The 61,240-nt window shown below is 44.6% G+C and overlaps 3 protein-coding genes and 3 non-coding genes across 19 annotated transcripts in view; 1 reads left to right on the top strand and 5 right to left on the bottom strand.

Annotated features, from left to right (window-relative positions):
• Nucleotides 1-1,285: 1,285 nt before the first annotated feature.
• On the bottom strand, nt 1,286-30,380 carry mctp2b (multiple C2 domains, transmembrane 2b). 6 transcript variants are annotated; one of them, XM_058088788.1, is made up of 23 exons: nt 30,230-30,380; nt 29,971-30,151; nt 25,417-25,932; nt 22,122-22,233; nt 17,893-18,035; nt 17,716-17,792; nt 17,456-17,570; nt 16,873-16,905; nt 15,266-15,436; nt 15,062-15,192; nt 14,809-14,995; nt 13,660-13,753; nt 13,470-13,572; nt 12,743-12,845; nt 12,517-12,618; nt 12,367-12,441; nt 10,881-11,000; nt 7,682-7,795; nt 7,375-7,416; nt 5,603-5,712; nt 5,416-5,525; nt 5,072-5,169; nt 1,309-3,620 (listed from the first exon to the last, which is right to left on the bottom strand). In XM_058088788.1, the coding sequence occupies exons 3-23, from the start codon at nt 25,894-25,896 to the stop codon at nt 3,573-3,575; spliced, it is 2,568 nt and encodes an 855-aa protein (XP_057944771.1). In that variant the 5' UTR covers nt 25,897-25,932; nt 29,971-30,151; nt 30,230-30,380; the 3' UTR covers nt 1,309-3,572. The 6 variants fall into 6 exon arrangements, with proteins under 6 accessions (XP_057944773.1, XP_057944772.1, XP_057944774.1 ...); XM_058088790.1 differs by lacking the exon at nt 30,230-30,380 and having other exon boundaries at nt 1,286-3,620; nt 15,266-15,418; nt 29,971-30,126; XM_058088789.1 differs by lacking the exons at nt 29,971-30,151; nt 30,230-30,380 and adding an exon at nt 27,321-27,470 and having other exon boundaries at nt 1,286-3,620.
• trnar-ccu (transfer RNA arginine (anticodon CCU)) lies at nt 22,027-22,099 on the bottom strand. Its single transcript has one exon. It is a non-coding gene; the product is annotated as a tRNA-Arg (tRNA).
• Nucleotides 26,527-26,599, bottom strand: trnar-ccu (transfer RNA arginine (anticodon CCU)). The gene has a single exon. It is a non-coding gene; the product is annotated as a tRNA-Arg (tRNA).
• A 218-nt stretch (nt 30,381-30,598) lies between the features above and the next one.
• LOC131139310 (myocyte-specific enhancer factor 2A-like) lies at nt 30,599-49,480 on the bottom strand. 6 transcript variants are annotated; one of them, XM_058088794.1, is made up of 10 exons: nt 49,325-49,480; nt 41,723-41,897; nt 39,361-39,564; nt 37,945-38,079; nt 36,449-36,632; nt 36,327-36,380; nt 35,740-35,876; nt 35,063-35,162; nt 34,190-34,295; nt 30,599-31,610 (listed from the first exon to the last, which is right to left on the bottom strand). In XM_058088794.1, exons 2-10 carry the CDS (start codon nt 41,774-41,776, stop codon nt 31,352-31,354), a joined length of 1,233 nt encoding a protein of 410 aa, XP_057944777.1. In that variant the 5' UTR covers nt 41,777-41,897; nt 49,325-49,480; the 3' UTR covers nt 30,599-31,351. The 6 variants fall into 6 exon arrangements, with proteins under 6 accessions (XP_057944777.1, XP_057944778.1, XP_057944779.1 ...); XM_058088795.1 differs by having other exon boundaries at nt 49,275-49,411; XM_058088796.1 differs by lacking the exon at nt 49,325-49,480 and adding an exon at nt 44,735-49,225.
• On the top strand, nt 32,499-32,642 carry LOC131139891 (small nucleolar RNA SNORA16B/SNORA16A family). The gene has a single exon (XR_009132318.1). It is a non-coding gene; the product is annotated as a small nucleolar RNA SNORA16B/SNORA16A family (small nucleolar RNA).
• Nucleotides 49,481-50,827: 1,347 nt separating the features above from the next.
• abcc12 (ATP-binding cassette, sub-family C (CFTR/MRP), member 12) overlaps nt 50,828-61,240 on the bottom strand; it is a 17,158-nt gene continuing 6,745 nt past the window's right edge. For 3 of the 4 annotated variants that reach the window (XM_058088804.1, XM_058088803.1, XM_058088802.1), the window contains exons 7-31: nt 61,011-61,184; nt 60,794-60,941; nt 59,954-60,102; nt 59,629-59,736; nt 58,837-59,088; nt 58,701-58,772; nt 58,178-58,302; nt 57,774-57,846; nt 57,473-57,676; nt 57,074-57,208; nt 56,812-56,911; nt 56,671-56,721; nt 56,498-56,593; nt 56,327-56,430; nt 55,617-55,799; nt 55,326-55,552; nt 55,115-55,252; nt 54,435-54,624; nt 54,277-54,366; nt 54,012-54,201; nt 53,771-53,930; nt 53,627-53,705; nt 53,068-53,181; nt 52,806-52,970; nt 50,833-52,729 (exon numbers count right to left, since the gene is read on the bottom strand). In XM_058088804.1, coding sequence (XP_057944787.1) covers nt 52,625-52,729; nt 52,806-52,970; nt 53,068-53,181; nt 53,627-53,705; nt 53,771-53,930; nt 54,012-54,201; nt 54,277-54,366; nt 54,435-54,624; nt 55,115-55,252; nt 55,326-55,552; nt 55,617-55,799; nt 56,327-56,430; nt 56,498-56,593; nt 56,671-56,721; nt 56,812-56,911; nt 57,074-57,208; nt 57,473-57,676; nt 57,774-57,846; nt 58,178-58,302; nt 58,701-58,772; nt 58,837-59,088; nt 59,629-59,736; nt 59,954-60,102; nt 60,794-60,941; nt 61,011-61,184 — 3,432 coding nt within the window. In that variant the 3' untranslated portion in view covers nt 50,833-52,624. Of the gene's footprint in view, nt 52,730-52,805; nt 52,971-53,067; nt 53,182-53,626; nt 53,706-53,770; nt 53,931-54,011; nt 54,202-54,276; nt 54,367-54,434; nt 54,625-55,114; nt 55,253-55,325; nt 55,553-55,616; nt 55,800-56,326; nt 56,431-56,497; nt 56,594-56,670; nt 56,722-56,811; nt 56,912-57,073; nt 57,209-57,472; nt 57,677-57,773; nt 57,847-58,177; nt 58,303-58,700; nt 58,773-58,836; nt 59,089-59,628; nt 59,737-59,953; nt 60,103-60,793; nt 60,942-61,010; nt 61,185-61,240 lie in introns of those variants that run through there. The other variant, XM_058088805.1, reaches the window with a different exon arrangement.

The raw sequence follows: 61,240 nt of genomic DNA, 5'->3' as shown, positions 1-61,240 counted from the left end.
AGCATCGATCAGAACTTTCATTCATTCATTCATTCATTTTCTACCGCTTTTTCCTCACGAGGGTCGCGGGAGTGCTGGAGCCTATCCCAGCTGTCTTTGGGTGAGAGGCGGGGTACACCCTGGACTGGTGGCCAGCCAATCACAGGGCACATATAGACAAACAACCATTCACACTCACATTCATACCTATGGACAATTTGGAGTCGTCAATTAGCCGAGCATGTTTTTGGAATGTGGGAGGAAACCGGAGTACCCGGAGAAAACCCACGCATGCACGGGGAGAACATGCAAACTCCACACAGAGATGGCCGAGGGTGGGCTTGAACCCTGGTCTCCTAGTTGTGAGACAGATCAGAACTTTTCCCTCACAATTTGACCTTCAAATTCAGCCTTTATTCTTAGAAAATAAACCATTTTATAAACCATTTTATTCACATCTTGGAACAAATTATGTATGTTTTTCATTTTTATATTTACATTTCTAATTCATCCTTACATGATTTGGACTTTCTTCTGGATTGTTTTGTAATTCTTAGTAAAATCTCACATTTTTTGTTAGATGGGTTTATTTTTGTAAAATGACAACTTTGCTGCATAATTATGATTTTAAAATAACTTCATTTTCAGCATGTTATTCCTATGATTATTCTGATTTTATTCTTGTCAAGTTACTACTTATTCCACTATAAACATGACTTTTCTAGTAAAATAAGAGCTCTGCTATTTAATACATTATTCTGGTAAAATGATTTTATTTCATGTAAAATTGTAAACATTTGTATCAGATTATTCTGATTTCTTCCTTGTAAAATTACAACTTCATTTCCAGAAAATGACAAGATTATGCTCATAAAACTATGATCATGACTGAGGAAATAACAGCTTCAGTGTCATTAATCGTAAAATGACAACTTTAATAATTCTGATTTTATTATTTTACAATAGCACATTTTTTCTGATTTTATTCTTGTAAAATTCCGACTTTATTCTCATACAATTCCTACTTTATTCCCATAAAATCCTGGCAAATATCATCCTTATTCTTAACTACAGTACTTTGCTGGAGAGCTAATGCGGAAAGAAAGTGACGTGTCAAACACGCACACACACACCTCAGAGACACAAAGCATAGACAAAAGGTCACCTGGAGGTCAGGGTGTCTGTCAATCAAAGCCGTCGTGTGACGTTCGCCTCCGGCTCTTCTGGATTACAAAGCTTTGATGTCATCGCCATCAACAACATCGCCGTCATGGCCGCCTTCGGGCAGCGCGCTGACGTAGCTGCAATCAGACCCCCCCCCCCGAAGGGAAGCCAGGACCCCAAGTCCAAGTCTCGTTCATTAGTGCCAGTAGTAGAAGTAGAAGTTCTGCACGTACAAGTACTTTGGTAACATCAGAATTATACTTAGTGGAAGTACGCCCAAATATTGTACCTCAAAATCTCGTTCTTTTGATTATGACAAGCATTTCCTTTTCAGGCTCGGACTTTCCTCCTCGTGGAATTTCACTTTGAATCATGAAAATCTTACATTCCTTCACTCTTTCTGGGAAAAAGACGACTTTATTCACGCATCGAAAAAAATGTTGTGACAATGTTACAACGTTGAATAAATAATCATTAATATGACCACTTTATGATTCATGTTAAACATTATTATGACATTGTTCTCTTCAGATGTTGACTTTTCTGTATTATTACCAACGTTGGCAAAATAAAAATGTCAAATCGGATTTTTCATTGTCATGGGATAGGCTCCAGCATGCAGCATCGAAAATGGATGCATGCTACAACTTCCTCTTAATATGATGAATTTATCGATCATGAACAGTAAAATAATGCCGCTTTATTCCTGTAAAATTGCATCACGTCTACTCTCTTAAAATGCTAACTTTGACTGCAGTATTTAGGGGTAGTATTACTGCAGTTTTATGCATTCATTCATTTTCTACCGCTTTTTCCTCACGAGGGTCGCGGGGGGGGGCTGGAGCTTATCCCAGCTGTCTTCGGGCGAGAGGCGGGTACACCCTGGACTGGTCGCCAGCCAATCACAAGGCACATATAGACAAACAACCATTCACACTCACATTCATACCTATGGACAATTTGGAGTCGCTAATTAACCTAGCATGTTTTTTGGAATGTGGGGGGGAAACCGGAGTACCCGGAGAGCACGGGGAGAACATACAAACTCCACACAGAGATGGCCGAGGGTGGAATCGAACCCTGGTCCTGCTAGCTGTGAGGTTTAACCACTCGACCGCCGTGCCGCCCCAGTTTTATTCATGTTTTGTACAATGAAAGCGTCATCCGAGTGAAATCTGATTTTCTTGTAAAATGACATTTATTTCTTGTCATATCATCATTGCTGTTTGTCTTTTCTGTGTCATTTCCGCACCTTTGGCCTCTAAGCTTCAGTTTGTGAATTCTGAGGACAAATAAAGTGAAGATCCTGTCTTTTTAAAGGACAATTGAAAGTCATTGGGCATCCGGTCATCTTCATTCCTCCTCCATCTAGTCCACATATTAATGAGTTCATTGATACTACTAATATCAAAGTCCTAATAAATATATTGAAAAGTAGCAGCAGCACTCAAGAGGAGTTCTAACAAGTCCTCTGAGACCACGGCGGCCATGTTTGCGGCGTGCGAGCTTGTCATCTGACTTGCTAATTGGCAGCCTATACATATTCATGCCGGGCCTATACGTGTCAGATTGAGACGTCCTTGGCGTGCCCTTGACGACGGCCCATTAATATTGAACACCTGAGTCGACGAGCTAACGAGACGCGGAGGCGCACGGGTCGCCGCCTGCCGCCGCCATCTCCGTGACGACACCACGACTTTGTGAAAGGTGAGCGACGGCGAGGAGGAAGCGGCGTGCACGCAGCCATGAACGTGGCGTAAAAGACGGCCCAAACACTCGGGACTTGGTACAAGCAGGACGTATGTGAAATGAGGGCGGGGCAGGTGTACCTAATGTTGTGTCTGTGGGGGCTGCAGGCGCCAGAGCAGCTGTGAGGAGGTTGCTGGGGTCCCGTTGCTAATGGCGACGCCCAAGGGCCAAGGACGTGGGGGGGGGGAGGGCCAGAGCATGAAAGCCTAATGAGGCGGGGGCGGGGGGGGGGGACCCACTCGACACCCAGCATGCTAACAATTCACTTAGACATGAAAATATTTGTGTGCATTGTATGAATTTATTGCTGTTAGGATGCCAGGCAATAATAAATAATATGTACATGTACAGCATACATACTCTATATACATATCTATGTATATATAGTATATTGTATGTACTGTATATACATATCTATATATATATCTGTATGTACTGTATATATGGCCACTCAGCATACATGGTGTATATGCATAACTATGTATATAGAGTATACTGTATATGTACTATGTATACTGTATATATGGCCACTGAGTAAAAGATAAAGCCAAGTAGTCAAGTCAGTACCATGAGTCCTCATTAGAATACCTAAAAAGAAGTTCCGAAGTCACCTGGAATTCAGAGGTAAAAAAGTGGGCGGGGCCTCAGTCTTAGGTTGAAACAGCGAGCGTCTTTGTTGTCTACGTCGTCCTCTTCCTCCTGACGCCTCTCGTCTCGCCGTACTGAACCTACACAAAAACAACAGCATCGTCGTCTGGTCAAACGAGGACTGAAACTTCTAAACCCTGTCCGTGTTCCGAGGGATCACCACGGAATTTTGGTACAGACGAGCACACACGGGTCTAATTTAAGCAAGGTTGGTTGACAGTCATCAAGTCATTGCTCATTCGTCCAGTGACAATAAAACTTTCAGGATGTCCTCAATGCTTACACAGTATACTGACCCCAACCCATAGGGGCCGCCACAAATGTCATTTACAGTCAGGTGAAAAAAAGAGGGCGGGTTCTGGGAAGGCCAAAATATGTACATTATCAGCACAACATTTTGTTGAGTTTTCCTGTATGTTAACAGCTGAGCGGTAGCTGAATGGTAATTCAGCTGTCGCCACAATAATAATACTAATAATAATTGGGGCTCTCAAAAGATTACTAATTTTAATCCGATGAATCGCGGTTTTAAATCAATTAATCACGATTGGACTTGGCTTTGTTCTAAAATGCCAACGCTTATGAAATTATTATTAATTATTACTATCGACACTTCAACTTCTTGTTGTTTTTAAACACGCTGCAGGCCAATAACTAAAAACTATGTGCTGCAAATGGCCGCTGGGCCACACTTTGAACACCCGTGACGTGAAGTGACGTGTAGCTGAGCTCCACGGCGGCGATGGGGTCTCATGCTGGGAAAGGTTCCCACGTAAAGCCTCCATCGCCAACACGAATGAAGCCACCGATGGAGAGGTGTGTGGCTAATGCAGGGGTGGGCAAACTTTTTGACTCGCGGGCCGCATTGATATGACAAAATTTACCGGGGGGGGGGGGGGGGGGGGGGGGGGCAGACTATATATTTTACACGTAACAGTCCACCTGGTATTATTGTATCTGTAAAATTGTCACGCAATCTGCTATTATTATTTATTATTTTATATTTATATTTAAATATTTTAAAAATAATAAAATATTATAATAGTTACAATAAAATTAAAATAATAATTATTATATTATTATTATGTAAAATATGCAAATATAACAATAATATTATATATAATTAATATAATAATTAGCATTAATATAATAATTATAATAATCATAATAGTTCTAATAATACTTATAATATTATAATAATCTAATAATCTAATAATCTAATAATCTAATAATCTAATAATCTAATAATCTAATAATCTAATAATCTAATAATCTAATAATCTAATAATAATAATTATTATTATTATGTGCTTGTGTCCCTTTTTTCAGGAGCACTTTGTAAACAACAGACCATGTCAAAAAACGAAATTGATAAAACCATCAAAAGGTTGGCTCAGGCCATGATGCCAGGTTGTATGTTGAGTTTAAATGAAATACTTTGGAAAGATTGGGCAGACCGTATTCAAACACTTGGCGGGCCGGATTGGCCCCCGGGCCGTAGTTTGCCCACCCCCGGGCCTTGCTAGTTTACCTTCTGCACGTCGGACGGAACCCTGCTCAGGAAATCTAGGACCTCGTTGTTGTCGATGGAGTACGGGTTGCGTAATCTCTTGGTGAATTTGTTGATGCCTAAAAAGAAGAAGAGGTGTCATTCGTGGTGCTCGCATACAAACAAACACGTTGACGGCCAACCGCTGGAAATCCTCCTAGTGGCCCCTCGTCCAGAAAATAATATTAGAATATACATTCAGAAGAAATAAGACATATTATATTATAATAATATTTACATATTTGGACTTTATTTCTAACATTCCACTAACACAAGGTGACCTGCACGGTAGCCAAGCTACAGTGACGTTGGCGTTAGCATCTTACCCCATATTAAGATGATGTAGCGTACTGGGATGAAATAGGTGAGGACGGTTGCCGTGACGAAGAGCAGCAAGGCCAGAGTGGACAGGAAGGGCTCGGACCAGTTGAACGTGCTTCACCAAAAAACATGAAATACATTTCTTAGCCAAGACGTTGTCATTTTAAGGTTGGAGGGAAGGATTTGTCTTACTTTTTAATCCTCTCCCCAAAGCAGGCCACCTCATCGAGAAAGACCTGCAGGCTGATGACGATGTCCTGGACCATGTGGATTTTCTCCATCAGGCCTCGACGCTCCGACTCCTGAAATGAAGACCTTTTCTTCATCAGCTTCATTTTGCCCATATATGGTATTTCATATCATTGGAATTATTATATGAGCTTTAGATAGTAAAATAATATTCAGTAAATCATCCGTGAATAGAGGTCAGTGTCTTTTATCTTTTATTTTATTTATATTTTATTTCCCTTTGTGTTAATATTGTATGTATGCCCCTCCCCTTCCATATTGTCTTGGATATTTTGTAGAACCTTGGAATCTTGTGCTGTGTTTTCTTCCCAAGTGTTCTGACCATTTTTTGGTGAAAATCACGTTAGACTCCAGTCTGTTTTATCACGAAAAAGCACACAAACAAGACAAAGGCTGAGAGTAACGCCAACTTAAGACCGACTGGAAGAACTGAAAGTGAAAGAATTAAATAGCTCCGTTGTAGCGCCTCGAATAAGTGGCATCATTAGCTCCACAGTCACCGCATTGTGAGGCGTGTTTGGAGCTTATCCCCGCCCCCTCATTAGCATATGAATGAGCCTTGACGTGTGCGGTCAGCCTGCTGAGATCTTCATTAAAAAAAAAAAACAAAAAAACATTCAGAGTGTTTGTTTAAACGTTTTCCACAGACGGCTACAAAGAAAAATGAAAGGATGGGGACTTTGTGTAAGTCATACTGTCTAAATACGGACTTTATGTAAGTCATACAGACTAAATACAGACTTTATGTAAGTCATAGAGAGTAAGTACGGACTTTATGTAAGTCATAGAGAGTAAGTACGGACTTTATGTAAGTCAGAGAGTAAATACGGACTTTGTGTAAGTCACAAGAGAGTAAATACGGACTTTGTGTAAGTCACACAGACTAAATACGGACTTTATGTAAGTCATAGAGACTAAATACGGACTTTATGTAAGTCATAGAGAGTAAGTACGGACTTTATGTAAGTCATAGAGAGTAAGTACGGACTTTATGTAAGTCATAGAGAGTAAATACGGACTTTGTGTAAGTCACAAGAGAGTAAATACGGACTTTGTGTAAGTCACACAGACTAAATACGGACTTTGTGTAAGTCACACAGACTAAATACGGACCTTATGTAAGTCACACTGTCTAAATACGGACTTTATGTAAGTCATACAGACTAAATACATACTTTATGTAAGTCATAGAGAGTAAGTATGGACTTTATGTAAGTCATAGAGAGTAAGTACGGACTTTATGTAAGTCAGAGAGTAAATACGGACTTTGTGTAAGTCACAAGAGAGTAAATACGGACTTTGTGTAAGTCACAAGAGAGTAAATACGGACTTTGTGTAAGTCACACAGACTAAATACAGACCTTATGTAAGTCACACTGTCTAAATACGGACTTTATGTAAGTCATAGAGACTAAATACGGACTTTATGTAAGTCATAGAGAGTAAGTACGGACTTTATGTAAGTCATAGAGAGTAAGTACGGACTTTATGTAAGTCATAGAGAGTAAATACGGACTTTGTGTAAGTCACACAGACTAAATACGGACTTTGTGTAAGTCACACAGAGTAAATACGGACTTTATGTAAGTCACACAGAGTAACTTTCACGTCTCACTTTCCTGCATGCTGAGTGCCAATAAAAACGAGCTGTGGCCCAAAAATGGCCATTGCGCCGCACTTTGGGCAACCCTGTCTAAGTGGCTTCACTCCTTTACCTTCTCATCGTCCTCATCTTCATCGCCGACGTCCATATTGGCCTGAAATGAAGACAACACAGAGATATATTGTTGAATGAAAAGCCTGATAACATCGACTATGTCTCACTACAACATGGCCTGTGTACATGGCATCTGTAAAGCTGACAGGGATGTTGGCGATTAAAGAGGAAGTGCTGATGTTTACATTCCAAAACAAAAGCTGTGTTGTCAATTTCAACAACGAAGCAAAAACAATTAGCACTTGTTGCTTGTTGCTATAGAAACAAAGGCGCATCCTTTGAGGGGTAAGAAAAATAAAACTCACCAGGTCCTGACTGGCCCGCCCGGAGCAGATCTGGAAGTAGTTCCATGAGATGAGCAGGATCAGGATGAAGGGCAGCATGTAGAACTCCCAATGCCAGACAGTCACCAGGAACACCTGCGTGGAGGGCACATGATCAGCGAGGTCACATGACGCCCGCACCCCCCCCCCCCCTCCACACAGCAGATGTGAAGCTAAATCTAGCCCGGTACGCTGTGTTTTTTCACAGGGATTAGTGGGCTGCACAAGAGCAAAACAACAAGATGCTGGATGGATTAGCCAGTGCCGCGCTATGATGCCAGGGCCAACTACTTCCTGTTTCGAGCATTTCAGGCCCCAGCAGATGGCGCTGTGATGGAAAAAGCTTTGTACTTTATCAGCATTTCTAAGCAAATGCGTATAAAGCTTTTCACTTTTGCTTTTGCCAGCTCTCCCTGTCCTTTCTTGCTCCCAAATTTCCATAAAACCAGCTTAGGGAGTATCCCTGGAGTTCTACCTCACAACAGGAGATCAGGAAAGAGATAACATCATTATGTTGAACTACGTTGCTATGCATGGCATCTACCATTTCAGGTCCAATGCGAGTTTTTATGACAGGAGGAACAACTGGAAGTTAAGGTTACCATCATCAGAGCTTTATGAGCTTTATGACTCCAGCAAACCACAGTGAGAGCCATTATCCACAAATGGCGAAAACATGGAACAGTGGTGAACCTTCCCAGGAGACTCATGCAAGAGGTCACAAAAGACCCCACAACAAGATCCAAAGAAGTGCAGACACTTGCCTCAGTTAAGGTCAGTGTTCATGACTCCACCGTAGGAAAGACACTTGGCAAAAAATATTCTGGTCTGACCAGACAAACGTTGGACCTTTTGGAAATAGCGTGTCCCATTCCATCTGGCGGAAAAGTTGCATCAAAAGAGCATCATAGCAACAGTATAATATGGTGGTGGTAGTGTGATGGTCTGGGCTGTTTTGCTGCTTCAGGACCTGGAAGACTTGCTGTGATAAATGGAACCATGAATTCCAAAAAATCCTGAAGGAGAAGGTCCGGCCATCTGTTGGTGACCCCAAGCTGAAACCAACGTGGGTTCTGCAGCCGGACAATGATCTCAAACACACCAGCAAGTCCACCTCTGAACCAAATGAAGACTTTAGAGTGGCCTAGTCCAAGTCCTTCGTGCTGGAAAAACCTCCTCCAATGTGGCTGAATGACAACAATTCTGCAAAGACCAACATTCCTCCACAGGCTGGAAGAGACTCATTGCAAGTTAGCTTGATTGCAGTTGTTGCTGCTAAGGGTGGCCCAACCAGCTATCTGTTAAATCTGTTTAATGATTTGAAACATCTAAATGTGACAAACATGCAAAAAAACGAGAAATCAGGCAGGAGGCAAACACCGCTATATACATACGTACATTTACTTCACAACTGTGACTCAATTAACGCCTAAACAAACATTACAACGGTGCTGTTTGGTCCTTAAGTACCCGCGTATGCCCAAATGTTTTTACAGATGGACGTCGTCAGCATTTTAATATAAATAACAACTGTTATTTTTAAGAACTTTCACTTAAAAAAATAAATCTTCTAATGTGTTATCCTTATAAAATATAAAAATGTGACTTTTAATCAATTAGTCAAAGTCTACTACTGCCACTTGAACATGAACTGTGTGTGTGTGTGTGTGCGTGTGTGTGTCAGAGCAGGCCCGTCTCCATGCGAGCGTTAAGTTTTATTAGTGAGGCTTTTGGGGCGAGGCCAAGTCACGCTTTGGTGGAAATGTATCCCGGACCCATAAAGATTGTGATCATTGAGGTCTATTTCATGTCCACGGGGTCCGAGACAGTCCTCAAGTGAGGGGGGAAACACAATCCACATCAGAGAGAAACAACGGAAAAAAAGTCCAAATGAAAGGCTACCAAAAGCCGGCACAGCTACTGAACTGGAGGGCAGCACATTTTCAGACAGCAGCGGGATTTCCAACCTTAATGCTCGAGGAAAGCTTTGCACGCCATGACTGTAATCTGAGAGCATGCTGGCACTGTTGTCATGTGACTCGGCCCGAGAGAAAACAGCACGGATTGGCGAGGCGGAGGCCGGGACAAAAAGGTGTCTAACCGCGATGGAACAGGTTGGTTCCTGTCGCTGAGGCTGGAAAAGGCGGACAACATCACCAGTGCGACAACACGAGTACAGATGGCCGTGCAGCGTGTGTGTGTGTGTGTGTGTGTGCGTGTGTGTGTGTTGCATCGCGGTCTGTGATATCTTCCTTAACTAGACCTCCGCCAAAGACCGCCCACGTGCCTGCATCGCCATGAGGCTTCCAAACAAGAACAGCAGTGTTAACTGTCACCATCAACACTCTGAAGACAGGAAGTGGATGTGAAATCTGTCCATGTTCTCATCTGTGCCTCTGTTGGCGCATTCCGAGTACTAGCTAGGGCTGCAAAAATGTCTGGTAAAGTTCAGAAACTGGGACAGTTTGTATGAGAACTACTATGTGGGGGGCGTGTCTTCAGTCATGCTGCAGGAAGCACAGTGCACCGAGGGACACACAGTGGAGGGTTGGTATTCAAATGATTTTACATTAGCAAGATTATGCTAATCAATATTGGAGAAGGTTTTCACACAATTTTACAGCCCTAATCTGGGTGCCGTTCTTGGACATAAAAGTGGGCGTTGCTTGTTTTTTTTTTTTTTTGTGAACACCTACAGGATTGAGATTTATCCAATCCCCCAAAAAGTAGTTTGCCAGTCGAAGGCCATTGGTAGAATAGAGGTTAAAAAGTGTGGCACATACGCAAATCTCCTATCCTATACAGCTTGCAATACGCCTTAGCGCCATCTAGAGGACGTTGACAGCAAAACTCTGTCGCACCCTCAGCATATTCTATCCAACATGGAGGACCATCCTGATCTATTCTAATTGGACTTGTGTGCGCACCGTCAGAGCCAGCGCAGACAGTAACGGAGGGTTAATGAGTTGTCCAAAATAGAAGATCTGGTCCCCGCCGGGACTCCCCTCTCTCCAGCTGAGGCTTAACCCCCCCATCTACCCAGCGGCCGCTCGCCTGTCCTGCCAGGCCCGGCGCCACACTGATTAAGAAGCTCGCAGGGAGGGTTCAGGGGGGGGGGTTTCGCTAGGCTTGGAGGAAAAGTGGAGGCCAGAGAAGATGGAGTTATTGATGAGCGACTCACCAGGAAGGCCAGCAGGCTCCTCTGCACGCTCTCCCACTGGAAGCAACTTTTCACGTACTGCAGGGTGGACCTGATGGCGCGGTAGAGCGCCTGCACACGTAGCACGTTCCTGGCCAGAGCCTGCAAGGAACATTGGACGCAAGATTAGCAGATGCAGTGGAGATCGTACCTTCTCTTGGTTCTGTTGGTTCCCTGCGAGTACATAAAAACATGGTTCAGGGTCTTTGATGTTCTTGAAGACACAAATCAACATTCATGTTAACAAAACATCTTTGGCTTGTGCTTCTAAACACACCTCACGGGCACCTGGTCTGCCAGGGAGTAAGAAGATGCAGCAGAAGGGATCCATTTTTTCAAAAAAGATACTTTTGGAGAATCGAACATGACCCGTGGTCCTTAGTCTGTCGTGTCCTTGAGAGTCCAAATATTGTAAAAATGCAAAACCTTGATGTGTCCTGCAGGGGCTTGGTTGCATATGATGGGACATAAAAGTAATATTTAGCATCCAGCTGTTAGTTGTGAGCTGTTTTGGCATGCATCTCTGTGTTGAGGGAGGGGGCAATGTCCGAAATCTGAGCAGATTTTGCCAAAAGCGAGACTTTCAGCATGAAAACAAGCGGGAGAAACCCTAGGTGCAGTAAGCAAGTTTGGGCGTTAGCGGGCGACGTATTGTGTGACAACAATGAGGCTTTGTGGCCGTTACAGACAGTCAGGCACCCTGTCTCGCACCCTGTCCTGCACACTGTATATCAAACTCGTGCAACACAACACGGGCCAGTTGGGGGCAATTAACGCTCCATTCAGCGAGAGGGGGCGAAGCAGCGGGCCGCTTTTGCTCTACAGGGTAACAGTAATGTGTAAGTACATGAAGGGAGGACATCTTTTACTATTTCAGCCGTGAAGGGTCAAAGCAGCAAGACCAACAAGCTGTCTCCTCGGTGTTTACCTTTAAACTGTCAATCTCCGAGCACCCCCTGGATTACTGGCCGGGCGCAGTCACCGCCTCTGACCCCTGACCTCCCAACCGATCAAGGTTATGTAATGCTAGATTGTGGCCGTTAGCAACAGTCCATTGCCAATTTACCAACTGCCTTATTTCATGTCCAAACACTACGAGGACAAACATTTTTAGTTGAGGCTTCAAAGAGGTCAAAAACGACTTTCCTGTTTTCCTTCACATTCATGGATTGACTCAAATGCAGAGAGTAACAGGCATATATGAAAATAAGGCATTTATTTCATCCATCCAGCTTTTTCCTATACCTGTTATCCTCATTGGGGTGGCGGGGGTATGCTGGAGCCTATCCCAGCTGTCTCCGGCGAGAGGCAGGGTACACCCTGGACTGGTGGCCAGCCAATCACAGGGCACATATAGACAAACAACCATTCACACTCACATTCAAACTCCACACAGAGATGGCCAGGTCTTCACTCAGCTATTGAGTGTTTCCACTACTGGACGAAATACGCTGTTTCCATGTCAAACCTTTTTAGAAAATTTGGGATTGTCCTCCATAAATTTCCTCTCTCGAGGCTGGAAGGTTCTTATGCTGGCTCGGACCTGCAATAAAATCACAATAAAGCGTTAGCAGAGCTTTAAGCTCCTCGCTGGCGTGGTTTTAAGTCATTTACTTACGGGATTAAAAATGACCTCCAGCTCCAGCGTGATCATTCCCTTGGTCAGGCTGCCCAGGTCCTCTTTCTTCAGCGGCAAGGTGATCTGCTGCCCCCTGCGGATCTGCAAGGGGCGCAAAAGGTCATGGAGGTGAGCGACCGGGCCGTGAACCGGGCCGCCAGTCATGCCGGATCACGTCTTAGTGAGTCTTGGCGTGACTGGCGGTGTGAAGCGAGGTGCTTTGTACCGAGAGCAGCGGAACGGCAACTTTTCCCAGGAAGTCTGGCGCTTTGTCTCCGTCCTCGTCAAAGATGGTCACCAGCAGCACTTCGTGGATGTCTCGTACGGGACTGTGGACACAACACCACAACATTTGGTGGATCAGACGTAACAACAACACAAAATATGATTGAAGTGAAGATATAAGTCAGAAAATACATTACAATTCTGCATGTTTGCATACATTTACTCTCATTTCTGCCTTGCAGTGTTAAATAAATAAGATATGAATTACAGTTGCATAATTAATGATTCATTTGGTAGTATGGAATCAGTAAGACATTCATTTCTGGGTTTTGCTCACGTGTCAGTCAGACTATCACACTAAAGTAAATATATTTATTTTTGTGATCGTTTACTTCTGATATTTTGTTGAGACAACAAGTGGTGTTCCTAAAATCTGGCATGTGAATGTTGAGGGATGATGAACTACTACAGGAATGGAGAACTTTCACACTTGTTCATCCACAACAGACCATAACAATCCCCAGATACGATGCACTATGCCCCCTGGTGGCTGAGAGCAGCATGGCCACAGCAACTGCCTTTAAGCTATCGTCTTCCACAATGCTTTTTTATGCTTTTTATCATGCTTTTATCACATGCTTTGCTGCAGGATCCCATCAATGTGTTCATGTTTGATACACACAATAAAGACATTTCTACAATTTCAACAAACTTTAAGAGCGACTGACAAGGTGAAGACTTTATTCCACTCGGGATGGAGGCTCTTGTAGACGGTATGAGTCTGCAGGCGGTCGTTGCACAGCTCCAACACACAGAAGGGGTCGCTCTTGCCTGCCCAAACGACACAACAAAAAAACACTCACATCCCATAATACTTTCTTTCCTGGCACAGTGCAACAGCAGGAAGGTGTGAGGTACCGTTTAAATCAGCCGCCAGGAGATCGGACGCCTTGATGACTTTGACTTGAAGGAAACCGACATCGGCCATGTTCTTCAGGGAGCTTTGAAGACTCTGGAAGGACAACAGGATCATTAGACGGCTAATGGGACCGGGATCGGTGCTGCACTGATGTTCATATGTGAGGCGCCATTTGTGAGGTGGGTCCAAGTGCCTGTCTCATCCAAGCGCACCCTTATGGGCCTTGCTTCATGCACTTACAGGAAAATGTTCTTGTCCAATTGTCTAAAAGGTCTTGCTATGGTGACCTGGGGTGTCACGAGACGAGACGATATACGGGTTTGGGTCCATGAGAACGATACAAGACGAGATCTTTTGTTTGTTTCTTTCGGCTTTTTCCTGATTTAAACATTATTTTTAATCATATTATAGTGAAAAAATATGACTGTACAAACTACAAAAACAAGGGAAGGCGCAGCAGCTTGAGAAAAATAAAGAAAACCTATTTTTCAGATCTGACCCCTGGGAGCCCCCAACTGTATTATGTTCTCTGAGGGGAGGCTGTAGTACTACTGTACTACTGGAGGTCAGCACCTCATTGGTCTGTCCCAATACTTCTGTCCATATTGCGCATCCTGGTGAGTGGAGCCATTTGGAGCCCATTTTCAGACATTTGCTGCCATCTAGTGGCTTCCAGCATTTTTGCCGTGATAAAAAAATGAAACTGAAAGAACTCCTTCATTCATTCATTTTCTACCGCTTTTCCTCACGAGGGTCGCGGGGGTGCTGGAGCCTATCCCAGCTGTCTTCGGGCGTAAGGCGGGGTACACCCTGGACTGGTCGCCAGCCAATCACAAGGCACATATAGACAAACAACCATTCACACTCACATTCATACCTATGGACAATTTGGAGTCGCCAATTAACCTAGCATGTTTTTGAATGTGGGAGGAAACCGGAGTACCCGGAGAAAACCCACGCATGCACAGGGAGAACATGCAAACTCCACACAGAGATGCCCGAGGGTGGGATTGAACCCTGGTCTCCTAGCTGTGAGGTCTGCGCGCTAACCCCTAGACCACCGTGCCGCCGAAAGAACTCCTTATCATCATTAAAAATGTATACTGATATATGTCTACATGCACACAAGCAACACTGCTGGTACTGACGTAGTTGTCCAGCTGGTTCTGCCGCTCGCGGGGTTCATCGAGGGGTGCCGCGCAGAGGTCCAAGATGGAGACGCCATTGCTTGTTCTGAGCGTGACCAGGAAGACCAGACGTCCTCTGCACTGGTCCAACGAAAGCGTGAAGAGTTGCCTTTGGTCGAAGGGAATGCCGGTTAGGTCCACCTCACACCTGCGTAGAGAATCACACTCAGAACCAGGACAACACAAAGATGATGAGGATTTACTGCAGACTCACATTCCCAAACACTCCTCAGACCGTCGTCCTTCTTTAGACCAGAGCTCCGCCTCCAAGATGCTGGGACTCTCCGGGAACTGGTTAAAGGTGAACCTCTCTCGCCACTGAGGCTTGGACACGGCGCAGAGGTTCTACAAGGCACATTCCTGTTCAAATAAGGCTCCGGGTTGGACCAGAACCGGAATGAGACTTCCGTCCGCTTACCTTGCTTCTGAATCGTTGCTCTCCCAGCCGGAAGCGGACAAACAGCTGCCCGCCTTGCGTGTCCAGCGGCATGTCCTGACCCTCCACCAGGGTCACCGTCACCACCGAGCTCCACAGCTGACTCTTCCTCAGCGACTCGCAAAGACGGGAACTCTGGTGAGAAGAACCCGACTGGAGGAGACGGAACACGTCATGTCAGAACATTCCACGTGCAAATTAGTGTCGTGCAGCCCTTGCATTGGATCTCATTAGATGGTGCAAGTGTTCCTAATGTTGTGTCTTCCGGTGTGGAGGAAGCTGGCAGTGCAGCTGTGTGCAAATGTTGCGGCATGCAAGGAACATACAGGAGATCCTCAGTCTACGTATGAGTTGTGTTTCTACGACGACCATAGAAGTTTTAGACTAAGTCAGTGTACACATTACACACGTAAATACCGCATAGAAAAGATTCATACATGGAATCTAATAGTAATAAAATAAATATCTCCTTACTTTTATGCCTGTGGTTGTCTTGCACACTGGAAGGGACGTTGCAAGGGAGGGAGATAAAGGCTTAGTTATCACTGTCTATTCGTGGGAGCAGATCCTTTGACATGGTACAAAGATACCATCTCTATGCTTCACGATGGTGGCGTGTTTGAGCGACATGGGCTACATGCCCCATTCGGATTTCTTGTCAAAATCAGATTTTTTATTTGTGGTGTTACTTGGCAGCACATGCACGTCACTTCTTGGACGCGGCACACGCATTTCCTGTGTCTGCGGAACAAAAGATTGCTGCACTGTGTGCTTTCATTAACCTGTTGGGGACAATTTCAAGGAGACAAATATTTGTCAACAAATGATTCCGTGTCGGACACTAAAAGAAAAACGGCAAGACCATGGCTGAGAACTTCCTGCAACGTCTCCGAGGTGAGTATGGGTGACCGGAGTGGTGCAGGAGGTGATGACGCAACTGCAGACTAAAAGAACTCCCTGCAGTTATAAGCCATAAAAACGTCCACAAGGTGGCAGCAGTGCATTTGAGGGAATGTGAGAAAGCGTGGAGGGGCGTAGCGTGCACATGGTTGCTGCGCATCGTAGGGAACTTTTACCACAAGGACACACGGGTTAGTTTCAAATGTAAAAAGTGTAAATAGTTAATGATCTTATATTTGTACATAAACAGTTATTTTGACCTAAAACCTCTGTACCGCTGTGGTACAGTGGTTTAGATATGGGAAATGATATTTTCCCGAAATGTACCCATGTTCTACCGCTGAAAAGGGGAAAGAGGCAGAAGCAAAACTTTTTTTTGATGAACGAGAGTCTAATCTTTGGTTTGATGGCTTCCGTGTTTATGTAGCCATAGAACACAATATTCTGCCAAAATCATCGAAAATGGCCGTTACTAAAGGTGTTGAATTAGAAGAACGGCTGGGTTCATGTTTATGTCGACAGGTTGATGTTTTTTTAAGTGTGCAGGGCCTGTAGAAGGTTTGGATCCACTGCTCGATAACAAGGTCATGCTTTTATACTGGAAACTATGTCAACTAATGAGACACTAGTCAAACAAGTCACTTCCCACCAAGAACTAGGACTTCAAGTTTGGTGTGGGCGTGTCTTACCCGACTACTGCGTTTTCGGATTTGAGGCCAGCGCTGCGGGTCGGAGCATGCATGTTCGGTCAGAAGACAAATGACAACAGTGGGGTTAGTTGGCAGTGGGCAGTAGCAACGGAACAAACATGTCAGAGACATAAAGGCAAAGTCAGTCATGAACCAAATGTTATCTAAATAACTCCTTATAAATAACACCTTTGCAGCTAATTTTGTGGCAGGTTGCAGAAATGTGGATCGTTCAGCCTGTGCTTTGTGGTGCATAATAAAGCTCTACCGGTTATATTTGACTTCCTGAAATCCCAAAATGGCAATAAAACAGTCAAGGCAATAAAAGATACCAACAGACTGAGCATGCATAATTATAGAACACAGCCGTACTTTTTCTGTCAGCATCGTTTTGGAAAGTGACTTCTATGTGTGCCAGTTTGTCCTCATAAGAGCATTGAGTCCGCCAAGTAGCAGGGCTGACAATCTGCAACCCCCAAGACTGACTCTGCCTTTAAGACGGCCGTTATGGACCAAGCGTGGCACAAAGCTGCATCTGCCCATATAGAAGCCATGCAGCAACGCGTGTAAGGGGGCCCCCTACTGGTCCTCGTCTGCTGTCGGCGTCTCTCTGCGTCAGGCTCATGTCCACCAGAACCACGCCCATGTCCTCCTCCAGGCTGTTGGGGTCGTCCAACGGCAGGGACAGCTCGTTGACCCTGGATTTGAATTTAGTTGCAAGAAAAATAAGAATATATGACATTTATTTTTGTATACTTGAGTCCATTTGGAAACTTTTTTCTACACATGCTGTATTTTTATCGGTTCCATTGATGAAACTTAAACCATCAAACCAGCACTCACGTGTCCATGTGAAGGTCACTCAGGAGGACACTAGCTGAGCCCATAAAGTCGTCGGTCGTCAGGTCGCGGTCGTACACCTTCAAAGCGATGGAGATCGTTACCATGGCGACACACATGCAGCTAGGCGCAGGATGCAAAGAGGGCTAGAAGGTGAACGGGTATGTCCGAGTGACCCACTTTGATGTAGAGTCTCTGGCTGAGGTTCCTCACGGGGATGGAGAAGTTCTCGCTCCATGTGGGGTTCAGGTTCTTGAAGACCACTTTGCTCTTGTAGATGGTTTTACCCTCCAGTTTGAACTTCACATATGGGTCACTGGTGCCTGGAAACATATAGATATAAAACTTAAGCAGAATACCTCTCACGTAGTAATAATACGATCATTTGGGGGGAAAACACGCCTTTAAAGTTACACCCATCTTCAGAATTTCATCAAACAGAGAAGCATGAAAACGTCTTATTACCTGGACGCAAGTATTGCATTGACAATAAGATAATGTTTCTCAACTTTCAGTGGAAGTTACAACATCGGCTTTCCTGTCGACAAGAGCACTCCCTCCAATCCAAATGCTGCTTTTCCTCCCCAGTGATGAACCACAACTTCCTGTTCTGCTCCCACTGTAAAACCACACACACAGGGCTCCACACTAACTAGTTTTTTGTTGTTTTTTTTAACTAGGAGCACAATGGACCCTAACTTACAACTTTAGATGCACCAACAGAACATTTAGGGCTGCACACCAAATGAATGACAACCGTCTTCTCCAACCACCCGGTTTCTGTCCCTAGCCTCTTGGTGGCCTCATATACGGGACACCTACCAATGGCATCATAACATGAACATAACATGCATGTGGAGAACAGCCTGGCACATCTGCAATAAAAGAGGCCAAGAAATGGCAATGGCTTAAGCACAGTCCTATCCTCTGACTGTCATCAATTCACCCCACAGTTGACAAACTATTGTTCATTCTCACGGTAACAAGGGACAAAGTGCGTCCCGTGTCAATGCAATATTTTTATCCTGTCACGCATATAAAACATACTCGCAATGTCTCAATTGTTTAGTCTGGAGACCTGGACCCATCTATGCCCTCTGCTTCCAAAGGCCGGTGCTAGCAGGTAACGCTAATGGCGAGGGCTAGCTGTTTACTGGGCTCGGGGTTAGCCTCTGCCTCCAAAGGACGGTGCTAGCAGGTAACGCTAATGGCGAGGGCTAGCTGTTTACTGGGCTCGGGGTTAGCCTCTGCCTCCAAAGGCCAGTGCTAGCAGATAACGCTAATGGCGAGGGCTAGCTGTTTACTGGGCTCGGGGTTAGCCTCTGCCTCCAAAGGACAGTGCTAGCAGGTAACGCTAATGGCAAGGGCTAGCTGTTTACTGGGCTCGGGGTTAGCCTCTGCCTCCAAAGGATGGTGCTAGCAGGTAACGCTAATGGCGAGGGCTAGCTGTTTACTGGGCTCAGGGTTAGCCTCTGCCTCCAAAGGACGGTGCTAGCAGGTAACGCTAATGGCGAGGGCTAGCTGTTTACTGGGCTCGGGGTTAGCCTCTGCCTCCAAAGGCCAGTGCTAGCAGATAACGCTAATGGCGAGGGCTAGCTGTTTACTGGGCTCGGGGTTAGCCTCTGCCTCCAAAGGCCAGTGCTAGCAGATAACGCTAATGGCGAGGGCTAGCTGTTTACTGGGCTCGGGGTTAGCCTCTGCCTCCAAAGGACGGTGCTAGCAGGCAACGCTAATGGCAAGGGCTAGCTGTTTATTGGGCTTGGCGTTAGCCTCTGCTAACGTGTGCTTGTGAACTGTGCAGCGCCTGGTAGAACAAAGAATTGTTGGCGCTTTGTTGCAGTAACTTGACCGCTGCACGACAAAGAAGACCCGGGCCCTGATCAAACACTCGTTCATCTGCCGCGTCTCCAAACTCCACCGCCCGTAACAATGACATCTTGAACTTTGATCCCCGCCACTCCTGTTTGATGTTATCTCCCTCCCAGCGAGAGTAAATATGACAGAAACCAGAGCGGGCCATCTGCTCGCCGCTGCAGGGTGGGGCTCAGACAGGTTGAAATACGCCGCCTGGAATCCTGCTATGGGATGGCTGTGCTCACCTGTCAGAAATATGCTGTGTCGTCATCTGACACTCCTGCCTGTCAATCATGAGTCAAGACCTGCAGATGCGATGCATCACCCCTACTTTAATTGTTGTTAAGCAGTAGCTGTTGCATCATCAATGTCTTGCTACATCGACTACTCCTGTCTCTACGTTTACATGCACAAAAACAACTGAATTGGAAATATTTGGAAACTACTAATAGACTACTACTAATCTTTACTGTGCACGCCATGCAGGATGAACGAGCGTGTGGCGGGTGTGCGTTGTCACTTGGAACACCATGCACGGGCATGAATCAGTGCGCTCACGGTGTGACGAGGGCCATGTTTTGGAGATGATGGTCAAGCCACTAAATCCACTAAACCTGACGGAAGGGTGAAGCCTTTTTTCCATCTGTTTACCCGGCAAAGCGTCGCTCCTGTTTCAAATATTTACCAAAGTGGAGGAGGAGGGGCCTTTAAATCTTTTATATCCTCGTGGGTAACTCCCTCAGCTCAACTCATTATTCAAGACTTAGTGTCAATTTACATCCTATACGCACTTTAAAGTTTACATAATGTTACATTATTACATCATTTACATAATGTCACCAGCATGCTAACCAAGCTACATTGTTATTATTAGCGTTATTACCATCGTTACGTGAACAACTACTTTACTGCCGTAGTGACACCAGGAAGGAATCCCCGAAATGCTTAATACGATCCAAGTATGCAAAATACTATAAGTATTACATGGAGGTGTTCTAATAGCGGCCTGTGTCCCATTATGTACACCCCCTTATCTGTTTTGATACCATTACAAAAGTATAAATCCATATCCTGTATATATATATAAATTGATGTGGCTGATATTGCCAGCAAGATGAGCCGAGGGAAGCGTGTGATAAGAGATCAAGGAGATAACAGTTGCAGTTTGGGACAGCAAGTGTGGCGGCAATAGATGAGTTAGAGGAGATAAAACAGTGGATGTGCTTCTCATTCCAGCTGGATAGAAAATACCAGGCCAGGTGGTAATCCGTGCCTTTTCGGGTGATTACACTTAAAAAATAAAATTGTAATTTCTGCAAAATGCTACTAAAAATGAAAATAAAATCAAAATATTATGGGAATAGAGTCAGAATTCCCAGAGGAAAGTTTAAATAGTTGGAAAATTAAAAAACAACAGAATAGCTGCAATTTTATGACATTAGAGTCAAAATATGAAGAGAAAAAAAATATTCTATCAAAGGAAAAAGTCATAACTTCACAAGAATAAATGTGTAATATTATGAGGAAAATATTATGAGAAACAACAAAATATTGTTTTTTTTTATTTTTAGAAAATTAGGTTGGGGTAAAAGCCAAGGCGCCAACGACACCAGCCTGTCCCTCCCCTCTGGGGGGGGGGGGGGGGGGGGGGGGGGGGGGGGGTTGACTGTCATACCCAAGTATAACCCAGACTCAAGTACGAAATAAACAAAAAAGATATTTCACTATAGTGAATGCTTAGCACAGAGGTAGGGAACCTATGGCTCGGGAGCCAGGTAGGGCTCTTTTGATGACTGTATCTGGCTCTCGAGCATTTACCACAATAAAAATGTATTTTTGCTCACATTTTAAAGTAAACATCACAGAAATCACTGTTAAAAATATTAAAAATCAACAACTTTCTTATGCATTTTAATTCGTCCATCTATTTTCTACTGCAATACGGCCGACCATATCAATCTTTCCTGATGATATTTTCCAGGTCAAACACCAAAACTCGATTATTACTGGGTAATGCGTTAGTGTACCTCGGTCATTAAGATGTAAATGTAAACTTTCCTCCTTTAGTCAAATAGTCACCTAGCTAAAGCTGCAGAACCAAGCCTTCTGGCAAAGATGGCCAAAAGAATGAAATACGTGTACTGAGTACGGTGCAAAACCATGCAGCAGCAGAAGTTGCATTAATGGCAGCAAGTATTTGATTTATTATTAGACACTGCGCTGCTCACAAAAGTGTGCTGGCCACACCCCATTGGCGTGGGGTAGTGTGCCTGGTCTACGTAATTAGAGCCCATTATATCTAAAACTGTTGGTCTTACATAAAAATGCACACATTTTATTGCATTCAATGTTTAAAAAAATGTATATGGCTCTCACAGATACACATTTTAAAATATCTGGTCTTCATGGCTCTCTTAGCCAAAAAGGTTCCCGACCCCTGGCTTAGCAGATAAAGCTAACCACCCCAGATGGGACTCGAACCCACAATCCCTGGCTTAGGAGGCCAGTGCCTTATCCATTAGGCCACTGGGGCGCTGGCATGGAACAGTTCTTACCACAACGGTCCCTGATGACTAGGTTGCGTCCTTCTTTCAAGTTGATCGTGAGCAGAAAAGACCGGAGAGACTCCCTGCTGCCCTCGGTGATGCTCGGAGATTCCATGTCACACTGGACACACAAAAAAAGGGTCAGGATGACTCTCAGGTTTGCCCCAACTGGCTCCACTTTTTATAATGGTTTTCTAACATCCCAGTCTGTTCAACACAAACTCATGGAAGACAAATCTCACACTGCTAACTTGTTTGTTCCATTTCAAAGAGAAGAGGTGCTTTTCATGAAGCTAAAAGCACATCGTGACACCGCCTCTGACACGCCCTCAGCTAGATGAGCCCGCCTCTTGTATACGCCCACTACTTTCTAAAAAAGCAGGCTTCGCTACACATCTTAATGCATTTTAAGATGGAGCCTGGAGCTTTGCCAATTACCAGTCGGCTACGGACGTGAGAGACGCAACTTTGATTATTTTGATTTTCTTCAGCAAGTTGGCTCATCTAGGAAAGAGGGGGTGTAACGTTAGCGCTGGTTATGGAATCATGATCACATGATCACAAAGGACACAAAGACACAAAGGATGTCAAACGTGTCTTACTTGGAAGGAAGGCTTCTACGGTCCCACAGGGTCAAATCACGTATTTATTAGCATTCCTGCTCTCTGGGGCTGAGCAGCATTGAAACATACTACACACACATGCACACACGCGCACACACGCACACACACAATAAAACTTCAAACCAAAAGTTTGAAACATATGTTGATGCTATCCTGGATATTAATTGGCTGGTCAATGTCTGCTGTTGCTATAGCAACCCTGGGTCATCGAATTCTGGACGTAAGAAGATGCTACAAGAAATCCATTGGAGGTCGGCGGACAGGTTTTTTCCACAGAGGGAAATAATTCACACACAAAAAACTCATAATATTGCCATTTTCAATATATTTTTTTTTCTTTGACATTTCAACTCTCTGTGACAAAAATGTTCCTGATAATATATATATATTATTTAATTTTTGTTATTTCCCCCCCCTCATAATATTAGAAATGTATTCTTGTAAAAATGACAACTTTTTTAAATTTTCTCTTCATATGTTGACTAGATTTTTGATTAATTGATTGATTTTTACATTTCTGCTGAGGTTTTCCAACTATTTCAACCTCAATTTTCTTCCTGTGATTATGACTTTATACCCATAATAATTTGACTTTATTCTCATGAAAACTTTTTCCACAACCTAATTTTCCAAAAATTACAACGTTATTGTTTTGTTTGGTTGTCATCATATTATGACTTCATATTTAATAAAACATATTTCAACATTTTTCTTTAATATTTCAACTTTGTGCTAATAAATTGATGTATTCTTCCCTTGTTGGATTCAAACTTTTTCCTCATAATATTTTAGTGAGAATTAATTCTTGGAAAAATGACTGCAGTTTTGCACATTTTTGCTGTTGTTAATGTTTTTTTTTTTTTAGCTTTTTGTAAAAATATATTTTTAGAATGTGGCATGGGCCAATTAAAAAATTAAAAAAAACAGCCGCTGGCCGCAAATGTATGCACGAAATGCACGCTGATCATGATCTGTTTTACAGCGTTGGCTTAAAAATCCCACTTCCCAACTGCGGGGCGGGGGCAGCCCTGGGGGGGGAAGCAGCCTGGCATGTTCCTTACTTCTGCTCTAAATGCTAATTGATACGTTTCCCATAATTCTCCGACAGACGTAGCGTTTCAAAACAAACAACAGCTGCGAGCGCGCTATCGCATCATTTGGAAAAAGACAAGTGGACGATGCTCACCCGGCGCCACGTCCTCCGAGGTGTCCTCGGCTAGCGTTTGCTGTTCCACTCAACCGACTTTAAAGTCGGGACGCCGCGCTCGTCAGCCACGCTCCATATGTCCCGAGCCGCAGCAGCTGGGGCGGAGGTGACATCAGATACCTTGTCTTTTGTCCACGCCATCGCTCTTTGTCAGCGCTATATTTGCTCAACGGCAAGCTTCCATATCAGTCGGACTTTCCACAACGGCGGCAAACACGCGTTGAAAAGACTCAAGTCTGATTTGTAGCGGCGGTAAACACAGGAGAGATGAGCTCTATTTTATCCGTCTACTTCTTCTTCTGCCTGGACTCGGCCATCGCCATCGCCATCGCCATCGCCATCGCCATCGCCATCGCCATGAACGCTTCTTCCTTCTTAGTTTGTCAGCGGTGAGTAACCTTACATCAAAGAGGTAAAGGAAACACTAATCGATGCTCAGTAAATCATTACTGTTGCATTCAGGGACGCAACATTTCCTTTTACAAAACCAGTTACATCGAAAATAAAAGCTTTTTAAACATTTGACTCAAAGACCCAAGGCATGTCGTTACCATGACAGCGGGCACTTCCTCCTCGCTCGGCCCTTGCCAGCCAGAGCGAGTTAGTTCCGCTGCCCCGGTTTACTTTTCAACTGACTCTGGAGAAAGTCGGGAGAAATCGTCAAGTAGACTCTTGGATCTTCCTTAAAGTCATCACGATGCCCAAAGCCATTAGCCAACTAGTCAGCGATGACGCGATTCCTACTTCATGCCTTCTTCCTGCTTTTTCTGCATGGCGGCGATGTCATAGCCGTGCCTTTCTATTCTGCAAAAGTGGAATTCATGCAGCTAGGAGTGATGCCTGCTGTTTGCTAGCGTCCACGGACCAAAGCAGGCCCAAACGATGCCATGACTGCTTCACGGATACAGGAAGTTGTCGTACACGAGACGTAAACATGGCATTTCCTACCAATACGCATCATTTTGGTCCACAAAAAACTAGCCTAGTTAACTAGTTAACTAGTTAACTGAGAAATCAGGCATGTTCAAAGCTTTGACGTGACGTGTTTGCAATTGTTTGTATGTAGAACAGGTACTCTGCGACTTTGCACTCCCGGTTAAACCTGCTGGCAACACACACACACACACACACACACACAGTGAAGGAATGTTGACAGGGAAAGTTGCTGCCGGGAATATTTCCCACCCAGCCAGGATGAATAATACTACTGAAGCTTATCTGGCTCGTATAAATAAAAACGATTTGAAGAGCATCCTATTATATGATGTAGACTTTATGGTGGGGGCGGAGTCAAGTGTTGCATTGTTAAATGTTCTTCTGTTGACTCAGCACTGTTGGCTTTAGCTGGGCTGCTAACTTTGGTAAACGTCCTGAGCAAACACACCTGACAGTGGTCATGTGACCTGTGACACCTGACGGCACTCCGCTTTTAAAGCTAGACCCTTTTTAAGAAGATCATCAGGGCTCGGCCTACCTGAGAGCCGTTGAAGGCGGGGTCAGGGCTGTACACGGTCATCATTTCGGGCAGGGCGAGCTCCTCAGGCTCGATGCCTCGCGCCGATCGGTTCCTCCACTCTGGAGAGTAGTCCTCCATGTGCACGCTGCTGAAGGACTCCTGAGAGGACGACCAGTCTGTGTAGTCTGTAGGCACGCTCAGTCTGTTTTCACTCCCCGGAGCTCCGCCTCCTCGGACATGATGGACCAGTGGCGTGGAAGGGCTGCTGTAGCTGGCGGGGGCGGGGCTCTTGTGGAGGTAAGCGCCGCAGGATGTGCGGGAGATGTCCTGCGTCTTCACGTCTCTCACGTCGGGGACGGAGAGGCTGAGGCGGGCGTGGTCGGCGTTGGACTGCAGGTGGGCGACGGCCCCCTGGCGGGCGCCGGTCTTGTCTCGCCACAGGCCGGGCAGCATCTTGCGGCGGAGGTGCTGCAGCATGCTCGGCTTCTTGGCGTCCATGATAGGAGGCGGAGCTTAGCATGTGGTCACTGGCACCTACAGGAGAAAGAGAATATCATGAATTCATTTTCTACAGTTTATAACGTGCTGGAGCCTATCCCAGCTGTCTTCTGGTGAGAGGCGGGGTCCACCCTGGACTGGTGGCCAGCCAATCACAGGGCACATCAATCACAGGAGTGGCCAATTAATCTAGCATGTTTTTGGAATGTGGGAGGAAACCGGAGTACCCGGAGAAAACCCACAATGCACGAGGAGAACATGCAAACTCCACACAGAGATGGCCGAGGGTGGAATTGAACCTTGGTCTCCTAGCTGAGAGGTCTGCGCGCTAACCACCACCACACCACCAAAAGTCATAACTTGACAAGAATAAATGTGTAATATTATGAGGAAAAATATTATGAAAAAAAGGTTTTTTTTTTTAGGAAATTAGGTTGGGGGAAAGCCAAGGCGCCAGCGACACCAGCCTGTCCCTCCCCTCGGGGGTGGGGGGGGTGGGGGGGTGGGGTGGGGGGGGTGGGGACTGTCATACCCACTCATAACCCAGACTCAAGTACGAAATAAACACACAATATTTCACGACAGTGAATGCTTTTCGTGAAATATCTTGTGTGTTTTAATAAAAATAACCACCCCAGATGGGACTCGAACCCACAATCCCTGGCTTAGGAGGCCAGTGCCTTATCCATTAGGCCACTGGGGCACTGCCATGGAATAGTTCTGTTGGAGTGACCAAACCTAGCATGTTTTTGGAATGGGGGAGGAAGTCAGAAACCCACGCATGCACGGGGAGAACATGCAAACTCCACACAGGGATGCCCGAGGGTGGAATCGAACTCCACGGACTGTGGAATGCTGCCTGCAGGAGCTGCGCTATTTTGGATGTATGTAGCTTCGCTTCCCTTCATATCATAAACACCTTGAGACGGACTCAACAGCACCTCTGCTGGTGGAAGCCAAGTAGTGCTCACCATTTTGCTGCAATTGCCTCTTGCATCTACACTATCTCAACGTAGCTATCCTAAATGCTCTAATTATAACCTTTAATGACTTTGAGCACATGAGAAAGCAGAAAAAACACACTTGTAAACAAAAATATTACACAATCCAGCAACTGAACCAATGTTGTAACAGCTGCAGCAGGTTCTAAACCGACTGCCATAGATCTTGTGAGCCAAATACTGCCATCTTGTGGAGTTCATAAACACTACATCAGGAGGAGGTTGCCTACAGCCACAGCTGTTGATGCCAGTGATACCCTGGTGGTTATTAGCCTTGTCGACCATGCTCCCGGTGACTATGGGACTGAATAGTATTAACAGTATAAACAGTCAAGTTAATATCATACTGCAAACTTCCCGGTAAAGTTGCTACCGTACTTTCATAAACAGAAGAAGGGCGATGGCATCAAACCTGAAACTCACCTTTCCTCCCTTTGAACAAAGCAGTAAATCCGCCGTGGATCAGGGGCAACACCCTCCTTCGGTATCGAACGACACTAAAGAACTCGCAGCCACGGCTTGAAGCAGACTTGCCGCGCACACACACACACACTTACTCCGTGTTTACAAAACAACGACACGCAAAAGGGTCACATGGTCGACTCAACACGTGTGCTCCCCACCAACCTCTGCACCGCCCCCGCAGCAAAAAGCGAGTAAAGGACTGCGTCACACATCCGCTGCCCGACCCAAATATGAGGATTAGCATCACGGCCGTGCAGAGAGACCAGCAGGAGGAGCAAAAAAAAAAAAAACACTCTTGCCCAAAGTGTGGACTCAAACACTAACTGGACTCAGAATCAGTCCAAACTACACAAGTCGCAGAAGCGCACATTTTATTTTTGGCTCTCTTGTAAAACAACACCTCGCCACAAGGACGCACCACCGAGCGAAAAACGACAAACAATCCAGTCCTTCATAATCTGCTTAAATGTAAGGAATTTGGGCTGGACTGGGATCCAGCAGGCTTTGACCCCGCTTAGTTGCAAGGTAGCATTTTCTTGACATGTTGCATGTTTGTGACTTGCATTGCTTCCTCGTGAGCCGTAAACAAATGGTCATCTGGCCACCCTTCCCTTTCCGCTGAAAGGTGGACAAACTGGTTTCATCATGTGCTGGTTGCTCTCAGGTCCACTGGGAGTTAGCCATGTTTGTCAATAGTCTCACGCCCTTGTCCTGATGTACATGTGTAGCAAAAAGACCTCCACGGAAGTAACATATAACCAGATCTGGAGTCCCATTCTGATGCCAAAGGACACTTCAATAAACATCAATAAATGTCAGCTGGAGGACACAAGCCATAAAAAGTCATCTACAGCTTTGCCTAGTCCTTCAGTGAAGGTTTTAGGATGGTCACAGTTTGACCTTGGAACAGATGTTTTCTATGGAAATGTTTTTTTTTAATCCAAAATCAAATCCAAGGTTCCACAGTAGTTAAACTAACTTTATTAGTATTTTCTACTTGAGTAGAAACACTTATCCAGCCAACTTAGCTTTGTCAAATAAATCCAGATTTAACAACCAACTAGAATGTGACCAGAGCCGCATAACTGTATCCGAAGATTGTGTGTGTGTGTGTGTGTGTGTTTGGTAGCCACACAAACTGGAGGATGATGCTCGGTCATAAGACTTCCTTGTCCTTACAGACAATCCAAAGAACAAAAGTGGAGTCTTTTATCAGACACGTGGAGAGAAGTGATTTGTTCTCGTCTCTCCTTCTTCATTCCTCAACATAGCGTGCTTGTCAGAACACGACCACAAGTCACTTCCTCATCAGTCAGACTATGCAACAGGAAGTGGGCAGCGTGCTGCAAATCAGACATCTCTACCTCCATCGCCATCTCAGCTGATGACATTGCTTTCAAGTGTCTGAACATGCTCGCTGGAATGTTCCATGTTGGCTTTAAGCATCTCAGCCCGCAAACACAAAACACATTCGCTTCTGATTGCTGAATGCATGCGTGTGGATCAACCTGCTGATTCGGAATTTGAAGGAGAGTTTTGGGATAAATACGCCTGGAAAAAACATTTACATCTCACCATCCTTCCATCAAGCACAGACATAAAAAAACAATAACCGCAGGCGTCTCTAATTAGCACCAGTTTAAAAAACACTGGCTGTGGCTGTAGGCGACCTCCTGCTTGCAGGTGTTTTTCACCAAGTGGTAGCAGCTGCATTTGAAGTATCACGGTCACCATCCTGCAGCTTCATTTAGCTCTGCGTGCGATTTAACACTACGCTGCTACTACTACTACTACGTTACTACTCAGGTACGTTTGCATGTACATTTGGCCCAAATAAATGACTGATGTAACGCTTACTAAGGAAGTATAATTTGCGTCTGTTAAATATGCGCGGAAAGGCCAGAAAATTCAATGCACACTTAAAACGGTGTACTCAATTGAAAAAGTTGCGTAGTGTCTTTGAACGTACCCCCCATGGCTCATAGTTCCAGTTCATCTGTAGGTGTTAATACATACAAATATACAATGTCATTTTGCATTCAGAAAATACAGTAAAAATCGCATATTTTACGCATAGTTGCAAATTGTGTTTCATCATAATTAATTCATTTGATTTTTATCAAATTATAACTTAGCAGACCTAATAAGGACGAGAATTAATACTAGTCCTGTCGTGCGCAACAGCGCACAATAGCCTAACAGGAGTACGTACTAATACGCCCTCTAGCGGCTGTGCGCAGCACATGCGCTGAAATCAGTGGAACCAGATTGAACTTTCACTAAATGACTGCATTTACTAGAAAGGGTCTAAGTTAAGGAGCGTTTAGAAGAGCTTACAAAGCTTTCACAGACGTCGACGTCATCACACACACGCACACACACGCACGCACGCACACGGCGATGATTCAAACTTAGCAGCGCCGTACAACGATGTTGTGAACAAACGGTGTACTTCAACATCGCTTAATAGTGCAACCCGGAAATTGTGTCTTGTCTACCGTTTGTTCACTTTTGTCGCCCCAGTATGGAGAAAGAAGTGTTGAGCTCAGGTGACGCACACCTGGCCTAACGTAAACCAAAAAAGAATGACAAATATTCACTTTTTTACCTTGCAGTCGACGGCGAGGAACGTCCCACGAGTGTCTGTCCGTCCCTCCGTGGCTGAGACACATCGCGGTAACGTAAACCTGACGGGGCTTCTCCTCCCTCTTTTCCGCTATCCACAGTCAAACGGCAGTGGCGATCAGCGACCGGTTTCCGTTAAATTCCGCAATAAAATCAAATATAGCCTAAAATATAAGCCCCAAAAGACAGAATAAATGAATTCTACTCCAATACTTCAATTGTCTTAGAAACACTCAACTTACTGATCGCAAAGAAACCGGATCTAAAGGCAATGACGAGTGCTTAAATTCAGGCTGCACCCCATTTCCGCTTGTATTCACTCTCGCTTTACGCATGTTTGTTTACTGTAATCAGAGCAGTAATCACATCTTTTAATCTCGTTCTCTTCCAAGTACTTCCAAGTGGAGATAAAGTACGCTGCTTGAGTAATCAAATAGCAGTGTTAGCATGTAGCTAAGTTTACGATGGTTATCCAGCGACATCATCTTTAGGGTCAAAGGTGCCAGCAGAATGTATCGCGGTATTTGTGAGTCTGACGTGCTAACACCGAGGCCACTGAGAGCGTAATGTTTATCAAAGCTGCCAAATGAGAGGCTGTGTTCTGCCAAACCAAGTATTTCTGTATATTTCATCGCTTCAAAAGCAGCATTGCAGGCGATCAATGACAAGAATTCATTGCATCTGTCGCCAGGATGTGGGGAAGTTTCTACAAGTGTGATGAAACGAAAGTAAATGTATTCCATGAGACGAGACATGTACCCTCCACTTTATTAGGTACTCCTGCAACAACAAACGCAGAGGTGTCCATATTGTGCGGCCTGGGGGACATTTTCGGCTCATATTGTAAATCAGTGTTTTCCATACATTCATTTAGTAGTGGCGCTTCGCCACAAATACATTTTATTTACATTCTAAAAACGAGAATTACAATGATTTAACATCATGAAAATAAAAATGAATCCAAAGAAAAATGTCATTAAAACAGGCCAAAAAGATGGCAAACACACTCTGCAGGCTTTGGAAGGGAAGCTGGATTGTGCAGGCGTACCTAATGAAGTTAAAGAAAAGAAGACATAATGTCCATATGTGGTCATACATATATATTAAAGATATTATATACAGTACAAGACATATGTTGGTAGCATCTTGTGTGTTAAATAAAAGAATAATAAAAGATAATATAATAAAAGGCGGGACAAAATGATTATTGCTTTCGTCCACCCTGAGAAGACGACCAGGAAGTGCGTGTATTGACCTTTCACCTGATCTCCTGATTGTACTGCAACTGGACCCGCGTGACCTACCCGCCTTGAAAATGTCAAGAAAAGCTCAGTACAATTTGGCACAACGGCAACCTTTGGCGTCTAAGTGACCCAGCTGTCCTCGCGCATCCGCTTGGCCGTCGGACTCTCGCCACCCTCCAAGCGACCCGAGGCCAGAGACAGGAAGTCCGGCCTCCTCGCCTGCGCCTCGCGCTCGCTGGCGCCCTCGTGTGGGCTGTGGTCGGGGGAGTGGCGAGGACGGGCTGAGTATCCCGACTTGGCTAGGTGGTCCCGGGGAGGGGAGGGAGGCTCGGCCTTGATGCTGATGCAGTGGTTGGCGCTGATGGACAGGCTGGATGGGCTGCAAACAAGGAGGGGGAGTGGAAGAGACGGGATTACGCCATCTAGTGGCCACAGCATGCTCCAACAACAACGTTCAACGCTATTTAAAGCACCAATCCAAAGTTTGGACAAGTCCTCGTTCTATTCAATGAGAAAGTGTGTCATTTGACAAGTACTATTTACTCAAATAGATTATGACGTGTTTAAAATACACAAAAGTACTGATGTTTGTGTATTAACCTGTAAGTGGGATTTTATTTCAATGTAAGAATGTGATTTTTTAAACTCATGACTGGCAACACACACACACACACACAAACGACAGACATGCGTCCACTCGAAAAAGGCTCCTAGAAATACAATACCCATAATGCCCCCGAAAAACAGCGGGCCAATCAGAAAACAGCAATGACGTCACATGCATCTATAAAGACACAGCCAAGCCTCGGTTCTGTCTCTTCGGCGGCCGACTCTCCTCTTGGGAAGGCAGTCAACTTGGAGCAAACACAATGCTCTCTTCCAGTCTGACATCTTCTCGACCTTTTGTCATGTTAATATGTGCCTCAAATTGTTTAATCTTGCAGCTTTTTAGGCCTTGTCCCAGTTAAAAGTACACTGATGTGCTGGAGAGGATGACGTAACGCAATGGCAAGTACTCTGTTAATGTTAATTATAGGCTAATAATGCTAGCGATGTTTCACGACAGTAAATGTTTAAAAAAAACAAACAAATGCAACCGTAACTTAATGAGCAGGCACGTTGTAGGCCTTTGCTAAAGCTAATGCTAAGCTAAAGACGGACGACAATGGAGTTGGCCACAGACCACGTGGCCACTGACTACTTATTGCTAACGTTTTGAAGTATTTTAAAAACAACAATTCAATAAAAACGTTGGAACTTTGTTGGAACAGGCTCCTATCGAAGCCGTTCCTGCTGTTGTGTAGCAGTGAATGGTCAAAGGGAAGCCAAGATGAAAACTTTCACTGACGGTCGCTGCTCAGCTTCTGAAAAAAAATAGCTGATGCAGCAACATTTTTGGGGAAGGACATTGGCACTTAAAACTCAGTTTTGACGTTTAAAAATAACAGTGGAATGTTTCCCATCTGCAGGTGTGTTCTTGAACACTGAAGACTGTGAATCCAGTGCGTGCCACTGCAGAGGTAAGTGTGATGTACGGGATTAATACAGTGGAACCTCCGTGTTTTCACCCAGTGTCAAACTGGACAATTTGTCAGTGTAAAAACAAGCTAAGCCATGTGATGAGCCATCAGGACCACATGGCTCGTCTGCATGCCACTTGAATTCCCTGTTCTATGGCAGTCACAAATACCGCCATGCCATCGGACCACAACGTGTGCATGTGACGATAAAGCATCTTGGGTTAGCATGTAGAGGTTCCACTGTATGTTGCACGGCTGTGATGACAAACTTGCCCTCACTGAGTCAATGCTTGATTGATTTTTATTGGCTGAGCCGCTTCACGTAAAAGCATGTGATGTGATTGGTAAGGGCATCTTAATGATGCACCGTCTCTCCCTGCAGGAGCAGTACCTGGATGGCCGCAGCCAAGGTAATACTTTTCCAATGAAAGTACAAGAATTCCGGCATGCCGATCCTAAGGACGATGCTTGTAGTAGCTGCTGTTCTCCAACGGTGTGCTAGAAAAAAACGGGGCAGACTTTGACTGTCCTGACTTGTGGCAGAGACGGCCACTCAGCTGTCCCACAGATGTCCTACGTTAGGTGTGCATCGCCCAGACATTGTGTTATTCTAAATGTTTTTCTTTTCTTGTCCAGGTGGTCGCGTGAGGTGGTCTTGGTGGTGCCTGGTGAGTGAACACGAGTTTGTCCACTTTGATCTGTGATGAGCCCTACATGGCCAAAATATTGACTGCTGGATGACAATGCGGATATGGGACTGAGATCACATTATATATAGATTGGCTGGGGAAAACTCTTATAGGGCTGGAGTCGGGTAGGTAATGTGACTAACAGGTTGGCTTCTTTTAGGTGCCAGTCCAGACTCCTCACTGGGGGTGGTCCAGGCATGCCCGGGCCAGAGAAGGCACTGCGGCAGAACCCGCTGGAGAGTCTCGGCCACCCTGGGGATGCCTCGGTGGGACTCTTGGTGGAACTAGAAGAGGTGTCTGGGGACCCGGAAGTTTGGACTTCCCTACTGAGACGTTGTCCCTAAACTGTGTATAAACCTTAAATGATTCTTCCAAATCACTTGACTTGTTTTTTGGGGAAGTATGGACCATTTATTGTGGTTAATCGGTTCCTGACTGCAGTGAATTTAGACAAACAAGGACTTTTTTTTTATATATAGAAGGAATGGTTTCATAAAGCTAACTTATTTCCAATCTTCCACATACGTTAACACCAGGGATGCTCAAACATCAGAGTTGAGAACATTACGCCAACAGGTTGCTCCAGCAGGGTTACTGACACCTGGTGCACTGTGTATTAAAGAATTTTTATTCATTTTTCTACTATAATAAAATATGCTTAAACATGAAATATAAATATCAGATTTTGAAAATGTGATTAAGGAAAAGCACCAATTCAGTAAACAAGCCTCCAAACATGAGTGTCTTACCCCATCGAGGCCATGTGGTGCTGATGCTGCCAAGTCGCCATGGAGCTTAAAGATGCTCCCGCAGTGGAGGAGAAACCTGACAGGTCCGAGCTGCTCGGCTGATAGTCTGACAACACATTTTTAGACAATTAAAACCTGCTTTAACAATCAAAGCCTCTGGAGATGTGGACCAACTGCTGTTTGTCCATCGTTTGACACCTTTTATTTGAAAGAGGGGAAAAAAAAAAGAGTTGAAAGTAGTGCACAAAAGTAGCTTGTCATGTCCCGTCTGGCCAAATGGTGGCTCTAATGAAACCCCACATGGTGGGTACACATGTATCAAGCAATTTTTTTTGGGGCCTTTATTCGTCCCTCAGTGGGGAAATTTGTAATGTTGCCACCAGGAATTTCAGCCCAATGAACAAAACCAGGTCGGGGCCCCTCAGATGTTTTAAATTGACGTAACCCGTGCTGTAGATTATAAAGAATATAAGTGTTCGACATTTTGAATTGACATGAAATAAAAAATCTTAATCTAATTAAGATTCTGTAGCGTATACTGGGGGGCCTATTTAGTCATCTGGGGGCCCAAATCCACAGTAAAAATATACTTTCAGCAAGCCCGGCGGAGAGATGAGATTTCTATTCATATATGATGAAGTCCAGGCATCTCTGGACATTTTCAATGGGCTGCTCTGTTTTGGGTAACATTTCAGCAAAGTAGCTTCTTTGACGAGAATACAGTGTTTTAGTACTCTTTCCACATGTATAGTTAGTACAATACGGATATTGCTGGATTAAGAGCGTTTTCAATTCTAAATGAGGATTGTCATTGTAACGGCGGACTATTGACATTGAGTGAGTGTACAACAGTAGAAATGGAGTATACATTACCGTTGTTGTAGGCAGAGTAGAGGGTGTGCTGGGTCAGGCTGGGTGTGGCAATGGAGACCACCGGCGTACTCAAAGGTTGACCGGACAGACCATGCTCACTCTGAAAGCACATTCAAGAGACAACATACTGTATATAATATATGTCATGATAACAATACACATCTCCAAATCTTAATGAGCTGTGCTGTTCCTTTCAGCCACACGGTGGCAGTGTTAACGCAGAGAAAACACTTTTTCCCCAACTTCACGCCAGTTTCTGAATCTTGAATTAGACATTAAAAGATATTAAAAATGAAGAAAAAGTGATGTTGGTGGACACCTTGGGGTTAACCAAAACAGCAGTATAAAAAGATGTTTTAAGCGCCTGTGATGTGAATGAGAACGAGCAGACAAAAGTGATGTGCTGCGTCAGATTTGATGTCTGACAGGCTGGAAACCAAATCATTCAACAAAAGGAAGCAGAAGTTTGCGTCTGTTTGATTCTGTTGCGAGGACCCCACCCTGGATGAGGTCATCTCTTGTGACCACATGGCGGTGACCAACATGGCCCATGGAGAAACAATGCAATGCAACTTTTTTATCACTTTATTCCAAGGAACTGTCATATGTCGCCTGCTTTGTATAGTACCCTTTCTTGCCACATGTGGCAGTAGTGAGATGCTGAGACGCACACGTACCAGTGTCGCCATTCCGCCTTTGGACGAAGGGATGACCACTCTCAGGTCAGATTTCCGAGGTGGAGGGGATTTGTTGGCTGGAAGTATCTTTCCCAGGCCGCTGCTACCGCCCCCTGGTGTGTCCACAAAGCCATTAACTACAAGGACACGAAGAGGACTTTAGGTCATGTTATGTCATGGTTATGTCTCATGGTCATGTCTCTCCAGTGGAGGATGCAGCTATTCATTATAGAGGAGATCACACTGAATAATTGATCTTTGCTTACATAATGGCGTGCAGCCTTCTGGAAAGGAAAGCGCTAAGGTGGAGAGGGAGAGGATGTTGCTTATGCACTGAACTAACGTAAACAAATATACTGGTAACATATTTGATCCTGGAACATTTCTGCAATATGACGATGTCACGACCTCCACCAAGGCCGTGTGGACAAACTGTGGACATTCTGAGTTGTGGACAACTTTATGAATACATTTCCCCCAAAATGTTGGAAAACAATACATACACATGAGGAGTGTAACGTCTAAAACTGTTTTTTGGTTGTTTTTGAGTGTGAGGGGTTATGCAAAAACTGCAAAGACAAACCTACCGGCCGGTCCTGATCCATTGTGAAAGCTGACATCAGACGTGCCCTGCAGCTCACCTGAGGACAGCAACAATGAGGTCTTCTATTCTTCTGCTATTATTTAATATGGTAATACACGCACACACCTGTGCTGGCAGACCTGTCAGGTGACTTCACGTTCCTGTGCAGGTGTGAGTGCTGAGAGGCCAGCAGCCTTCCGTCTGCAGTGAGAGCCTGAGAGGTGCCACCTACTCCTCCTGCAGTGGCGGGGCTGTACGCCATGTTGCCGGGTGCCGCCTGCATAAAGTTGTGCTGCGGGACGCCTGTGGACTACAGCCGAGGGACAGGACGCATGACAACAACATAGCATGTGGAATGGGGTGATGTTAACGAATATGTGTGTTTTATTTAAAAAAAATACTTCGTAAGAAAGTAAGTAAATAAGTAACTACTAAGCAAGAAAATAAGTAAGTAACTAACTACTACATAAGAAAGTAAATAACTACTAAGTAAGCAAGTAAGTAACTACTAAGTAAGAAAGTAAGTAAATAAGTAACTACTAAGTAAGAAAGTAAGTAAGTAACTACTAAGTAAGAAAGTAAGTAAGTAACTACTAAGTAAGAAAGTAAGTAAGTAACTACTAAGTAAGGAAGTAAGTAAGTAACTGCTAAGTAAGAAAGTAAGTAAGTAACTACTAGGTAAGCAAGTAAGTAACTACTAAGTAAGAAAGTAAGTAAATAAGTAACTACTAAGCAAGAAAATAAGTAAGTAACTAACTACTACATAAGAAAGTAAATAACTACTAAGTAAGCAAGTAAGTAACTACTAAGTAAGAAAGTAAGTAAATAAGTAACTACTAAGTAAGAAAGTAAGTAACTACTAAGTAAGAAAGTAAGTAAGTAACTACTAAGTAAGAAAGTAAGTAACTACTAAGTAAGGAAGTAAGTAAGTAACTGCTAAGTGAGAAAGTAAGTAAGTAACTACTAGGTAAGCAAGTAAGTAACTACTAAGTAAGAAAGTAAGTAAATAAGTAACTACTAAGCAAGAAAATAAGTAAGTAAGTAACTACTACATAAGAAAGTAAATAACTACTAAGTAAGCAAGTAAGTAACTACTAAGTAAGAAAGTAAGTAAATAAGTAACTACTAAGTAAGAAAGTAAGTAAGTAACTACTAAGTAAGAAAGTAAGTAAGTAACTACTAAGTAAGGAAGTAAGTAAGTAACTGCTAAGTAAGAAAGTAAGTAAGTAACTACTAGGTAAGCAAGTAAGTAACTACTGAGTAAGAAAGTAAGTAAATAAGTAACTACTAAGCAAGAAAATAAGTAAGTGAGTAACTACTACATTAGAAAGTAAATAACTACTAAGTAAGCAAGTAAGTAACTACTAAGTAAGAAAGTAAGTAAATAAGTAACTACTAAGTAAGAAAGTAAGTAAGTAACTACTAAGTAAGGAAGTAAGTAAGTAACTGCTAAGTAAGAAAGTAAGTAAGTAACTACTAGGTAAGCAAGTAAGTAACTACTAAGTAAGAAAGTAAGTAAATAAGTAACTACTAAGTAAGCAAGTAAATAAGTAACTACTAAGTAAGAAAGTAAGTAAGTAAGTAAGGTGCTCAGGTGGATGACATCAGCACAGAGCACTCACCATCTTGTGACTCCTCATCATGTGATCAAACTCCTCGTTGATCTTTTTATATTTGGCCTCGGTGTTGGGTGTCAGGGCGTAGGTGGCGTCGGCGTCCGGGCTGTCGCAGCTTCGGTGCTCCTTCTTGCTCAGCGCCTTGAGGAGGAAGCACGCACCACAACAGCATCATCATCATCATTGGTGGTCGTCATGACGAGTGTTCAATGCAGAACAAATTCAGTCAAACGACTGACAAACATGGACGAGGGACACCATGGCAGTGTCTCACTGTGGCGTAGTACATTCTAAGTCACTCGCACGTTGCACTCCAAACACTCCAAATGGGGAGGACACCGCATGTTTACTGGAGAGTGCTGATGGAAATATTCAATTTGAGACATGGCAGATGTCTTTCTGCTGTGCATGAGTTTGTACGATGTCGATATTACAGTGACTCGGCGCTGGTCGTTCATGTGAGGGGAAAAGATGACTCATGAGCGTATCAGGCGTAAACTCTGCTCGCTCTCTGAACTTCCTCTATTTTCATACACGTGGGAGTTTAAGCACGCCAGACGTTGGCCAGAGGATTCTCTTAGAAGACTCAACGTTTTTACATGTTTTTGTCTTAATGCGTCACCGATAATCTTTCTTTCCTCAAAGTTTGGTTCCAACTCCCGCTATCCTCATGACCAGGTTGACTCCGACTCCGTCTGATCTATCAATCATCTCGACCATTGTTGAACCAGTGTCAGTGTATCATTTCTGCAGGTCTGTGTGAAAGGAATCCTGTTGGCAGTGCTTCTAAAAAGACAGAATGTCTTGAGACTGCATGAATAAGTCAATAGTTGTCATCACAACATCCTTTGCAGTCTTCTTACTGTGGGTGTGACAGGTGATGATGCAGCCGTGATATTAATCACAGCTGATCGCTTCCAGCATCTCACTGCTCCGCACTGGCGTGGGCGAATGCATCCTCCTGTGACAAGCAAACATGTCTGCTTGCGTCAAAAAACACGCAGGGCCACTGAATGACGGGCGCTCGACGCCGGCGCCAGTCAAATGTCACGGCGGAGTGTTTGCAAATGTCTCCGTCCGACATGTAAACCACGTGCGGGCGTCACGCTAGCCGGTGCTTTGCACTAAGAAGTGATACATGCAAGCAAATGAAGGGCAACGGTGTTGACTCAGGTGCTTTTCTTGTGGCTGACCCACTTAGCACGCGTGTTAAACTCCCACACCACAGCAGTTGGAACACCTGCACAGTCAAGACGAGCGCTGCAGCCACCAGGTGAAAAAAGTATGACATTATTTACATGCAATTCAGAATAAAAAATACAAACAAAACAGTCAAAATTACAAGCGAGTGTGGCGTGATTAGCAAACATGGTGGCTTTCCACTCATCTGAGCCACGGAGAAGCACGCCTGCATTCCCTCACCTCCACGATGTCGGAGTTGGTTCTGCTCTCGTGGGGCTCGTTGTACTCGGTGTACTTGAGCAGGACCTTGTCCATGTCGGTGCTGGCGTACTGGAAGAGCTTGTTGGAGCTGTTGAAGATGATGAGGGCGATCTCGCAGTCGCACAGCACGCTCAGCTCGTACGCCTTCTTCATCAGCCCGAACTTCCTCTTCATGAAGGTCACCTGGAGAAAACGTAGTTAGCCCGTTTCTGTCAAATAATCACCATCTTAAAAAAAAACGAGAGAAGGCAGAGGTGCTAAAATTAGGCTCGTAGAACACAAATACACATCTGCCCCCCCCCAACGTGGGCAGCGTCCGTCCAGCTCAGCCAAGAAAAACTATGATGGGATGTAAACACCACCACATCCCTCGCTCCAGCGCCTGGGCCTTCCTGCCCAGCAGACTGAAATATGTCTGACAAACAAAGTAGACGTTATAATTTATTTTTACATATCATTTATGGTTTGTGAGACAAATTAAACTGACTACACCTCTGTGGATGCGGCAAACGAGTGAAACACAAGCATATCTTTTATTTATAGCCCCTGCTATACCGCCATTACCCCAAATGCATCGCTCCCTCACTCTATCACGGTCGTTCAAACAATTCATACATGATTGCTGTTTCGTAGTTCGTCTTTAGTGAAGACATTTTTTACCCAAAGTAAGCATTTTCAAGCATTAAAAATGGCTCAATGCACAAAAATACAAATAGAGCATAAGCTATTAAGAGCACTTGTGACTGTAGTATTCTACACTGGTCACTAGGTGGCAGTAATTGTTTTGTGAAGCCACCATCGAAGATCCAGACTTCACCAACCAGCTTTTATTGCAGGTTTAAATGATTATACAAAACATTTATAACTCATAAACATCATTACCATCATGATACTTCCATCCATAGTCCACATGAAGCTAAAACTCAACTCTAAATATAAAACTCTCAAATATTCCACTTATAAAGAAGGAATCCTATAAATCCTATAAATTCCTTTATCACAGTCGAGTCTGGAAGCAATTACCCACGATAAATGAAGGATTAGTATATTCCATAGTTACCGGGTGTGTCGTCTACAAATGCTGTCGGGGGTGGTGACAAATTATAACAACTGCTGTGGCTGTAGGCAACCTCCTATTGCACTTTATGAACTTCACAAGATGGCAGTAGCTGGTCACAATCCAGCAGCGCTATCTAGCTCTGCATGCGCTTTGGACTGTTGCTACGCCGCCGTTGGCATGTTACACTGGCCGTGTTGTTTACTGCTGTGTTTGTAGGCAACCTACTAAATTATTAACTCTATAAGTCAGCATGGTCTATGAGTGGTCAGCATCCCAGCAACTTATCTAGCTCTGCATGCCCTTTAAAATGTTGCTATTCAGCTTGCCGTACTATTGTTTACCATCAACTTACGCATCGGCACTATGAATGCTGACTGCTGCTGTGTTGTGCAATAGCATTCTTCATAAACGACAAAAGAGAGCTACGTTTTGCTTTTCACTTTCTCATGCAGTCCAAATCATGATTCAACTTGGCCTTTGTTTAGCAGGACAACATACGTTCCCTTACATTTTTGTATGAACAGGGCACATTTCGGTGCAGGGGTAGTTAAAGGTGCAGCTCCAGCAACTCGTGCAGGAGATGTGCTTTCAACATGTTGGAAATAAACTAAAGCATTCCCATAACCATAAAGGAAGACTTTTACTATTGATGCACTTGACAGATAACGTCCCAGAAAAAGGGAAGAAGAAGCTGGACACACAGCGTCCTCCAGTCATGGCGACATCTAAAAATGCTCGGGTTCCAGACGAGCAAACATTAAACACAAACACATATTTATTTTCCAGCCACGTGGCTATTTACAGCGCCGCCACCTTCCTCCCAGACAGGCCGCTGTTTGTTGCGCTGATATATTTAGCGAGCGTTGCAGTGAGCGGGATTCCAGCGGTCCTGCGGCGTGGCCTCGCGAGGAGACGACTGGGGGAGAAAGAAGGAGCTGTGTGTCCCGCCCTGCAAATGACAGGGTGCCGTCCGGACCCGGCTAACCTCAAATTACCACCCTCGCCACCGCCGCTGACCGCCGTCACGCTGGATGGTGAGAAATGTTGGGAGTCACAGAAGATTCCTTGAGGGATTCCTTTGCTGAATATTTGAGGATCTATATCCGACATGCACAACTTTTCATGTTGCTGCATGAAAGAGTCATCTACTTCCAGAGGCGCCTTATGTTGCTTTACATCAACATGTTCCTTGCCATCAAACCACATGAAGAAACCGCTAAATGAAGACAACTACACATCCCAGACAGGAAGTCCAAACTCCCTGAAGTGAAAGGCGCTGACCTGCCGGTTCCTCTCGTCGACGATGCGTGTGATCTGGATCTTCTTCCTCCCCATCTCCGCAAACAAGCTTTGCACAAAGAACGAGAGGTGGAAGAAGAATCAGCGTGGGTCCAGGTGGTTCCGAGTAGAGGAGGTGGTCCTTAACGTTCAGTCACAATGGCGGCATTGGCGTAACCTGACAGGGACAAACGACGCAAATTACAGCAAATGTAATGTCATCTTCAATTCATTTTATGTTAAGAACAACAAAAAACAGCTGCGTGCCAAAAATGGCCTTCCTCGGGTAGTTGCCAGAAGATTTCAGGGAGCAGCTTCAAAAAAACAAAGAACAACCGTATTCTATTCTCTAGTCTTTAAAAGGCCCTCAACTGGAGGTTTGTGCCTGGATGTTTGTTTTTAAGATCTATTCAGTATTGAGTGAGAAATGAAGGAACACCTCACAAAACACTTTCACTTTCACTTGCTAAACATCTTCCAAACTGACTCCTGGCCAAAGCCCCAACCACAAGCAAGTGTAGATGAAAGGGTGGCGTCAGAAAGGGGATCCCGGGTACTGAACTTGGCATACAGCTTCAGGGCGCTGACATCAGCACGTATATAAAATTGAAGCAAGATCCGTCGAACAACATGGCCGCCACGAACCACCCTTCCTTATTTTTATGATGAGATTATTCTTTTCACTCATTAGAATGTGATGTAAAATGTCTGCTGTTGCATTTAATAAAATACATTTTACAAATAGTTCAACTTTTATGTTTTCGTAAAATTTCGACCCAACCTAATTTCCAAAAGTTAGGACCTTCTTTCTTTCTTTCACATGGTATTACAACTTTCAAAAAAAATATATTTTTTAATAGTTCAACTTTATGCTAGGCGGCACGGCGGTCGAGTGGTTAGCGCGCAGACCTCACAGCGAGGAGACCAGGGTTCAAATCGACCCTCGGCCATCTCTGTGTGGAGTTTGCATGTTCTCCCCGTGCATGCGTGGGTTTTCTCAGGGTACTCCGGTTTCCTCCCACATTCCAAAAACATGCTAGGTTAATTGGCTAATTGGTTGTTTGTCTGTATGTGCCCTGTGATTGGCTGGCGACCAGTCCAGGGTGTACCCCGCCTCTTGCCCAAAGACAGCTGGGATAGGCTCCAGCACCCCCGCGACCCTCGTGAGGAAAAGCAGTAGAAAATGAAAGAATGAACTTTATGCTACTAAAATTACATTATATAAAATTGAAGCAAGATCCGTCGAACAACATGGCCGCCTTTCATGGTGAAATTTTGACTTTTTTCTCATTAGATGACACATTTCTTCTCTTAATATTCTGACTGTTGTTTGTTTCATTTTCTTGTTAAATTTCAAGAATGTGCCGCGGGCCAATAAAAAAACAGCCGCAAATGGCCCTAGCATCGCAGTTTGGACACCACTGGGCTAATCGGTTAGGCTGTAGCCAAACCAACATTCCAGAAAAAAAAGTGTGGGTCGCTAATTTTCACATCAGTCAAAGCGGATGCGTGCGAAGATCTGAAACGCAAAGATAATAAGCTGGCTTTCATGGATGACTAAGGAAGTTCAAAAATGTTCAGCAGAGGAAAATAACATTTTTCTATCAAAAAAAACCAATGAATCAAATACCAAAAGGAGTTATGCTGCTAATTATAACATAACGGTTTTAGTGTAAGGGTACGTATATTTGGTAGAGAGCATTAAGGGTGTTATGTCATCTTTACAGTTCTATTATTCATTGTTTACAACACATTCCATAACTCCTATACTGCAGAAACTAGTATGTCGTAAACTAACAAGCCATTGAGCTAACCACTTATCTATGCCACTTATCCTCACTAGGGTCGCGGGTATGCTGGAGCCTATCCCAACTGACTTCGGGCGAGAGGCAGGACTGGTGGCCAGCCAATCACAGGGCACATATAGACAAACAACCATTCACACTCACATTCATACCTATGGACAATTTGGAGTCGCCAAGGAACCTGGCATATTTTTGGAATGTGGGAGGAAACCGGAGTACCCGGAGAAAACCCACGCACAGGCAATCAAACCCAGGTCTTCCCGATCTCCTGACTGTGTGGCCAACATGCTAACCACATTCTACGAAACTTAATAAGCCAAAAAACCTACCACTTCCACACAGAATGGGAGGAGACATGATGCGTTGTTGAGGTAATGAGGTGGCGGCGAGATCAACCGCCTCCTTCCTGATTTCAGTCCCGTCAAGAATCACGTCCTTAGTGCAGGTAAAGGTAACCTTAAATGTTCATTTATCCCTTTCATCCATCATCTGTATATCATATCATATCATTCATTCATTTTCTGCCGCTTTTCCTCACGAAGGTTGCGGGGGGTGGGGGTGGCGCCTATCCCAGCTGTCTTCGGGCGAGAGGCGGGGTACACCCTTGACTGGTGGCCAGCCAATCACAGGGCACATATAGACAAACAACCATTCACACTCACATTATATATGCTATGATATGATATTTATATTTATATGCATTTCAAATAGTTTTCTGCATGTTTTGTGTTGACATTTTTTCCTGAAAAATGTATTCACATTATTTCTTATGGGCATATTTGAGTCGGTTAACGTCTGTTTCAGTTTGAATCGGATCTTCTGGAATGAATTAACGACGGCAACTGAGCCTCCAGTGTATTGCATAATAAATTTTAAATGGGGTTTGATGACAAACAAATAGAAACTCCAATTGCATGCAGTACAACCGTTCTTCAAATGCATTGAGCAATAAATATTATGATTTTTTAATTTAATGTGTGTAAGTGTCTTTTTGCTTTATTTCCAGGCTTCCGTAAGGCCACATAAAACAATATGACGGGGTGAACATGGCTGCCGCCGCCGTTCGGTCATAATGAGCGAGAGCTGTTTACACAAAAGCTAAGCGGTTTTAGGCTCTGAATTTTGTTCCCTGACTGCACCCAACATGGAGCCTTAACCTGAGGTACATCATACAGATATTGGTACACGAAGTTAAGATCTCATGGCCTACCTGCTGAGTCTCCCAAATCCTCAGTGATCATTCGCCGGCGTCAACATTGAACTCGCCTCTTTTCCTCCCTCAGCGTCTGTCCTCCTCAGCCTCGCTTCCCTCATCTCATATCATCTGGGAGGAGGCAGCGAGAGGCGAGGCCGGTCTTCATCCTCTCAACCCCCCAGCCCCCTCCGTGCAGACCCTGCTGCGCTCATACCGAATGTAGAGCAAAGTAATATGCAGAGTGCCGGCATCTTGCAGCAAATACCTTCCTACTTTACCATAATCCCGTCTCTCTCTGTCTTCTTCTCTGTCTTATCCTCAAAAAGCTACCAACTACCACAATATGATAATGGAACGCACTTTACACGCCATCCAACACACACAGGACGCTCACGGCTGACTTGTTGCTTTTTGACAGAATTAAAGGTGGCAAGGATTTAGCTCTTTTGCAATCTCCATGAGTGGCAGGGAAGACAAATACGCTGGAAAAAGGGGGTGGGGGGGGGGGTATAAAAGAGACCCATTGTATCTATCACAAAACTCACAAATGTGAGTTCACCTTTCGGTATTTTCATGACAGTATATGTATACTGCTGGGGGACAAAAAGTTGAAAATACAGCAATCCCTCGCAACTTGGTGCTTCAAATTTTGCAGCGACATATTTCATGCGTACATGAAGCATTTTCAAGCATACCGATGGCTAAATTGAGTAACAGACAATTATAAGGCATTCAAAAGTATGTAGTAGTCTACACTGCTCGCTAGGTGTCAGTCATGTTACCCTGATGTTCGTTCAGACACACAAGCACCAGACTTGTTTGCTGGAACAACACTAGCCACGTTTACATGAGCAGTTTTTCCTCTTTCCGAATGACCTTTCCAAAAACAATGGTATCCATGGAAAGGAATATTCCAATCTCTAGTCTACATGCGCCGCTATAATCCAACTGAATAGTCGATGGGGCATGCCCAGTAAAACGTAAACATCAACATCACGTGATACCGACTTGTTGGAATAACTCCGTATTGTCTTGGAATTTAGTTTGGATGAAAAACAAAACTTTGCTTAGCAGTCCAGTGCCGATTGTGGGCCTCCATTTTTAAAAGTGAAGAACGTCTGGAGCTGCGTGTTACGTCATATCTGAGCATGTGCTGAAAGAACGCACCCGGGATAAATTTAAACAGGAAAAGATAAAATTCAATCTTGCTAATATTTTATCATTAAATTCGGGACATGTTTTATATAGATACATATTTTCTTTTTTAATAAAACTGGACTTGTGAATAAAGTATAGATGTGTTTAGATTCTGTTCCACAGATGGCGCTGATGCACATCCTCCATGCAAGCTGCTTGCCAACCGCCAACAAACAACAGAAGAAGAAAAACACCATGAAGAATAACATTCCGTTTGAGCCGGTCCAAGATATCTCAATCTGATTGGGGAAAGGAATATTCCACCCCTGGGAATCCCATTATATGTTCATTCGGCACTTTTCTTTGGGAATGAGGTGTATACAAAGGTTACATTCTTTCCATTTGAGGAAATAAACCAAATGCAATTGGAATATTTGGGTCCATGTATACGTGGCTAATGATCTCACAAAAATCCCTAGCATGGACTACGGTTGCGGCCATGACCCACGCCCAACACCAGTCAGCTCCGCTCGCGCTGGAACACATTCAGCTCAACACACATGAGCGTGAGTCTTATTTATGTCTTAAGCATCAGCAGCACTAACGAGCACTAATTAGCTAATAACACCTTCTTGTGAGCCTGCTGCAGGGTAATCGCTCTGCGTCGCAACGCAAGGGGGTCGTCTTCAGTGCAAAGTAATGGGCTACTCTTTCATCCCTCCTCCTCCTTAATGGCCGTGTCTAATTGACTCGACCCTTCCATGACCTCTCTGCTTGGTGCACATCAGTGAGGCCTCACGCTGACGCTGCCCGCCGGGTCGACCCACCACCGGGCGGCCTTCGGGTGCTGCATCTCCGCATGAGACGACCACATGCTCGCTTAGCAAGTGTATTGATACAACACAGCGGCAACACAACCGATGTTGTCATCACAATAAGGAACAAACTGCTCAGTCAGCATTAATAGCGCTGATGACTTGTGCAGTCCAGCTCATTACGGCAAGTCTCATTAACACTTAGGACTTTTTCACACTTTAAAGCGCATGCAGAGCTAGATAAACCTTCTGGATACTGACCACTCATGCATACTTTAATGCTGATACTGCTATAGAAAAACTACACCAGGAGGTTGCCTACAGCCACAACTGTTATTGGCACTAACGTGGCACCCAGCAAATATGGGCGGCGCTGCAGTTAACAGAATCGAGGTGTTAAATCGGGGATTTTAACAAAGTACGCCTGAATCACTTATATTGCTATCAGATTGATCAGAGATTCTACTCACAGCCACTAGGAGGCATACTTTCACGCTGTACTGCCCTTATGCCAAGGGTGTACTAAGTGTAAAAAATATATTTTTCCAAAAAACACACAAAGAAAATTGGCATTTTTACAAAAAAAATGTTTTGCCCAAAAATGTTGGCAAAATAAAATTGCAGAAAATGTTTTATTTTTGAAACAAAAAAAAATATTTTTTGTATGCCCCACATTCTTATTTTTATTTTACCATATTAAAAAACATGTGTAAAGCGGCCCCCTACAACTATTGATTTTCCAGTATATCTGGCCCTTGTGGAAAGTTTGGCCACCCCAGATCATGGCCTTAATTGACGACTTCCTTGTACTTTTTTCAGGAAGAGCTTAGCATCTTCCAACGATGCTCTCATCTTCAAATCCCCGCAAATCATTCCTATTTTTGGCGTTTCGTCTTGGCGACAGCATCGCTCAAGCCAACTTTTGAGGGGAATTACCATTTTCTAGTTGAGACAGGAAGAGCTGCAGTTGACAGATGAGATGCTAACCAGTTTTTGGCCAGAAAAGTACTAATTAAAGTGCGCTGGCTCTGCACTTGGACGCCATGCAGATTAAATTAAGCTTAACGCGTCACAAAAATCTCTTGACATGTTTTTGCTCCACGCTGTCTTGTAAAGTCTGCTCCTTTCATCACACCATTCCATTATTACGACTTTGTGTTGACGAAGATTCTCCCATCTTAGTGCTGGGTGTAGCGCCGGTGTTATTTATTATTATTATTATTATTATTATTAAGTTGTGTTTTACGAGTTGTGTGTCTTACATCATTGTAAATGAACGGGCTTCTTGCTCTTGATGTGAAACATTAATGCCGTTTAAAAGTTGAACTCATCCTCCTTAAATACTATGTGGATTTTTTATTGTCACTCAGCAGTAAAATATAAGAACAAAAATACAGATAATTATGGAATTTTTGCCCTATCATGAAAACCAATATTAAATAAATGCTGTAAGCAACACATAAGTGTTCATTTCACCAACAGGAGCTATGTCATGTTACACATACCGGTATTGGAAATTGAGAGCTGGACAATATCAGCATATAGATTTTTGGCAAAAAAAGCCAATATCGGACATCCGAGAGACGTACGAGCACCTTATCCCCCCCATGCCTTCTTCCTTCCTCTGCCATCTTTTTGTATGCTTAATGTTATGAAAATGATAACTACTAACATTTATGCCTTCATTCTGCCCTCTCAGCAAAGTCAAAGTTTCCTTTTCGTTCTTTTGATGAGGAGCTGAGAGCGCCGCCCTCGGGCTCCTGCATGAAATCCGCCATTAACCACACACACACACACACACACACACACACACACACACACACAGGACAAGCAGAGTTCAGTGCAAATCCCCCCTCTAGCGTCTTGTACATCCTGCAGGGTCTTATCACTCATTATCATATATTTAGCCTGTGATTACACTTGCATGACAATATTGCGCCATAAAAGCATCCATAACAGCACTTTGAGGGTTCTGCTGTATCGGGATCAGCACCGGTGTCCAAACCTTTTCCGGTGAGGACCGCATACAAAAAAAAAAAAAAACAATTCACGGCCGCAGGAGCCTCTTTGATACATTAAGTCTTAGGAGTTGTTGCAGGGTCAGCATGCTAGGTGAAAGTGCAGACGGGTCAAAGGAGGTTAAAACACTCGCAGCCACAGCTTGACCCTGGAACAGATTATTTCTATTGACATGTTTGGGAATTGAGATACATAATTTATAATATTATTGAGAATTTTATTATTGAGATTTTTCATTAATTATCACTTTGTTGGTGGTTGTTATCTTTATGAAGCATGTTTCCAACGAGCTTTGAGGAAGCATCCTTCCCTGTAGGTGCCATTGTTATGCTAACAGAAGCTAGCGGCTAGCGAACGTCACGGTGGTGCTCTTAAATCTTGAAGTGTCAACAAGAACAACAAAGTCGTGTTGGGTTAAGACGAAACAAGTTCCTCCACGGAGCGTCTCACAGTCGAAATGAAAGACGAAACGTCTTAAAAAGATCCTAAAGTGAGATGGCAGTGATAGAGAAACCTTTCACGTTCTAGACAGTTGCTGCAGTTCTTCCACACAAACGGACGACAAACTTGTTATTTAAACATACCTTGTTTTACTTTCTCGTCAGCAATGGAAACAACAAACTTCTTGACTCACCCTCGTCCAACCGGGATGATGAAGACAAGAAGCAAAAAAAAGTCACTCCGCTCGTAGCTCACATCCTCCCCCGCCTCAGGAAGCTGACACTCGGACTACAAGCCACGCCCACCCCGCTGACATATCCTGTCCCGCTCCACACTACCGACTACCGAGTGATGGGCGATACCACTGATTTCCAGGAAGTAACGATAACAGATTCACCAACTGTCTGGTGGATTTTACAATGTTTCACTTATATAATTATTGATATTAAGGTATATTGAGAAGAAAAGACAGAAAACAGGACAAAGTAAGTTAAAATATTGGAAAATAGCATTAAAAAAATGAAAAAAAGTCAGTAAAATAATAAAGTAAAATTCATAAAATACAATAATTGATTCGCATTCATTTTGCAAATTTTGAGCAAATTTGCAAATTCCAGGCTCGCAACCGAGGCAGTCCGCTGGCTGAAGAAGGTTGCCGATCACCGCCATCAAGTGGATGATTTGGGAAACCCCCCATCAGTCAATCACGTTCGTGTTGTCGCGCCAAGGTCCTCTGGCGCCACCATGTGGCCAAGAATGACAAAAGACACAGAACGTTTGCTTGGGTGTACAGCGGACTTCCTGCAAGCTCTCCAAAATAAAACGTTGCAGGTGAATCTCCGGAAGTAGTTCTTATTTAAAAGTGGAATAATTTCCCCGTTTACGAGCTTCAAACAGGGACGATCTTACCATTAGGTAAACAAATGGGATTACCCTGGGCACCGAGATTTCCAGGGGCCTCCAAACGTTTCATAAAACTGATTATTGATTTTTGGTACATCTTACCATGTTATTCAAAGTGCGTTATCGAGCATGATCGTTTCGACCGTGCCCCTCCCTTCGCGTGCAATGGACTATTCCATGTCACTGCGCATGTGCAGATTGACAGCTAAATAACGGGATGAAGCTTTTTTATCAAAGATGCAATAATTAAGATGCTGAACTATAAACAATTTCCATTACATTGTAATATTCTGTTACTGCAGTTGCATTATCGATACTCCAATGTTGACATATTCCTTTATTTAAGTACACATAGTGCAATAGTTATGACATTTAAACTGAAACACAAGACAGTGATAGCACAATTAGCCAATTGAAGTATTCAATTACTCAGAGCCCAAATACCACAGAGTATAAATAGAATAGTACTATATATACTATATTACTCTGTATTAGTAGGAATTAATCTTACTCCTTCGTCGCCACTGATTTTGTTTCTGAAAAATTGAGGCTGCCATCGAAAGGCAATGACGATCCAATACTTTGTTTTAAATTCACCCAATGCGGCCGATAAATTTGAAAAAGTAGTGTATTTCATATCATAGGACAAATAATGCAAGACATATAGTGAATAGATTAACTCAATAAATTCTTTGTTTAAATTATTCATCAAAATAATTTCATAATTTTTAAATTATTTCAAGTTATTTATTTTAAACCATAAAGTAATGAGGTAGATTTCCAGTATAGCCAAAAACAAATCATATCAAATATGTGCTGGAATGCTCCTCTTACATCACAAACAGGATTTCTCCTCCCCCCTTTTCTCCTCAGGTGTACCACAAGGCTCAATCCTCTGACCAGTTCTATTTTTCTATGCAAGAAATAAAACATGAAATAAAGCATGAAATAAAACAGTAGCTTTTACAAGACATCCTTCACTTAAAAAAAAGAGACATTTTTATTATGTCCAGTGAATATTAACTCCAGGCCCCAGGTTGTGGATCATTGCTTTCAAGTGGATGATATGAAAAAACAAAACTTTCAGTCAAGCATGTCTGCATTGTCACTTCAGTGATGGCGCCCTCATGTGGCCGAAAATGGCACAACAGACACAAATTTACAGAAATTTACAGGATAAATAGTTGATAGCAACTGCGGGCATGGAAAAAAAAGGCTGTAATTTTACAAGAATAAATACAAAATATTAACACAAAAAGTCGTATCTTAACGAGAAAAAGGTTTTGCAAAAGTAAGAAATTTGGAAAAATATTGTATTATAATGTATTATTTGGAAATCGAACGTTCGGTTTCAGACAGTTTTTTTCAACACCGACTCCCTGTGACATCACAGTGAACCAGACTTCATACGGGCGTGCCTGGGTGCATGCTGTACAAGCTTGAGCAGGACCAATCACATCATGGTGGACGTGCCATACAATACAATACAAATACAATTTGGAATTTGGTATTTGGAATACAAAATACAAAGGGAATACAAAGGGCCCAAAATGAGCATAATAGGTCCCCTATTAGGTCATATGACCCCGACATTGTGTCATTGTGCATTTGACTGGACAGACGAGGAGACTTTGGTTACTTCTGTGTCGATCAACAACCATGTGACATATTTTTTATAATTATTTAGGAATTACAAATATTTTTTTAAATATTTAGAAATTTTGACCCCCAAAAAATCTGATCTATAAAAATATTTTTTTCTCATATATTTCTAATATGAGCATATTCTATGTGAATATATTAACAATTTAATAATAAAAAGTTGTATAGTTTTTTGTTTACTGTGGTTTTTTTTCATCAAAAAAAATCCTACGGGAATACTAAAAAAAAAAGTTAAAATTAAAAAAATATGTAAAAATGCAATGTCAGCAAAATTACCTGGTATGGTCACGTCGCCACTAAATCAGTTTGTCATCAGGTACAACATGACAATTGGTAATAGCATGAGAATCATGTCTTATATTACAAGAAAATAAGCCGGATGCTACTCCTTTAAGGATATTTAGGGATAAAAAAGACAGTTCTTTAATAGCAAAAGTGTTTTAATGTGAGTATTCATTTCCCTGATAAAGAGAATAAGTAGTCATCAATATTCTCACGAGAATCAAGTCCAAGTGTTTGTCAGCAAATATACATCTTCTGGTGCCACCAGGTGGACGGAGTAGTAGAAGAGAAAGAACCAGGAAGTTTTCTCCTCTTCTTCTACGTTCCTCACAGGAAACAGGACGTAAACGCAGAAAAAGACAGTAACTATGTGTACGCAGCATTTTTAACTCCTTTCACTCATTTTCAACCACTCTGAGGTCTCAACATACTCACCGTTGACAAAAAACAGGCATAAAAGTCGATCAATAAATAAGAGCTATTAAACATTCCAGTGTGCTAAACCAACAGGAAGTGGAAAGCCCACAGATGTGTCGTGTCTCATTAGGTCGTCCCTAATGCTGTGGTCAATGAATTTGTTGCAGTGAAATCAGTAAAAAAAAAAAAAAAAAGTCTCCTGAATGAGTGCACGACACGCTGGTGCACGTCAAGGTGCATCCGAGGCGCTCACGATGTTGGCGGCCGCCAGCAGGGAAGAGAAGAGCGAGTCGGGTCGTTTGGACAGCACATCGGGATTGTCCAGCTCTGCCACCTGGAGCACGTGCGTCCGTGTCAGTGCACTGTGGCGCATGTGTGCGTGTGCATGCATGTGTGTGTGTGTGTGTCACCTTTCCGTTGTCCATGACCAGGATGCGGTCTGAGTGCAGGACGGTGTTGATACGGTGGGCGATGGTGAGCATGGTGCAGTCCTGGAAGGCCTCTTTGATGGTGGACTGGATCAGGGTGTCCGTCTCGGCATCGATGGATGCCGTGGCCTCGTCCAGGAGAATGATCTGGTGGACAAAGATGACGACGTGATATAAAAATGGCCTCCTGGGTCTCACTTTGGATGTTCACAAAGACAAGTGGAGGGCGTGTCTGCGTCCTGACCTTGGAGTTGCGGAGCAGCGCTCTCGCCATGCACATCAGCTGTCGCTCTCCTACGGAGAAGTTCTCTCCATTCTCAAACACCTTGGCCTCAAGCTGCCCCTCCAGTCTGGAGATCTGTGGAGACAAAAACATCAGCGAGACTGGAGGACTTGATCTGGATTAAAGGAAGACCACTACATACGTCATGACTGGTCCAGAGCAACACGCGTCCCACTCTTGGAATATTAACACAATATTAACATACTAACGACTGCCGTTTGGCACCACAACACAGGGAAACAAACAGGAGGATAAACACGATGCATCCTCCTATTTCGTCATGGGCACAGACCGATGAAGCCTGCAAAACGTCTTCCAAGACGACCCGAAGAGTCCAGTTGCACAGAGAAAAGTATTAGGAAGTACCATGTGGACCGTTTTAAAGCTCATGATGGATTTGGACCAGATCCAGATCTTCAGTCAGCATCTCAGCCAAGAGAAGTGGCGGCAAACGATCCACCGATCCACCGTTCCACCGTTCCACCGTTCCACCACGCTGCTCTGCAACCTCTTGACTCACCGAGTCCTTCATGTAGGTCCTCTCCAGCGCTGTCCAGATGTCCTGGTCGCTGTGGTTGTTGAAGGGGTCCAGGTTGTACCTGTCGGCGTACACGGCGCTCAATCAACCACCGGACATCAATCAAGGTGTCGGCTGTCAGCTGACCTGACTGTGCCAATGAAAAGCACGGGGTCCTGAGGGATGATGGACAGCTTGCTGCGTAGATCCTGCAGACCGATGGCGGAGATGTCCACTCCATCTATCAGGATGCTTCCTGCTGCCGGCTCCACCAGCCTGAAGAGCGCCACCCCAAGAGAGGACTTCCCTGCACACGCCAAGCATGGAGGACAGCACGTTTTGAAGCTTGGAGCAGACGCGAGTGTCTCTGAGATTCCTGGAACCTCACCAGAACCCGTCCTTCCCACGATGCCCAGCTTCTCTCCGGCTCGGATGAGGAAGTCCAGGCCGTTGAGGACGATCGGCGTGTTCTGTCTGTACCTCATCTGGTAGTCCTTGAAGGTAATGGCCCCTTCTTTGGGCCAGTCCTCGGGGATGTTAGTGTCCTTCATGTGTCTGGGAGCCTCAGACTCGCAACCCTGGACACAGCAAGACTTCCTTTTACATACCGGCGATCCGACACGCTAGTGACATCCCTCCTCACGCATCCTGACCGTGATGTATTCCTGAAGCCTCTCCACGGAGTTGAACCTGGCCTCCACCTCTGTGGCCTGTCTCACCACGTACTGCAGCATCCCCGTCAGCTGTAAGCGCACCAACATCACGTCACGCCACGCCACGCCACGCCATCCTCACGCCGCCTCACACGTACCTGGATGGTGTAGGACAAGGCCAGGCCCTTCAGCGCTGGATTGATGTGCTCGTTACTGGTGAGGACCACAAAGAGAGACACGAACAAGGTCAGGGTCGCCGCCATGACGTCCAGTCTGAAGGCAAGCCAGCGTGTCCCGGAGGCGAAGAGCAGGTAGTGGTTGGAGTTGATGTCGTTCAGGGACTTGAAGCTAAGACACGAGAAGGCACAAGAAACCAATTAAAAGCAGGTTATCAGCGGGTGTACATAATCCCACACAATAATGGGATGGGGGGGGGGGGCACAAATTTTACCACCTAAGAACTCCAAGACTTGGGACCCTGATTCCTTATTTATGAATGTAATATCTTGGTAGTTACAGCATGGAAAACATACTTATGACCTCACACATACTTTAACATTATTAGAGCCCTCTACAGCCAAAATAACACCCCTATAGTCACCTTTACACTCCTATTACCCAGAGAAAAGGAGCCATTTAAGACATAAATAAGACTTGTGCTTGTGTGTGGCTGCTTGGGGAGCTGATGGGGGGGGTGGGGGGGGGGGGGGCAGAAAGTGAGTTATAGCCGTGGATTAAGGGATTCTTGTGCTTGGAACAAAAGCCTGTTGTAATAAGTAGTAGTCCGTATCCACCCATTAATTCATTGTCAGATGTTTGTGTTGCACGGTGACCTTACAGCCTGATGTGCTCGTCCTTCATGTTGTAGGCGTGGATGGTGCTGAGGCCTTGCACGGTGGAGGTGGTGAGGGAGATGCACGGGGAGCGACTGACGTTCTCCATCTTCTTCATCTGGCGGATGCTTCTCTGGAAGATGCTGCAGAGCCAGCAAGGAAACGTCAACTCGGTCCCCACTGACTCACAAGATCCACTTGCTGGTATGAACTGACAAGAGCATGAGGGTGAACAGCAGGCCCATGATGAGCACGGCGATCAGCATGGGGGGGAAGACGGCGGCGATGATGATGATGGTGTAGGTGACCAGCAGAGCAAACTGCAAGAAGGGGTCCATGTGGAGGGGCAGGATGCTGTCCAGCTCCTCCTGATCTTTGGCAAAGCGATTGAGAATGCGTCCCGTCGGTGTGGTGTCGAAGAAGCTCATGGGACTGGCAATGATCTGGAAAACCAAAGGACGTGCCCGTTAGAAGGCGCCCCAAAAGACGCCGAGACCACCTCAGCACCTTCTTCAGCATGGTGTCGTGGAACTTGCAGGAGGCCTTCAAGGTGACGTGGGTGTAGACGAAGCATTTGATGACGGCCAGCGTCACCATAACAACCACCATCATGCCGTACACCAGCTGGTAGAAGTGCAGGTCCGGGTTTTTGGAGATGTCCCCCACGTCTGATGTCGTCTTGTTGGGCGACTGCAACCAGCGGAGCAAAGATGACGGAAGACATTTTCAACAACAATACGTATTTTTGTGTTTGTAAGCATCCCTTGGCGTTCAAAAGCATATCAAGCTGACGGCTAATTTAGCAGAGCGACAAACACAGTCAGCGTGACCCCGTTTAATGGCCGTACTTTTAAAACGCTGCAATCATAGACGTTTACACGACAGCCGAACGTGTTGCTAAAAGACGTAGAGTTCAGACAAGCTGTTGTTGGTTAGTTTTTCCGATTTTAAGGCGCTCTTATGCTACTTTTTTGATATCGGCCCAAGTGGCAATGTCGTTTTGAATTGGGTTTGCGGCCCCATGGAGTTGAATGAAATTGTTGCATACCAAGATTGAATAGAAACCTTGATATGATTCCTTCATACTTACAAGTGCTGGTCAAAGTGACTCATATTGAATATATACATATACTGTAGTACAGTATTACATAATATAGTATTATTATAGTATCACCCAGTCAGCATGTTTCTGTTGCAGGGTGGGTGTGTGTTCTCACCCCGTCCCCTTGGCCCAGCCACTGACTGAGCCACCAGTTGCAGAAGGCCGTGGATCCGACCATCACCACCACGTTCAGCAAGGTGACCAAGACGGTGATATAACCTGCAGAAATGGATGACGGACATCTTGAGTGTGCGCTACATTTTGTGTGTGTGTGTGTGATTCTTACCTCCCGCTGCCTTGCAGTACCGCTGGTAGGTCCTCCAGGAGACACCACCTTCTGAGGAGGACTCCTGGCTGACGAGCTGGTCAGCACCCTCGGATGCTGCACGGAGAGAAATCGAAAGATTTGACACATGAAGGTACGACGACGACGCCATCTGTCCAGGATTCCAGACTCACCTTTGGTGCTTGTTAAGAATCCCATCTCGTCTTCGTCTGCCATGTCGAAAGCTGGGAGGAAGAGCGGACGTCAGTGTCTCCAGTAAGACCTGGAAGCCACCGTACATTGACGGGATAGGATGAAGCGGATAGATGACGGACCTTGGTTGACGATGCCACTGCTTGAACGATGTCTCGGCTCCGCTTCCACCATCTCCTTTACGGCGTGCTGGGGCGGAGCCTCTTCCTCTTCTGTCTGAGTCTGTACACAAGATGGAGACAAAGTCGCTGTGTTTTTTGTAGTATTGCATCGCCTCTCCAAAACACCAAGACCAAAACAGACAAGCGCCGTTGTCGGGCCGTTGTTATTCATGTGATGGTAAACATGTCAGGTGATGAAGAAGAGGCGAAGAAGCACACTGACTTTGGACTGCTCCGCCTGGTAGCCGCTGATGAGCTGGGCGTAGCGTCCGTTCGCCTTCATCAGAGCCTGATGGTTCCCTGACTCCAGGACCTCTCCGTTCTCCAGAACCAGGATGTCGTCACAGAACTCCAAATACTAATGGACATACAACACAAGTATTGATCTCGATTTGGATGCCTTTAATAGTCGATTAAAAAAATGATATCAGCCGGGTAGAGACGCCTGCTACATTATGCTGCAGTGACAGGCAGGACAATTCAATGTTCTTCCACTAGAGGGCAGAAGGTCCATACTTAACACCGTTGCCATTCATACAACAGTAGTCCCTTTTTGTGACATTTCTGTGACATAAATGACGACAGCCACCGAGTGTGTGCATGCCATGCGGCGTGTTCCCACCTGGAGCTGGTGAGTGACCAGAATGACAGACTTTCCCAGCAGCTGGCGCTTGATGCACTGCTCAAAGATGTGTTTGCCCACGTGGGCGTCCACAGCCGAGAGAGGATCGTCCAGCAGGAAGATGTCCTTGTTAGAGTAGACGGCTCGGGCCAAGCTGATCCTCTGCTTCTGACCTCCTGAAAGGTTCAGTCCACGCTCGCCAATCTGACAGCACAAACGTAGCGAGACAGCTTTATGTGCATGCGTTGTTTTATTCTGGAAGAGCCACTAAAAGCTGACAGAAACAATAGAAAAGACGTACCTCCGTCTGGTCACCACGTGGGAGAATTTTCAGGTCCGCTCGGAGGCTGCACACGTCCAACACTCTTTCATATCTGCAGACACACAATCACTCCAGTCTGCCACTGAAATACACACGAAGCCAAGGTTCCATGAACCTCCATGTAAATATGTATGAAGATCATATGACATCAGCGCTCAGAAGGAACACAAGGAACTTCGTCTGCATCTTCTCCCGTCACCTCTGACTTGGAACTGGACGTTTTTACGATGCTCTCACGTTTGCTTTTATGCCTGCTCACGAGTCTTCATTAACTTTGTACCGCAGTAATCAGGACCCGTCTGACTGCCTGACGACCTCTGCTCTGCTTCAAACAAGCAGGCGAGGCCAAACGAGGTTAGACACGCTGTCACGGGATTCATCACCTGACCCGATCCAGAGATCCCCCCATCAGGATGTTGTCTTGCACCGTGCCGTGGAAGATCCAGGCCTGCTGGGAAACGTAGGCAAACGTCCCGTCGGCCGTGATGGAGCCCTGGAGGAGGTGCATCTAAAACAGGAAGACGGACGACTATCATGAGAGTCTTTACTCTTGTGAGAGCCGAAAAGCCGATGATGCAACTGCACAGCAGAAGAGAGCATGTTGGGTGCCGTTTAAAAAGGCGAAAAAATGAGCACAAGGTGGCAGAAGTGCATTTTATAAAAGCTCGGCCTGCATCTTTCCCGTAGAAATACATGTTCCGCAGCAACCAGGAAGTGAAGACATCTCGCCTGATCACGGTCAGGTCTTTCTCGTTACGTTCAGCCATTTTGCTCGTCAACTTTTGCAGTTTCTTGTTCAACTGAATTCTTAGGATGTGGCGCGGACCAACAAAAGGTTTAAGGTTTAGGGCGTCCATATTTGACTGATACGTTACTGTCTGACCGCTGAAAAAGCGACCAACTCACCTGCTCCAAAATGCTGGAGATCAGCGACGACTTCCCACTTCCCACATTACCGCAGACGCCCAGCAAGTTGCCCTTCAGGGACAAAAAGATTCAATTGGTCTTTACACCGACTTTCTTCATGTCATGTGACATCCACCTTGGGAAGCGTGAAGGAAATGTTTCTCAGGGTCGGCAGCAAGTCAGCCTCTTCATCCTGGGACGGGGCATTGACTGGGTGTGCTGTGTCGCCGTTGGCTGTTGCAGTCCCTCCGTTGGCCACGGTGGGATGGGGGGCGCTGTGGCTGTCTGGTGTGTTCCAGGACAAGGTGGCGTTGTCCATCACGATGGCAGAGTCGCTGTTGTTCCTGTGCGTCACATAGGGATCTGGATTCTGGATCAGCAATATTTTCTGAGGGGGGGATGGTGTTAGTGTAAGCTTTTTCAGAAAATAACTTGAAGATGATACGCTAACTGCTATTGATGACGATGGACTCCTCTGCCCTTGCGACCTCGGAGAGGAGCAAGGTTTTCCTGCGTGCTCGCACAAAATAATTTGCATCCCAATTTCCTTCCTAGGGGCGTTTTTGCGGGTTTCATTTTCAATTTTTCCACTGTTCAATGTTTTTAATCTGGTGTGAATAAGGAAATGATTGCCATAGGGTTGGAGCTAGCTTAGGATAGCAGCTTAGGATAGCATTCGACACTTCAATGTTGCTTATTTCCCTGTCGTAAAAATGAAAGCCACAAAATGGAGTCTCTCACAGCGGCAGGAAGACAAGGTATTGATGTTTTTCACCTGAACACCTCATGGAGTCACCCTGCCGGCGAGGAAAGGACGACAGGTCCTCATGTGGAAAACTAACACCCTGCAACATCCACTGACAAAAACTATCTGGAAGCTTTCCACCAATGAAATCAAATCAAATCAAAGGGGGGGGGGGGTTCTCACCTTGAGACGTGTGATGGACACGCTGGCTTCGGCAAGAGCCTTGACAGACAAAGGCATCAGAGCCAGGCAGAAGCGCATGGCGTTGAAGATGGCGATGGTGGTGAAGGCCTGGTGGTGACACAGAAACACTGAATGGACAAGAAATGGAGCCCACTTCAGCTACTGACATATTGTGGCGTTACATCAGGAGGTTGCCTACAGCCACAGATGGTAATGCTAATGTTTTTGGACTTGGTGCGAACTGGAGACACCGCATCAAGAGAGTTGATGATGTGGTTGGATCGTATCTTTGTTGTGGTTTTAGTCTTTTATGTGGCGTACTCACTTCGGTGGAGTGGAGATTTAAGCCCAGCAAGGTGTGCACCATGAAGGTGAGTACAGTGGCCAGGATGGGGATGATGGTGGTGATGCTGTTGTTGGTGTTCTGGATGTAACTGGCCCCCCGCAGATATCTCTTCTCCCTTTGCCTCATCTCTGGAAGAAACAACATTGAATATTTGTGGCTACAGTTATGCCTCGCTTATCGATAAGGGACCGTCTGCCAGGTAGGATTCAATATTAATACATAAAACATTTTCCTAGTTTCCTAGCATAAAAACTTGTACTGTATATGGCTTTCTACATCCAATTTTTACTGTTATTAGAGACCAGAACAAATGACATAACACCCCTATAGTCACCTTTACACGCCTATTTGTCTTTGTTTACAACACATTGCTCAACTGTAATGCACAGGCGATGGGGTCGCTGCAGAGACACAAGAGACAACCCTGGTTTTAACCATTAGCAAAGTAGCTAGCTAATGAGTTAGTCCAACTCTCATGAGTTAGTCTCCAATTTATGTACTGTATTATAAACATAAGAAAGGGTTTAAAACGGTCCTTGGGGAAGAAGGACCAAGAAAACCAAAAATGTACCACTTCCACACAGAATGGGAGGAGAACTTATTTTCACTCTATCATGTTGGACATGCCATGGCTGTCATGTCATGTCAATAATGGAACATTACTGACACCTAGTGGGCAGCACACTACATCCATCTTTGTCCAATCAGCCAGACACAAAAGAGCAATCATTGATGGATTATTTAAAAAGCTTGATCGAGTGGGCGGGTGACTGCGTTTGTTTCAAAGTCAGCTGCGCAGCCAGGAAACATACATCGTACCTGCGATCTTCTTCTCGAAGGAGTCCTCCCAGGCGTACATCTTGATGAGCTTGACGCTGCTGAGGATCTCGTTCATCGTGCGAACGCGACAGTCCGTCATGGAAATGGCTTTGTGTTGGAACCTGTTGATCATCTTGGCCAGGACAAACTGGAGGCAAGCCGAGCAACATCAGTCAGAGTCACCGTCATAAAGCCTTGAAGAACATGCTTGACGGACCTGGACAGGGATGAAGACCAGGTAGGTGCCGACCCCCATCAGCGCCGTCAAGCCCAGGATGTAGCAGGCGTAGATGATGCACACGAAAAACAGCACAGGGGAGGAGATCACAAAGCTCCCGAACACGACGGCTTCGAACAGTCTGTGGCCGTCGTTTGTCAGAACGTTAATGATCTGCGCGTCAGAGAGACAGACAGCCATGTTCCATGAGGAACCTCAGTGATGGACAT

The sequence above is a fragment of the Doryrhamphus excisus genome, chromosome 12 (genome assembly GCF_030265055.1).
Source record: "Doryrhamphus excisus isolate RoL2022-K1 chromosome 12, RoL_Dexc_1.0, whole genome shotgun sequence".
NCBI classification, from domain to species: Eukaryota; Metazoa; Chordata; class Actinopteri; order Syngnathiformes; family Syngnathidae; genus Doryrhamphus; species Doryrhamphus excisus.
Note: the sequence above shows the minus strand (reverse complement) of the source record. Positions and strands in the feature narration are given on the sequence as shown.

Coding starts and splice junctions, on each gene's coding strand:
- mctp2b (XM_058088788.1), bottom strand. CDS start 25,896: ATGGACGCCAAGAAGCCGAGCATGCTGCAGCACCTCCGCCGCAAGATG. Junction 22,234..25,416: donor CCGCCTTCAACGGCTCTCAG/GTAGGCCGAGCC, acceptor TTGTGTGTCCAG/TGTGACATGGAATCTCCGAG. Junction 13,573..13,659: donor CCTGGCGGCTGATTTAAACG/GTACCTCACACC, acceptor TCGTTTGGGCAG/GCAAGAGCGACCCCTTCTGT.
- LOC131139310 (XM_058088794.1), bottom strand. CDS start 41,776: ATGGGGAGGAAGAAGATCCAGATCACACGCATCGTCGACGAGAGGAAC. Junction 39,565..41,722: donor TCGACGAGAGGAACCGGCAG/GTCAGCGCCTTT, acceptor CGTTTTCTCCAG/GTGACCTTCATGAAGAGGAA. Junction 34,296..35,062: donor CTACTCTGCCTACAACAACG/GTAATGTATACT, acceptor ATGTGTTGTCAG/ACTATCAGCCGAGCAGCTCG.